Source organism: Mesoplodon mirus (genome assembly GCF_964341445.2).
Source record: "Mesoplodon mirus genome assembly, chromosome: 2".
NCBI classification, from domain to species: Eukaryota; Metazoa; Chordata; class Mammalia; order Artiodactyla; family Ziphiidae; genus Mesoplodon; species Mesoplodon mirus.
In genome coordinates, this window is record NC_138977.1 from 105,220,047 (window position 1) to 105,292,135 (window position 72,089).

A 72,089-nucleotide genomic window follows, 5' to 3' on the forward strand; every position below is an offset into this window, starting at 1 on the left:
GGAACAGCAGCTTCAATTGCCTGAATTCAGCCAGCGTTACAGCTTGTTAATACGTGGTGGGTTGCTGTGTAGAGAGTAGTTAGAGAACCAACCAGAAAGAATAAAATTCCCTCTTGATACTGCTTGACTTCAAAATTCCCTACTTATTTTCAGATTTAACTAATGTATCAAGCCCCTATCTGGTTCTGATTACTACATAAGGTGCTTCCATATACCTTGATATTAGCCAAAAAACCTAATCATCTGAGGAAACCTAGGATGTGTGGCAGGAGTCTCATTTACTCAAAACTTCAGTTGTGATGCTGATGAGCCATCATTTATGAAGTCAGACTGCATGGTGAGTGCTTTTATACATTTCATTTCAATTAATTCCCAATTCCAGAGATAATTATCTTTATCTTCACTTTAAAGATAATAAAACTGAGACTCAGAGAGTATGACTTTCCCACTCATAGCCAATAAGGAAGCTCTAAAAATATAAACACCAGTCTCAAATCTAGAGCTCTTCCTACCTCATGCAGCTTGGGGGTATCCATGGTTGACATTTTCATTATTCCTGCCGCATAGTAGTAGCTAGAATTTCAAGAACAGGATAACCATGGCCTTATGCAACTTGCTAGCTTAATCAGGACTATTTGTGGGCCTACACAAATGGAAATCAAAGATTAGGAAAGAAAAAAGTGCCCATTAGAAAGGCAAATACTTCATTATCTGGCTTATATGTGAAAACTAAACAACAACAACAAAACTCACAGAAACAGGACTATCAGGGTTTGGGGAGCAGAAGAAATGGGCAATGGTGGTCAAAGGGTACTTTCAGTCATAAGATGAATAAGTTCTGGGGATCTAACGTACACCATGGTGACTACAGTTAACAATACTCTCTTGTATACTTGAAAGTTGGTGAGAGAGTTATGTCTTAAATGTTCTCACAACACAAACACACAAAGTTAACCATGTGAGGTGATCCATGTGTTAACTAACCATATTATGGTAATCATTTCATAACATATACATATATAAACCATTACATTGTACACCTTAAACTTACCCAATGTCACATATCAAATATATCTCAACAAAGCTGGAAAAATATTATGTATTTTAAAATATTTATGAATGAAATTATTTTTTAAAACACTTTTTCAGTTGTGTGTGTGAGTGTGTATACTCAGTTATGACATATCATGCATTTTTTCCTATGAATTTCATTTTAAAAGGTTTAAAAGCCACTTTGAGAGAATATGATGAAGATGTGTTGGAGAGAGGAGAATATTGGAGACAGAGAATCTAATTAAGAGGCTATAGTAACAATCCAAAAGAGAATGAAGGACTAAAATAAGGAAATGGCAATAGAATGGAAGAGACTGAGTCCTGGAATACACCAAAAGGAAAAACTTAATTACCTTTATGCCAAAGGGAAGGGACAAGGAAAGGAAAGGATAGAGTGAGTCTTAGATTTCTGGCATGGATGGATGATTGACTAATGACCATCAGCTGAGGAATTAAATAAAAGTGAGGAGAGATTTGGAGGCGAAAATAATAGGTTCAGTTTGAATTATACCCATCAAACATTTAAATGGAATATGCAGTTAGATAAAGACTTCAAGTTGAAGACATAGTTTAGGGAGTCAGAAGTAGATTACATTATACAGAGCACATGTAGACTAAATAAATAAGTGGTCATGTACAATGAACTGAGGAAAAAAGAATCAGCAAAGTCTTAAGGGTGTTATCAAAAAAGCTGAAAAGGAACAAGAGAAGTGGTTTTAAGAAACCCAGGGAGAGAAAACTAGTTTTCTGAGAGGGAATATTCATCACTATTAAATACCAAAAAAATGTCCATAACGTGAGGTCAGAAAAGCATTTATTATTTCCACAATTAAGAGGCAGCTGGCAGCTTTGGTCAGAACAATTTCAGATAGGTGTAAGAAATTGAAACACAGTCATAAGATAAGGAAGTGAATAGTATGTTATACACACGTGTATACAAATACATACATACACTTGCATGTGCACACACACACGCACACACACACAACCTGTTATCCTAGTCCTGGGGAAACTGACTCTAACCCCAGCTTGTTTAAAATGAAAAATGATATCCAACAACATACTAGCTTTAATAAATTAGGTTTCTAACCGAAGCAGTTTTCTTTAAATCGGTGAGATTAGATTGAATGTTCAATTATAGGCAAAGAAAGTTTAATGTTTCTCTGGTTTTGCACTGATTTTTCTAATCTTCTGCTACAGTGACAGTACAAAGCACTAGTTAAGAGTGTGGGTTTTAGAACCAAATTGCTGGTATTCAATACCATCTCTGCCAGAGTACTAGTTATGATACCTTAGACCTGTTATTACTGCTCAGTCTCTTTATCTGTAAAATAGGGATGATGTTGTTAATAGTACTTTGCTTTTGGAGTTGGTTGTTTTGAGGATTAAGTGTTATAATACATACAAAGTGCTTAAATTTGTGCTTGAGCACTTAAAGTCCTCAAGAAATGTTAGCTGTTACTATTTTTCTGAATTCTCTTGAGAACTAATTCTAGAAAGAATAAAAGGAAAAGAAGGGACATTGATGCATTGCTACAATTTGGTTCATATAAAACTCTGCTGAAATAGAAATTGAATGCAAGTATGCAATATTTTTGAGGGCTCTTAAATAAATGTGATAAAAAGCCTAAGTTTTATGCATACACATTTAAAGTGATTCTTGAATTTTTTGAGGGATCTAGTTTTTAGTCCTACGTTTGATGGTTGTACACCTTCTGTTGTGTTAAGTGCATCTTTAATTGAAAAACAGAGTATCATGTTTCATAAGGTAACCAAGATGCTTTGATGCTTCCAAATATAGTCCATGAAACTCTAACCCTACTCAATAAAATCAAAGAGCTGAAAGTAGAATCATGCAAAAGGTTTCAAACCCATACTTAACATTTTTAAGATTATTTCTTTTCTTAAAATAACAACACTACCAAAAAACTTTCCAATAGATTATAACCAATACCAATAGGATGCTGAGAAAATAATTTTTTAAGCATAAAAGTTAAAGAAAAAAATTAAATAAGAGCACAGAGCAACATTACGTGAAGTGACAACCTTTGCATACACAAATCATACAAATTTGAAAAGAAACCACAAATATTTGCATTTGGTAGTCACTCAGCCAAAGTTTCAATGAAATGGTAAATGTCAATTATTCCCTAATTTCAACACATTGTGAGAGTTGATGATTCAACAAATAACTGATCCCAGGGAGAGGCCCTCAAACCACAGACTTCTTCATTCCATTCACTTCTGAGTATATAAAATAGCTGTGATATTCCAGGGCCAGTCACTTTCCATTTCTTATAACAGCATCCAAGAGAAGGAACTGACTGGGAAGTTTGAGGTAAGAGAGATCTTAAGTATCATTCATCTTAATATATCAAGATAAATTATATACCTTTATATAATATATATTATCTAGATAGAGATATATACATGTATCCAGGAAACTGTCAAAATTAAAATTATCGAGACTGTCATGTAAAGGTTGCTTGAATTTGTAAACTTTAAGTAATTAAACAATCATTTGGGGTATACTTATTTGATTTTTCTTAAAATCACCACCCAGCTATAGTAAGTGAATATTTTACAAGGACCATAAATAAATCTTTGCAGGGCTGGAGTGCTGGTGGCACACTGAGGCTGTAAACAAGAGTCTCAGGCTCATCAGTTTTAATTTTATGGGTCTAAGTCAGCAAAAAAAAGGGAAAATGCACTACCAGATATTCTCTAAAGTATGAACAGGTGCCAAATTATTTGTAGCCTCCTGTTTTATCTTTAAAATTTGCTATATTTACATTTCATTCTATAATATATCATGTTGACTTTAACATAAAAATTATTTGGGTTTTCCTATAAATCCTTGAATGAAACTGATGCTCCAGGAAGATGCATCTAATTTATGCAGAGACATAGTATGTATTCCCCAGCATATGGCAATATACTGTTATGGGTACCACAGCTTGAGAAGTAGAAAAATAAAATGTGGTAGTTGGCAATTATGCTAGGTCCTGACTAAAGGATATGGTCTGGAAGGGTCTGTGATATGGTTTATTTACCTCATTGTTTAAGGTGGTTTTAAATAATCCTTGAAATCAGTTTATAGTCTCCCTATTGCATATGTTCAGCTTGAATTTTACCCTCTCGAAAACTGTTTCCTTGATTTGTCTCTGTTTTATTCTATATGTTCTCAGTATTTTGTAATTTCTAGGTATAGTATTTATCACAACTTGCCTTACATTATAAAAATTATCTGTCTTTGCTTACTAGCTGCCAGAGGGCAGAAATTATGTCCCTGAAAAGCAGTTAGCACAATGATTTGCACTTAGAAGTTATACTATGTGTGTGTATGTGTGTTTGTGAGAAGTATGTGTGTGTGTGTGTAAATCTTTTACTGTTAGTTACCTATACTACCCATCTTCCTATAGAATTCTGAACTTGACTGGAATTTTAAATTCCTGTCTTTTCACAATAGTAATAACATCTGGTATTTTTTTAAACCCATTTTGAATTTTGATTAATATGACAAAAAGTAAAGACAAAGTTCAAAATTTGAGTGTATTTTTTCTTTTACACTTTATTTTTCTGTCTCATAGATATTTAGAAAATATCAAGAGGTGGTGAAATCCTCCTAGAATCTCCATTAATCGCCTCAAAGCCACCCTCAAATAATAATAATGATATGGGCAATTGGCATTTTCCTCAATGTAAAATTAATTAAATAATCTTTGTAATGTATTGACCTATAATATTGTGCTTAGTAAGGTCCATGAAAGCAGGGACTTTCTCAACTGCCATCTATACCCAATACCTAGAATAGTGTTTGACAATCAGTCATCAAGAAATACTTTATGAATAAATAACTGAATAAATATGAGGGCAACGTGAAGAAAAGCCCCCTAGCCAACCCCACTTTCCAATCTGATTGCCTTTCCCAGACCCCTTCTATGTTCTCTAGTGTTGCCTGCATCTACACCATGACAAAGAAGAGAACTAACAACTAATGATACCATCCCATAGGGAAAACTGCCCGTTCGTGTTTGAAGTCAAATATTATACACATGTGTATTATATTCATGACAAAATATTTTTAAATGCAAGTTTCTATGTTTTCTTGTCTACTTCTCTATTATATAATATGATCATTAGTTAAATATTTAATTTAGCTAAGATTTCTCAAACATTTATTAACAATTATACCTGACATACTATACATACTATAACAATGTGCATCAAAAGATAAGGAGCCTACAATAGATATTAAAGTAGAACAAAATGCTTTGGAAATGTCCTTTACCAAATGTCAAAAATAGATCCCTTCAAACAGCATGGAATTTTGGGGAGCTGCTTGGGAACCAATGCAAATAATCTGTCACCTAAATTAATTTCATGGTCATTATTATATGGAATGTTGTTTTGAACTTATTGAGATCACTAAGTAACTGCTTATCCCCACACTAATAGTCTCTGTATAAACCAAGGCCATATTTATTTCCAGAAGCTACTCTTATTACCATGTACAGAGAAGTATTATTCTTAAATAATATGTGAATATTTGTTTTTAAAAGAATTGATGCAACATCAAAATTGCAAAATACATCTGATTCTACATAAAAAATAATGTTCTCCAAATAGGTTGATGCCCTAAGATTGTTAAGTAACTGGTCCAAGGTCAAAGAGCTATTAGTAACATAATTTGTACTACAACTAGATCTTCTAAATTTGTGTTTGCAAATAGGTCTTTCTACTACTCCGAGAAAACTTCTGAATACAATGAAAGTTCTCCTTCTGCTCACAGCCATCTTGGCAGTAACCATTGGTTTCCCGGTGAGTAGTTCTACATTCCAGAGTATTTATTGTTTTGTTTTTTGTTTTTTGGGTTTTTTTGTTTTTTGTGGTGGGAGGTTGGTTCATGTTGATTCATGAATCCTAGAAATTTTTTCTATTTTAATCATGTCTAATATTTGGCTTTTTAGCATTGTAATCTATACAATTTATAAATCATATACTGTTCAGTGTGTAGATTAATTCCACATAGCCTTGGTGCAGTGGTGAATTTGAGGTATTTAGAATAAATATTAACACTTTGCAGAAAAAATAATTTCTACAATATTTTCTGGAAGATAAAATTCTAGATTTAAAAAAAGGATACTATGAAACAATATTAGGTAGTGGATAGTCAAATTCTTTCTTTCATGCATATGTATGTTTTTCAGTTTTTGTGTTTTATTAGCATGAGATGAATTACCTTCACTATTTGATCTTTAGGTCTCTCAAGACAAGGAAAGAGAAGAACGAAGTGTAAGTTACACTTTCTCTTTTTAACATGTAAGATTTCCATGTGAAATATCCATAACTGTGGTTAAAGGTATTTCTTTACCCAAGCTTCAAACTCTAGAGAAATCCTTAAAGCGTTTGGGTATTAGACTCAACAGAGGTTAAGCCTTCAGGTATTTGACCCCTGCTTGTTAGAAAGAGAATTATCTCAGCACCTTAAAAAGTGGGACCAAATTGAAACTTGAATCACTTTATGATGAATTGGATTATAATATTTTTTACTAAAATTATCTAGCCTATTAAAGGTGCATAATCACTCATGCCTTCACTCTACTTTAACTCTACAAAACCCAGTCCAGAGAAGGTAACAATAATAATAATAACAAAATCTTCAGGGCTTCCTTGGTGGTGAAGTGGTTGAGAATCTGCCTGCTAATGCAGGGGACATGGGTTCGAGCCCTGGTCTGGGAAGATCCCACATGCCGCGGAGCAACTAGGCCCGTGAGCCACAACTACTGAGCCTGCGTGTCTGGAGCCTGTGCTCCACAACAAGAGAGGCCACGACAGTGAGAGGCCCGTGCACTGCGATGAAGAGTGGCCCCCGCTTGCCACAACTAGAGAAAGCCCTTGCACAGAAACGAAGACCCAACACAGCCAAAAATAAAAATAAATAAATTAAAAGAAGGCTCAACATTAAAAATAATAATAATGATAATAATAATAATAATAACAAAATCTTTAGAATTAGGAGATATGGGACTGCTTTGATGACCCCACCAGTGGTAATTCACTAAAGGCTTATTTTTTGCCTAAACAGTTAATAAAAAAATGTTTAAGAAAATAAAATTTGAAATGGGAATGTCTTGTTTAGGAACTCGTTTATACTCAGATAAATCTTATTATCTGAAAAGAAGCATGATTTTGAAGCCAAAACTATAGAGTATTAAGGATACAGAAATTGATAGGAATATGGATGGAAGGTAGAGAGGGAAAGAGGGAAGGAATAAAAGAAATAGGAGAGATTATGTCTAAAAGTTTTTGGATAAAGACTTTGTATAAATGTAAAGAGAGAAATCTGATGCCTCCTCATCAAAACCCTCCCCTTGACTTTATATTTACAGAAGCAATTATCAGGAAAATTTGGCTATGAGTAGAAAGGCACAAGAACATTGTTATCTCTAAGTAATTTTCTAAAATTTTCTAAAATTATGCAAATTAATCAAATCCCTCTTCATAGTTTACACAGAAATTGTAAATGATTTCACAGATTCTATAACATCTACTTAAAATTAAGACCTACATGTTCATTTAATTTCTTTCTCTCAACAGGTCAGTGGGAGTGATGAACTACCTTCGCAGTTTTTTTTACCCCCTTACCAACATCCATTTCACCCATATCCACCATTCCTATATCCATGGTGGGCCTATTTTTATCCTCCTATTCCAGTACCTGCGTCTGTCTCTACAACTACCCCTCTTAATAAGCATTAAACAAGAAAGCCCCAGTGCAATTTAAGATGAAATAGGTGGTAAGTATACAGAGTACAAAGCATGTTTTTTTGTTTGTTTGTTTGTTTTTTGGGGGGATTTTGGCTTGCAGGATCCTAGTTACCCCCCTGCACTGGTAGCACAGGGTCTTAACCACTGGACTGCTAGGGAAGTCCCCAGCATGTGCTTTTTAACTTTGTTGTCTGTGGATCGGAATACATCATTCCATGAAAAAAATGTTACAGGGTTTTCACTTAGCCCCATTAAGTTACAATTTATTTCAATATTTTTCTCTGGTAGAAATTGTTAGCGTCTCTACTCAGAGGTACAAATGTGTCTACTTCCATGATCCAACCAACACAGCAGGTTAAATCCCTCACTTACCATAATGTAATAGAAATAAACTCTTTCTTATTAAAACATTTTTACAAAATATTTTTTAACATTTCTACTATCATCAACAAGGGTGCTTATGTATATGTATAGCTGATTCACTTTGTTATAAAGCAGAAACTAACACACCATTGTAAAGCAATTATACTCCAATAAAGATATTAAAAAAATAAAATAAAATAAAAACAACGGTGCATTTAAGTACTGAATCAGAGCACTAAAGAAGACAAAACTTTAACCAAAGTAAAGAACATAATTGATGAACTTGTGAATCTAGTGTCTAAGGTAGACTTCAACCTATTCCTTAGAAAATCATCCATTTTTCTAATTAGTATTAAAACCCCAAACTTAACTTCTAATTATCACTTTGAAATAAACTCCTAAAGGCTGAATGCTCCATCTAAAATAGAGGTCCCTATCATCTCATCATCTCAAAAACAAATGGATAGTCTGATAATTACCAATGAATTGAGGAAATGTAGACTATACTAAAGACTATATTAGGACCCAGAGGACAAAAATTTTCATCTAATACCACCCACTAAAAGCCTCTGCTTTCTTTCCTGCATCTACTCAGTCTTCTTGAGCAGAATGTTTCCCAGTCCTTGAACTAGATATACTTTTCAGGCAATATTTATAATTAAAAACAAAAAGTTTACATGTTCTCAAGCAAATGACCCATTGAGATTGATAACTTTATGCCTGTGATTTATTTCAGGTCACTGTAAAATTGAACGTGAGCCACTTCTTTGAAGAATCAATATTCTTGTTAAGCAAAGAAAAATAAATGTGATTGAAGTAGCATTCAGTGTTTTCTGGTTAATATCTTTTGCCGTCCTCTTTAGTAAACATGAAAGAGAAGATCTTGGTTTCCCACTTTCTAAATTTGCATTGTCAGTAGGAATACAATATACATTTTAACAGATTTTAATATACACTTCCTGATGACTAACTATTCTAGGGTAAGTACTGGAATGGAAGTAACCAAAATCCACCAGCCCTGGAATTACCTTGACTGAAAATCTATTCAGCAACTTTTGCTGTGTGGTTCCACTGCTTGTATCAGTGAGACTAGAAGATGACTTAATTTAATTCAAAAACATGTTTAATGGAGTCTGAATTACTCAATTACTCATCTGAGTCTGAAATTTATATGCTGTAGCATATTATGCTTGATGTATTGGTAAAGGATAACAAAACAAACAAAGTACAGTCTCTAACTTCGAAAAAAAATGGATAGTGGATGGGATCCTAAAAAAATCGTTTATATCATGCTTATAGGTTAGAGTTCTTTTTCAAATCATTCTGTCACCAAATATCCACATAATCTCAGTACAATAATCACATTTTTTATGTGGGGAAATTGAAGATCATGAAAGTCCTATGTCCTACATGGTCATAGACCTAGTATGTGGCAGAAAAGAAGTAAAACCCAGTGTCCAACTCTTATGCATTTGTTTCAGCAGTATATCTAGTAAAATAAATTCTGTGTCCAGGACTCCACAATGACAGTACCAAAGACTAGTTAAGTCCATCTCTTTTCACTTTGTTTCAGGAAGAAAAATTAAATTCATGCTAATAAGGGTAAGTGACCTCAGCCCCTCCTGTGTTAATCTAGCTGCCAAACTGCCACTAGACTTAGCTTCAAAAAACATACAATGGGGCCTCCCTGGTGGCGCAGTGGTTGAGAGTCCGCCTGCCGATGCAGGGGATACGGGTTCGTGCCCCGGTCTGGGAGGATCCCATATGCCGCGGAGCGGCTGGGCCCGTGAGCCATGGCCGCTGGGCCTGCGCATCCGGAGCCTGTGCTCCGCAACGGGGGAGGCCACAACAGTGAGAGGCCCGCATACCGCAAAAAAAAAAAAAAAAAAAAAAAAAAAAAAACATACAATGACCTATATTTCTGTTTTGCTCAAATGCCTGTAAGGGTTCTTATTGCCTACAATAAAAAGTCCATCTTCCCCCACATGGAATTCAAGGCCTCTACATACTAACCTCCAGCTTCTTTTCAAATCCCCCAGGGCACCCCCCCCCACCAGCCTCCCTTGCATCCTCTACTGTCACACCAGGCCACTGCCATTCCCCACCAGTGGATGTCACACTCAACTGTGACTTTGTTTATTATGCTCTGTCTTCATGGAATGTCCATTCCTCTGTATCACTGTTTAATCCCAATTTATCTCTCAAGGTCCAAATCCAATATTATGACCTGCCTGAAAACTTTCTCCTGTCTCTCCAAACAGAATGAATCACTTACCATTTTGACCCCTCTCCCACTGCATTTTTTCCACTTTTTTATGAATCTTATTATACTTTGCCCTCTAATAAAATAAATCATTTCCACTTCTTTTCCTTCTTGAAGAGATTGTAAGTTCCTGGAGTATCACAATAATATAACTATTCCCCAGTACTTAGCATAGTAGAGAGTACTCATTGAATGTTTGATAAATGGAATATGTTAATAAAAGTTTCAAATTCCAAATTTTCAAAAAAAGAGCTTTTTCATATCTCTGACCTATATCACCATCTAAGTTAGCAAAAGATTCCTTCTTGTGAGAGGAAAATAAACTTCTTAAAATCAATATTTAAATGATAATAGTTCTCTCTTAATTGGCCTTCACATACTTTGCTAATGAGATTTGTAGGGCCCATAAAATGTCAAGTCATGAATAAAAATATCTGTCACAAGAAAATACAAGCATCACACACACACACACACACAATGTCTTAAAGCATTTAACATTTCATCAACTATGGGAAAACCAAGCTCAGAGGCTTTCAGTTTATCAAATATATCTTCTCTTCCATACAAAGTAAGTGCATATAGCAAAGGTTTGTGACTTTTATTGAGGAACAACTTGTCCTAATCATCAGTTCCCATAAATCCCATGATGAAAACTCTAGAAACAAACCCCTGAAGGAAAAAAAAAAGTAGCAGTTGTCAAGGAAAAGAAACTTTCCTTTAGTATAAGACAGAAGTCATCCAACAAGATTCTACTTGCACAATAAGCCTTTCATTGTGTCACAGTGGCAGCCTTTGTCCCACAGGTAAATTATCAGGAAATCAGAAGAACTCTCCTTGAGCAAAGATTACATCTCTCCACCCCAAGTTTAAATCATCACTGAGACCCTTAGCATCAGTGCGTGAAATTCTGCTATGATCCATAAGCTGGCTACATATCAAGGTCAGCCTAATGAGCCTCTTGGCATGGCTTGAGCAGGGAAACTGCTGTCTCCCTTGGGCATTTTCAGGGATTAGAAGTTCATCAAACATTAAACATTCATTCTTTGGTATTAAAGTCAGTGTTCCCAGTTAAAACTATGTGAGTGACAGAGGACCAAACAGTCCTCAGTATAATTGGGTAAATTAACTTTATAGGAATTGTTTCCAAACCTTATAGCTGAAAGATTGTATGCCATTGAATGACTGATGAAAGGTAGTCATGGGAAAGAAAGATGGAGGGACATAAAGAAGGTAGGAATTCAGAGCCCTGAAGAGGGACCAAAGGAAAACCTTGGCTGCTCTGAAGGTTAGGAGGGCCAGCTCTACAAATAATTCACTATCTTCCCTCATTTTTTTAAGTCTTTGATATAGTCCTTAACTCTTGGGATAGAATTTTTACTTTATTCACCTCAAATTACATTACTGTAACCTTCTGGGAAAAATACATTGTCATCTACTTTTAACTACTAGGTTTGTGATGCAAATATATCCTATTAAAATGAATCAGTTATTCTCGCAGTGGATTTGGGCAACATCATTCCTGGTCCTGATAGTTTTGATTATTGTAGTTGGTGGGATAATTTCCCAGTAAACCTGTCAATCAAACCCCCACTTTCTTTTGTAATCCAATGTTGGTTAATGGAGAGAGGATCCACTAAAACACTGTTTACCTATGTGTATTTCTTGAAGCATTAATCTCACTAGATGGCCCCCCAAATAAATACTTATCCTCAAAATATCTCTTGCAAATTTATGGTATACATACACATGGTAATATTCTTGAAAATGTCAGTTTAAAAAATCATTTTGCTTAACTACATTTTCCAAAGTATGTTGACCATAGAATGATCCTCATCTCATCTAAAACAGTTGGCAAATTCAGTGTGTCCCTGAATACACTATACCATTTTAAAATGTAATCAACTATAGAGACACTTGGTATCACATTCATGTGGAGTTAACATACTAATTATTGAAAGAGTCTTCCCTGCAAAAGTAAAGAAAGAGATAAATTAAACTGCACTATCCTGTTACTTCCTTAGGGAGAGGACTCACATATCCCCCATCTAATCTTTCAAATTTCATTCATTCACTAAAAAACTAAATATTTTTTTACATCAATTGTTGTGCTAAATGCTGGGATTTGTACAAAGGATTTTTTTTTCACCTTTAAGGATCCTACAGACTAGTGAGGGGGAAATACACATGTACACAATTTCAATAAATGTAATAAGTGTTCCAATAAGGTATTCATAGAGTTTTGTGTGTTTGTTCATTTCCTTGTTTTAAGCAAAGGGAAAATTAGTTCTGCCTACAGAAATTAGGAAAGGTCCCACTGGTGGCTTTGAGCTGAACCTTAATGGATAAATAGGTTATTGACAATTAGATAAGCACAAATCAGATTCTCAACAGATGATTAACAGATGGACAAATTCAATACTCAAATTGGTATTTTTAACAACATTTAGCTTCAACCAGCAAAATAAAAAAGGGAAAAATTAGAAATAAAATAATTTAGAAGCTATTTCTAACAAATATACAAATGAGTATATAAAGTTCTCTTAATCTTAGAAATAAACACTGGAAGGGCTTCAAGATGGCAGAAGAGTAAGAAATGGCGATCACCTTCCTTCCCACAAATACATCAGAAATACATCTACATGTGGAACAACCCCTACAGAACACCTACTGAATGCTGGAAGAAGAACTCAGACCTCCCAAAAGGAACAGATGCCCTCAGATGACCTTCATGCAGAGGCGGGGCCAAATCCAAAGCTGAACCCCAGGGGCTGTGAGAACAAAGAAGAGAAAGGGAAATCTCTCTCAGCAGACTCAGGAGCAGCGGATTAAATCTCCACAGTCAACTTGGTGTAACTTGCATCTGTGGAATAACTTAATAGGCAATGAATCATCCCAAATTGAGGCAGTGGACTTTGGGAGCAACAATATATATATATATATATATATATATATATATATATATATATATATATATATATATATATATATATATATATATATATATATATATATATATATTCCCTTTTTCTCTTCTTGTGAGTGTGTATGTGTATGCTTCTGGGTGTGATTTTGTCTGTATAGCTTGGCTTTTACCATTTGTCCTGGGTTCTCTTTGTCCATTTTTTTCTTTTTTTAGTATAGTATAGTATTTAGCACTTGTTATCACTGGTGGATTTGTGTTTTTTTGTTTTTTTGTTTTTTTGGTTTGGTTGCTCTCTTCTTTCTTTCTTTTTTTATTACTCTAAACAAACTTTTTTATTGTTAATAATTATTTTTTATTTTAATAAATTTATTTTCTTTCTTTCTTTCTTTCTTTCTTTCTTTCTTTCTCTATTTTATTCTGAGCCGTGTGGATGACAGGGTCTTGGTGCTCTGGCTGGGCATCATACCTCTGCCTATGAAGAGGGAGAGCCGAGTTCAGGACATTGGGCCACAAGAGACCTCCCAGCTCCACATAATATCAAACAGCAAAAATCTCCCAGAGATCTCCATCTCAACACCAAGACCCAGCTCCATTCAACGACCAGCAAGTTACAGTGGTGAGCACCCTTTGCCAAACAACTAGCAAGACAGGAACACAACACCATCCATTAGCAGAGAGGCTGCCTAAAATCATAATAAGGTCACAGACACCCCAAAACACACCACCAGACGTGGACCTGCCCACCAGAAAGACAAAATTCAGCCTCATCCAACAGAACACAGGCACTAGTCCCCTCCACCAGGAAGCCAACAAAACCCTCTAAACCAATCTTAGACGCTAGGGGCAGACACCAAAAACAAAGGGAACTACAAACCTGCAGGCTGTGAAAAGGAGACCCTAAAACACAGTAAGTTAAGCAAACTGAGAAGACAAAGAAACACACAGCAGATGAAGGAGCGAGGCAAAAACCCACCAGACCAAATAAAAGAAGAGGAAATAGGCAGCCTACCTGAAAAAATATTCAGAGTAATGATAGTGAAGATGATTCAAAATGTTGGAAATGGAATGCAGAAAATATATAAAACTTTTAACAGGGACCTAGAAGAACTAAAGAGCAAACAAAAAAATGATGAACAACACAATAAATGAAATTTAAAATTTTCTAGAAGGAATCAGTAACAGAATAACTGAGGCAGAAGAATGGATAAGTGACCTGGAAGATAAAATAGTGGAAATACTAACACTGCAGAGAAGAATAAAGAAAAAGGAACAAAAAGAATTGAGGACTGTCTCAGAGACTTCTGGGGCAACATTAAACACACCAACAGTCGAATTATAAGGGTTCCAGAAGAAGAAGAGAAAAAGAAAGGGACTGAGAAAATATTTGAAGAGTTTATAGTTCAAAATTTCCCTAATATGGGAAAGGACATAGTTAATCAAGTCCAGGAAGCATAGAGAGTCCCATACAGGATAAATCCAAGGAGAAACATGCCAAGACACACATTAATAAAACTATCAAAATTTAATATGAAGAAAAAATTTTAAAGAAAGCAAGGGAAAAACAACAAATAACATACAAGGGAATCCCCATAAGGTTAACAGCTGATCTTTCAGCAGGGACTCTGCAAGCAAGAAAGGAGTGGCAGGACATATTTAAAGGGATGAAAGGGAAAAACCTACAAACAAGACTAATCTACCCAGCAAGGATCTCATGCAGATTAAACAGAGAAGTTAAAACCTTTACAGACAACCAAAAGCTAAGAAAATTGAGCAACACCAAACCAACTTTACAACAAATGCTAAAGGAACTTCTCTAAGCAGGAAGTACAAGAGAAGGAAAAGACCTACAATAACAAAACCAAAACAATTAAGAAAATGGTAATAGGAACATACATATTGATAATTACCTTAAATGTAAATGGATTAAATGCTCAAAACAAAAGACATAGACTGGCTGAATGGATACAAAAACAAGACCCATGTATATGCTGTCTACAAGAGACCCACTTCAGACCTAGGGACACATACAGACTGAAAGTGAGGGGATGAAAAAAGATATTCCAGGAAAATGGAAACCAAAAGAAAGCTGGAGTAGCAATTCTCATATCAGACAAAATAGACTTTAAAACAAAGACTATTACAAGAGACAAAGAAGGACACTACATAATGATCAAGGGATCAATCCGAGGAGAAGACATGTCAATTGTAAATATTTATGCACCCAACCTAGGAGCACCTCAATACATAAGGTAAATTCTAACAGCCATAAAAGGGGAAATCAATGGTAACAAAATCATAGTAGGGGAATTTAACACCCCACTTTCACCAATGGACAGATCATCCAAAGTGAAAATAAGTAAGGAAAGACAAGCTTTAAATGATACATTAAACAAGATGGACTTAATTGATATATAGAATATTCTATCCAAAAACAACAGAATACACATTCTTCTCAAGTGCTCATGGAAAATTCTCCAGGATAAATCATATCTTGGGTCACAAATCAAACCCTGATAAATTTAAGAAAATTGAAATTGTATCAAGTATCTTTTCTGACCTCAACACTATGAGACTAGATATCAATCACAGGAAAAAATCTATAAAAAATAAAAACACATGGAAGCTAAACAATGTACTACTTAATAACCAAGTGATCACTGAAGAAATCAAAGAGGAAATCAAAAAATACCTACAAAAAAATGACAATGGAAACACGATGACCAAAAACCTATGGGATGCAGAAAAAGCAGTTCTAAGAGGGAAGTTTATAGCAATAAATCCTAACTTAAGAAACAAGAAACATCTCAAATAAACAACCTAACTTTACACCTACAGCAATTCGAGAAAGAAGAAAAAAAAAGTTAGCAGAAGGAAAGAAATCATAAAGATCAGATCGGAAATAAATGAAAAAGAAATGAAGGAAACGATAGCAAAGATCAATAAAACTAAAAGCCGGTTCCTTGAGAAGATAAACAAAATTGATAAACCATTAGCAAGACTTATCCAGAAAAAAAGGGAGAAGACTCAAATCAATAGAATTAGAAATGAAAAAGGAGTAATAAAAACTGACACTGCGGCAATACTCAGGATCATGAGAGATTACTACAAGCAACTAGATGCCAGTAAAATGGACAACCTGGAAGAAGTGGACAAAATCTTAGAAAAGCACAACCTTCCAAGACTGAACCAGGAAGAAATAGAAAATAAAAACAGACCAATCACAAGCACTGAAATTGAAACTGTGATTTAAAATCTTCCAACAAATAAAAGCCCAGGACCAGATGGCTTCACAGGTGAATTCTATCAAACATTTAGAGAAGAGTTAACACCTATCCTTCTCAAACTCTTCCAAAATATAACAGAGGGAGGAACACTCCCACACTCATTCTATGAGTCCACCATCACTCTGAAACCAAAATCAGACAAAGATGTCACAAAGGAAGAAAACTACAGGCCAATATCACTGACAAACATGGATGCAAAAATCCTCAACAAAATACTACCAAACAGAATCCAACAACATATTAAAAGGATCATACACCATGGTCAAGTGGCATTTATTGCAGGAATGCAAGGATTCTTAAATATACGCAAATCAATCAATATGATACATCACATTAACAAATTGAAGACTAAAAACCATATGATCATCTCAATAGTTGCAGAAAAAGCTCTCAACAAAATTCAACACCCATTTATTATAAAAACTTTCTAGAAAGTATACATAAAGGGAAGTTACCTGAACATAATAAAGGCCATATGTGACAAGCCCACAGCTAACATCAACCTCAATGGTGAAAAACTGAAACCATTTCCACTAAGATCAGGAACAAGACAAGGTTGCTCACTCTCACCACTGTTATTTAACAAAGTATTGGAAGTTTTAGCCACAGTAATCAGAGAAGAAAAATAAATAAAAGGAATCCAAAGTAGAAAAGAAGTAAAGCTGTCACTGTTTGCAGATGACATGATACTATACATAGAGAATACTAAAGATGCTACCAGAAAACTACTAGAACTAATCAATGAATTTGGTAAAGTAGCAGGATAAAAAATTAATTCACAGAAATCTCTTGCATTCCTATACACTAATGATGAAATATCTGAAAGAGAAATTAAGGAAACTCTCCCATTTACCATTGTAACACAAAGAATAAAATACTTAGGAATAAACCTACCAAAAGAAACAAAACAGCTGTATGCAGAAAACTACAGTGCACTGATAAAAGAAATTAAAGACGTACCAACAGATGGAGAGATATACCATGTTCTTGGATTGGAATCATCAACATTGTGAAAATGAATATACTACCCAAAGCAATCTACAGATTCAGTGCAATCCCTGTCAAGCTACGACTGGCAATTTTCACAGAAGTAGAACAAAAAATTTCACAATTTGTATGGAAACACAAAAGACCCCAAATAGCCAAAGCAATCTTGAGAAAGAAAAATGGAGCTACAGGAATCAGGCTCCCAGTTTTCAGACTATACTACAAAGCTACAGTAATCATGACTGTATGGTACTGGCACAAAAACAGAAATACAGATCAATGGAAATGTATAGAAAGCCCAGTGATAAACTCATACACATATGGTCACCTTATGTTTGATAAAGGAGGCAAGAATATACAATGGAGAAAAGACAGCATCTTCAATAAATGGTGCTGAGAAAACTGGACAGCTACATGTAAAAAAAAAAAATGAAATTAGAACACTCCCTAACACCATACACAAAAATAAACTCAAAATGGATTAAAGACCTAAATGTAAGGCCAGACACCATGAAACTTTTAGAGGAAAACATAGGCAGAACACTCTATGACATAAATCACAGCAAGATCCTTTTTAATGCACCTCCTAGAGAAATGGAAATAAAAACAAAAATAAACAAATGGGACTTAATGAAACTTCAAAGCTTTTGCACAGCAAAGGAAAGCATAAACAAGACGAAAAGACAACCCTCAGAATGGGAGAAAATATTTGCAGATGAAGCAACTGACAAAGTATTTATCTCCAAAACCTACAAGTGGCTCATGCATCTCAATATCAAAAAAACAAAAAAACCAATACAAATATGGGTGGAAGAACTAAATAGACCTTTCTCCAAAGAATATATACATATTGCTGATAAACACATGAAAGAATGTTCAACATCATTAATCATTAGAGAAATGCAAATCAAAACTACAATGAGACATCTCAAAGCATTCAGAATGGCCATCATCAAGAACACTACAAAGAATAAATGCTGGAGAGGGTGTGGAGAAAAGGGAACCCTGTTGCACTGTCGGTGGCAATGTAAATTGATACAGCCACTGTGGAGAACAATATGGATGTTCCTTAAAAAACTAAAAATAGAAGTACCATACGACCCAGCAACCCCACTACTCGGCATATACCCTGTGAAAAGAAAAAGAGTCATGTACCACAATTTTCATTGCAGCTCTATTTCCAAAAGCCAGGACATGGAATCCACCTAAGTGTCCATCAACAGATGAATGGATAAAGAAGATGTGGCACATATATACAATGGAATATTACTCAGCCATAAAAGAAATGAAGTTGAGTTATTTGTAGTGAAGTGGATGGACTTAGAGTTTGTCATACAGAGTGAACTAAGTCAGAAAGAGAAAAACAAATACTGTATTCTAACACATATATATGGAATCTAAAAAGAAAAAGAAAATAAATGGTTTTGAAGAACGTAGGGGCAGGACAGGAAAAAAGACCCAGACATTGATAATGGACTTGAGGACATGGGGAGGGGGAAAGGTCAACTGGGACGAAGTGAGAGAGTGGCATGGACATATATACACTACCAAATGTAAAATAGTTAGCTAGTGGGAAGCAGCCACATAGCACAGGGAGATCAGCTCGGTGCTTTGTGACCACCTATAAGGGTGGGATAGGGAGGATGGGAGGGAGACGCAAGAGGGAGGAGATATGGGGATATATGTATATGTATAGCTGATTCACTTTGTTATAAAGCAGAAATTAACACACCATTGTAAAGCAATTATACTCCAATAAAGATGTTTAAAAAAAAAGGAAGAAACTCTGACCTGAGAAAGAAAAGGAAAGGTAATAAATATCTTAGTAATATTCTTGTTTAGTATATAACATTTCTATTATACAAATATAGAAAACAAATATCACCTGATGCATTATTTTCATATACAATTAGCTAAGATATCTGAAAGTTAGTATTTTCCCAGATTTCTATGTCAGTTTATTAATACCCAGGCAGAGTTGAAACTTCCTGCCAAAGTTGCATCAAATCAAGGTAGATGAAGGCAGTTAACAGCAACAAAACAAGGTGGAAAGTGAGGCATTGACAACTGAAGTGCCTGTCCCTCCCATAGCTTAAGAAAGCCTCCAGTTTCCCTGAACAATCCAAGACGTTGGTACTGGAATGAAAAAATCTAGAGGGCCAAACTGAAATCCAGCTGCAGTCACTCCAAATGAGAGTCCAGCTTGAGCCCAGCTTCCCCAGCAGTCGAGAGAAGTCAGTTCTAATGCTCTCACAGAAAAATTAATCCCAGAAAAATCCATCACTTAACTGCATATACTAGCTCTTCAGTGAAATAAATTAGAATTCCAGGGGAAACAGATAATATGATTGTCCACTTTAGAAGTTCTTCATGACCAGATTCGACTTCCTCAAGAAGAAAGTAGTGATTTCCAATTTCCATTTGAACAAAAAATTATTTGGAGTCTTACAAACTGTGCAGATTTCCAGGGACACTTCTCCACTTAAAAATTCTTACTCAGGGCTTCCCTGGTGGTGCAGTGGTTGAGAGTCCGCCTGCCGATGCAGGGGACACGGGTTCGTGCCCCAGTCCGGGAAGATCCCACGTGCCGCGGAGCGGCTGGGCCTGTGAGCCATGGCCACTGAGCCTGCGCGTCCGGAGCCTGTGCTCTGCAACGGTAGAGGCCACAACAGTGAGAGGCCCGCGTACCGCAAAAAAAAAAAAAAAATTCTTACTCAGTAGTGTGGAGTGAGGCCAAAATTTGCAACTTAAACAAATAGTCTATGTAATTAATCATTTCTGCAACAAATATTTGAGTGTCACATATGTGCCCGACAAAGGTCTATGCACTGGGAAAGCTATACCCTAGCTTTCCTTTTAGTCATTTCCTTTTCTTCTCTGTGGAAGAAGACAGAGAATAGTAAACAAACATATACAAATTTTTCAAATCATTTCTTTTTGTGATAAGTTATGAAGAAAATTATAAAGTAAAATAATAGAGTGATGAAGTAAAGGAAATGACTACTCAGAAAAAGTGCCAAGGAAAGCATCTCTGAGAAGAAGATAATTCAATCTGAAACCTGAATAATATATGGGAGACAGTAGTGAGAAAAACTGGGGTAAGAACATTTCTGAGACTATGAACACAAGTGAAAAGTTCCTGATTTTCCCAGAAATCCCAGTGTTTGGTATTTTCTAGGAACGGAAAGGTTGTTGAAGCTGGCATGTACTGAGAGAAAGATTAGTAGAAGATAAGATAAGAGGAATAAAGAGAGACTAGTAGGCTCTGATAAAAGGTTTAGAACTTATTCTAAGTGCTATAGGAAGCTATTGAAAATTTTAAGCAGGAGAATAATCATATTAGATATATGTCCAAAAATAACATTTTTATGGCTATGTAAAGAATGATTGTAAGATGACAAGAGTGAAAGTAGTGAGATCAGACAGGGAACTGTCAGGGTAGTCAGGTGTGCAATGTCAGTAGCTGGGCCTCACTAGGTAAGACTAAAAGTGGTGGCAGATTCAGCATATATTATTAAGACAGGGCTTATCATTGTAATGGATCATAAGGGAGGTGGGCAAAAAGATGACCCATAGGGCTTTCTCTTGAGCCACTGGGTATCATATCACCATTTATTAAAAAGGAAAAGACTGGGCTTCCCTGGTGGTGCAGTGGTTGGGAGTCCGCCTGCCGATGCAGGGGACTCGGGTTCATGCCCTGGTCCGGGAAGATCCCACATGCCGCGGAGCGGCTGGGCCCGTGAGCCATGGCCGCTGAGCCTGCGCATCTGGAGCCTGTGCTCCGCAATGGGAGAGGCCACAACAGTGAGAGGCCCGCGTACCGCAAAAAAAAAACAGAAAAAAAAAAAAAAAAAAAGGAAAAGACTAGTGGAGGACTTATTTGAGACAGGGATATGTTTGCAGATCAAATATTAGGTTTTTTTCATGGTAAATTTGGGGTGTCTAATTCAAATACAAACAGAGGTGTTACAAAACTCTTAGATACTTAAATCTGTAGTTCATTAAGTCAACTGCATGTAGATGATATTTAAGGCTATAGGAATGGAGTAGGTCAACTAGAATGATATTAAAGATAGAGACTAGGGGGAAAGGTAGAGGAGTGGTGAACTCAGGAAGAATCTTTGAAAGTTTTCCCAACTTTAAAGTTTGAAGAAAATAAAAGGAACCAAGAAAGAAAATAAGAGCAGCCAGTGATTTGAGAGGAAAAAAAAAAACAGAAAAAGAAATCTTACAAGTCAGAAAGACCAATCACCATTCGAAAGCCTGCTGAGATTGACTAAGCAGAGGATCTAAATGTTAGCAATGGATTTGGCCACATGGAGGTCAGAGTTGACCTATCTGTTTTGAATGGCCAAAAAGGAATAAAAGACCTATGGGAGTAAATGTAGGACAGAATTATTGAGAGCCCTAACACCACATTGGCTAATTAACACTTTACAGAAATGAAAAGTTAATTTTTTTTTTTTTTTTTTTTTTTTTGTGGTACACGGGTCTCTCACTGTTGTGCCCTCTCCCATTGCAGAGCACTGGCTCTGGACACACAGGCCCAGTGGCCATGGCTCACGGGCCCAGCCACTCTGCAGCATGTGAGATCTTTCTGGACCAGGGCACGAACCCGTGTCCCCTGCATCGGCAGGCGGACTCTCAACCACTGTGCCACCATGGAAGCCCTGAAAAGTTTTATTGATTACCCCTTGTATTTTGTAATCTGTGTGTTTAAATGGGACCCAGAAACCCTGGAAAGTCGCTAAAGCATGAATTTATGTGTGCATTAATGCTAATGTCAGAATGACACCCCATTCTGGGCTCCAGATGACATCCAATGTCTCCTCACAGTCTTCCTATCAATATCCAGCTGAAAACATGTTATCTTTAGATGCTCCCTGCAAGTAGAGATCATGACTATCTACTCTATTCCCCAAAGTGCCTTATTTTTTTAAACAAGAACTATATATGTCTGTGCATTTTATTTATTGGAATGAATGATCTACAGGAGAGCAAAATTGTGATATTCCACTTTGTTAGAGTTAAACAATTTTAAGAGCATTTTATGCTATTTTCTCATGGTTTTTACACAATGGCAATGGTTTCTGAAGCATACAAATTTCTACACTAAAATGTTACTTTTCTGATGTCTTAAGAATTAATAATACAGAAAGTTATGTTAGTTATTTACATTGTGACTACTATCTCAAACATTGTTGTACTTCAAGCACATGGTATTGAGATCAGCCTGGTAGTAATGAAGTTGCTAAAAAATAAAATGAGACAGAAAAAATAATAATGAAACCACATGCAAGTTAATACCACCAAAAGAAGAGAAAATAGAAATAAAGTACATAACAGATGTAAGTAACACTAACAGAATAAGAGGAAGCTGCTATGGGTAAAAGAATACATACGAGTCAATAATCATCTTTCTACTTATCACAAAATGTTTATTTCATAGTGCTGGAAATTTGAACTTCTTACAAAATACAACAGCTTCAGTGTGTCAGAGTTATATAAATGGACACTGTTTACCAGGATCTAAACACAAGGAAGCTGTAGCTTGACTGAGAAGCCCTGCTGGTGCTCCTCCCATATTCCAGGGATGTTTCAGGAGTCCATCATGGCCCCTCAGATGAATATATGACTAGATCAAGGCTGGTGAATCAGTTCTAGATCACAAACACAATAAGTTTGGAGACTGTTCAGCATCATACTGACACCCTGGGAGATTTCATTTTGTAGGAGATCTGATTCTTCTTCTAAGAGCTTTTCTTTGGAAAACACTAGGGTATCTGAATAGCTCCAGAAAAAAAATCACCTAATTTGTCTACAGCAATCACTCAAAACTCTTTAGCTCTCTTAGATTGCCCGAGGTGGATATATATGATATGGGGAATGTTCAATGTCACTAGTATTCAAGTAAATGTTAGACTATCAGCTCCACAAGGGCAACAATCTTTGCCTGCTTTGGCTACTAATATATCCTTAATGACTGGAACAGTACCTGAAATAATTTAAGTGCTAAAAGAATAATATCTAGTTTTACAAAGTTCCCAAAGGGCCCAGAAGAAATGTAGAAATGTTTTTTCTTTTAGTAGGGAGAAGGATTCCTAGCATTCCCAGGTGAAATATATTATCCTGACAACACAATGTCATTGAAGGTAGTCTGAGTCTCTGGTACTTGTGAATTAAATAAGTAGACTCTCAACTGAAAATCAGTATCATATTATGGCTCTACATCAATTGCAAAGAAATTACCATGTGGAACAGAATCTTTCATAATTTGAGGACTGACCAGAACATAATCTTCCAGCCATCACTTGACCCAGATGACCAAAGGAAAATGATGTAACTGAACAGTCCAAATAGATTGGCTGGTCTTACTACTTTAGCAGCCTGTTTTAGCAGTTTTGAAACTCTGCCATCTTTCTCTGAACTGCAGAAATCAACTATTTTGAGAAACAGAAAATCTCAACTTACTCTATACAAACTGAATAAGCATTTCAGGGCTGTGAACATCTTTCTTAACTTTCTCAGACATGAAATACTTCTAAGAAAAAGAGGAACACAACACAATGCTGGTATTATTTCTTGTTTGTATTCTGGCAGTCCTACATTGATTCCTATAAATACCTCAGTCTGGCCAGTACTTCACAGGTAAAGTGAAGTCACAGTTAATGTTTTTTCCAGATAAATGTAAGCAAAAGAAAATATTCTTCCCTGAATTATCTAGGCAAATTATTTGGTTAGCTGTATTTTACCAAAATATTCCCCATATTGGTGGTTTTATGATATATATTTTGTAAGTCAGGATGAGCTGTCTTTGAAACAGAACAATTATTCTGAATTCAATAATTTAATTTTATACATCAAGAATGGTTCACCTGTATTATTGAAATTTAAGAATCTAAGTGCAACTTTGATTCATAAGAGGTTAATCAATCAACAGGTGCTTATTGCATGCTTATACCATGGACTTACTGAAGAATAAAATGCAAATGGCTCCCTACTTTATATTGATTAAACTATTTTATATTTAGATATAACCTGTAAGAAGTTGTTCTTGAGTATATGAGAGATGGTCAGTTTTCTAGTTTTTAAATATTGATGGTTGTAATTCTGGAAGAATATGACCAACCACAGCCCATAATATATATAGGGTCACTTGATATCCAAGGTCTTAAATTAAAAAGAAACATTTGAAATGCAACAGTGCTGTGGTTAGCTATTTTTCATTTTAATAACAGCTTTAAATTCAAATAGGTATAGTTAGTTGATTAAGAATGTAGTTAATATTTTTTAAACTTCTCCATATCTTTTCATAAAATATAAAAATTCATTCTTTAAAAAGTGTGAATAATCTCTTTCCAAACCTCATGAATGACAACTCTATTTCCCCCTCTGCATTGCATTAACTGAGATAGACGCATAGATGGTCCTGCTATCGTCAAATCTTTCCTTTCTGTCATCTTCCTATTGGGTGCAATGTAGAAGGAAGATAAATCGCATGACGCAAGGCACTAACACCCTTTAATTAGTCTCCATTTATTTACCTTGGGTCTTCCCTACAGTTGAGAGGCCAACTCAACCTACTGCCAAGCAAGACCTGACGGGCACAAGGAAAGGTAATCATATTAAAAAGTCCAGAGAAAATGATTCTTTTTCACAGTAGTTAGTAATAACACCACCAATGTTATTTTAGAAGCACATTTTCTTCCTTTTAGCTTTATTGTTAAGCTTGAATATGCCCTGGCATTATTTTGATATTAGTTTCTAACCTAAACTTTAGATTCTGTATAATGCTATCAAATTTATTTTTAACTTCACTTTGGGTTAAAGTCAAGGTTTGATACTGGCTAAACTACTGAAGACAATGTAAATTCTAAAAAAAGGTTTATTGTTCAAGACAATGAACCTATTCCTACAGACAAATGTGGAGGGCTAACTTCTTAGGAAGATGAAAATGCATAATAATCCAGATTGATCCCTTAATTAATTTCTAATTTTTATTTATATCTAAAGGTTATAATTTTATGTTATAATATAGCTTTAAAAAATGACTTACATATCCTAATGAAAGCTGAATAGTTTTTGTGCTTCACAATTTTTTCTCTCTTACCAAGTGATGAAGGCAAATTCAAGTACTCATTGGTTTAACTAACCGACAAGTGAAGTATGGTTTTACCTTTCTGATTTCTGTTTATGCTAAAAAGGGAGGAACTACTATTATTTTACAGATTGTTTTTGTGTGAGTATGTTTGTGTTTCAATTTTGCGTGAATTGTAAAGTCTGTGATTCACCATGGAAATATTATTGTTCAGTCTACAGTCTTAAAAGTTAAACAGTGATTATTGTACAATATTGTTTTCTATATTCACTATACTGTATTATAATCATCAAGCTTGCTAAGGGACTAGATCTTAATTATTCCAACCACAAAAAAGAACTGATAATTATGTGACATGACAGAGGTGTTAATTATCACTACAATGGCAATCATACTACAATTATACAAATACATCAAATCTACATGTTGTACACCTTAAATTTACACAATATTATGTATCAAATCTATTTCAATTAAGAAAAAGTTAACTGGCAAGTAAAGAATTAATAAGGAACTCCATTCTTCTCAGTGAAACTTGAGAGGAAACAACCTATGCTGTAGGTTGTTCAAATTTGATCACACATGAGTTCTTTTCCATCCAATGATATCCCATCAGAGGTTCTGAAGTCAGTTTAGTAGACAGCATTTCTAATCATTCTTAGCTGAAAACCAAAGGTGAATGGTGTCTGGTGTGTGCTCTCTTTACCAAGCCTGAACTTTAACTCTGTGACCCTCTTTTGTAAAACTCAGTTTGTAGGTTTCAAGTCTATACAAGTATAGCAATAACAATAGCTGCAACAAGACGTAGTTAGTATTTACTTCATAAATACAATACATATTTAAATATTAAAAGTTTGAAGTGTTATATGTATCTTTCTAAAAAGGCAATTTATTTTTTTTTAAATCAAATAAATATGTGTAACTACCCTATACTCCTTTACAAATGTAAGGCTAATTTATTTCTTCAAATATTTCAGCCAGAGACCTGTAATTGTCATATCTTACATTTTTTCATTAAAATGCTCAAGTTAATCACATCATTTTTGATTAATGGAGAAGGAGATTATGAAAGATGAAGTTTCAGTATACCCCCCATCTCCTCCATTTTACATGTTCCTGTTAGATTAATCGTGGAATTATAGAATTTCAGTTCTAACTTTTGTTTATAGGTAACAGTAGTAAGGCCCAGATAAAGGAAATTACTTGGCCAAAATTACACAAGTAGAGATAGAACCTGAGATAGAACTCAGTTCTCCAAAGGAATGTGTAGTCACCTAAGTCTCTAGTCTGAAACCACTCAACTGTTTTCCATTGTTTAGAAATGGCATGCCTAATTCTTCAACCTGGCATTTAAGACCTCTGCTTTTTCTTCCCTCAACTTTCTTTCCAACTTTGTATTTCCCTTCTCTCCATTCAAATGTCCATAGATATTCCCAAGACTTTCTCCTCTACTTGAAGTTTCACTCTATTAATCTCTGCATGGGCAAGTCCCACCTATAATACTATCTCCTACAGAAATAATCTGTTTATTTCTTAACTGAAAACTTCTACCTGTAGAAAACAACTTTTGTGACATTTTCTACTTTCTTTCCTCTAACAGTGATGTGTGTGTGTTGCAACTCTCTTCCTAAAATTGATGTTACTTGGCAAGACAAATTCACCTTGATAATCTCAACACTTGACACAGTGCTTTGTTCCTAGTAGGTTCTTGGTGCATGTAAAATGAATATATGATTAACCTTATAATGGTACTTTCAGTAATATAATCAAAAATTAAATTCATTCATTTTATACTGTTTGGTTTTTCTAAAGCTTTGGATAAAAGAGATTTTCCACATTGGCTAAATCTACCCCTAAATCTGACTTTTTCTTTCACCTTAAACCAAAGAGGACATTGTTCCAAGTCACTCTTAAATTATTAGTAACAGATCCTTTTAATGTAATTTTTTTTGTTTGTTGTTTTGCGGTACATGGGCTTCTCACTGTTGTGGCCTCTCCCGTTGCAGAGCACAGGCTCCGGACACGCAGGCTCAGCGGCCATGGCTCACGGGGCCAACCGCTCCATGGCATGTGGAATCTTCCCAGACCGGGACATGAACCCATGTCCCCTGCATCGGCAGGCAGACTCTCAACCACTGCGCCGCCAGGGAAACCCTAATGTATGTTTTTAAATATTATTTTTAGGTGCAATGATGAAGAGTTTTTTCCTAGTTGTGACTATCCTGGCATTAACCCTGCCTTTTTTGGTGAGTTAATTTCATCTTATCAATTTGTATCAAAACTTTTTTAAAAATTTATTTAAGGTCTCTAATTATGTAAATTTCTAAATACAGTTATATTTTATGGAACAAAACAGCTGCATACTAACTATATTTTCCTAATAATAATGTATTTTTACATTTATTTCTCTTATAAAATTAAAATCATGTTCTTCTGAATATACTTCTGGTTTCCAGGTATCAAGAAATCATACTTTATCATGTATAGAAAACCTTTAAAATTCTCCTATGATAGAGAAAATACATTTTTGGGGAAAAAACAGTACTAAAAATATTTTTAAATTATAATGTGCTCTAAAAATTCACAAAAAATAAATACAGAAATCATAGACCAGGATGAGAAATGTTTTTAATTAAATTCCTATCTCGTGCTGACTCCAATCTCTTAAGGGACTAAATTCTTAAAAGATTAGGAGCTCATTTAAGCTTTTTTACCAATTTCAAATAACTTGACAGGTACTTTTAACATTCAAACATATTGTAACTTTTGTTATAATCTTTCCATTATGTCAATTGAGACTCCTTCTCAGGGCTTGTATCCATAAACAACTCTATGATTTTCAGGTATTTTCTTGAATTACATGCTGTGTATTAAGGCTATTGGAACAAGAAAAATGTTTGGAATATTTTTTTTCTTTTAATATTTTCGACTTGCTTTCCTTACTCTTTTGCCTATTGCTCTGCTTTATTTTCATGCTCATTTGGGGATCCCAGGCACTTATTTGCCAATAGCAAGCACAGGAAGGCAAACATCTCATGTTTTATGACCTCCTCTTAGATTGTAAAATATGGGAGGATGCTAGTCCTTGTTTCATAATTCATTTATTATTAAATTTAGATTTGCTTTTAAGTTAATATCTCAAATAATTTTATTAGGTAAATTCTTGGAGTCAAATTTTTAAATATTTGAATTACTATGACTTTCACATTTATTTTCTTTCATTTATTCTCTGAAATTTGATTTTATTGTGGCCACCTGCATGTTTAGAACTTGGGTTTTCTCTTTGAGTGAAAAGGACTAAATTTTAAATCAGAATGTGATCCACCACTGCCTGACCTATAGCAAACTCTTCTTGAGCTACTTGAGCCTGCTCTAGCCCCCAAATACTCCTTCTGGTTTTCTCAAAGCTACAAGCCCCAGAGACATTAAGAAATAATTCAAAAGAATAGTGAAAGTTTATAGATTTTACCATCCAATATTATGAGCAGTCAAAATTATACAAATTAAAACAGCAATATGGTAGCTTCTTTTATGTGCTAAATTTATTCCTTCTCTCCAAAATAAAAATAGTTAAGATACAATTTATTACTAGCAATTTTGAGATGAACTGCACAATCTTATATCCTACTGGTGGCATTATAAGTTGGCATAAATTTTCTGTACAGCAGTTTAATAATTTCTATCGAAGAATTTCCCCCCCAAAATCACATTTTTGAAAAACTGTCTTAAGAAATCAATTAAAACTATTTAAAAGGCCACTGATATCCAGATGTTATTAATCTCTCTATTTAAAATAAAACATGTTTTGGAAAAAAGCTTTAATGGTTAACAATAAAGAACAAACATTTCATGACATAATCATTGATTATTTATATTTCAACTATGAATATGTAAGTATGAAAACTATGATATAATGGAAAAATGCTATGAGAGATCACACTCTTTTAAAAGAAGTAAGATACAAGATACTAAAATGAACATATACCAGGAATACATAATACATATTGATTGGTATTATATTTAAATGTCTACATTATCAGGATTTTTGAGTGTGGGCAAACTTTCAATATTTATATAACTTTCTAAATTTTAAACTAGCGATTTAATAAATTTAGAGAAAAATAAGTCTCTGTCTCTTATTACACACCAGTATTTTTTTTCTAATCTCTGATTTCCTATACCTACAACTTCCAAAAGATTTGTAGAGTCTTCTATATCCAAGTGATATGTGTGAAGTCTTAAACTAGAGCTGTCATTTTAAAAATATTTACCATTATGAACTCACTCAAAAGTTTATAAAACTTTTGTGAGTTTTAAAGCATCATAAAATTGCTAACTCCTGATTTCCTATGAATGTTGTAATCCAGAATTAAGAAAAACACTATAAATACACAAAAATTGATTTTTAAATGGTATTATTTATACAACACTTATATACTGATGTTTTGCTAGATTTTTTTAATCAAGAAAACCTCATAAATCATCTTAGTAGGGGAACAAAAAAGGAAAAATATGCTCAATGCTCCTCTTATTTTTAACAATGTATATTCAATACAAACTGAATATAGGTTGTTCATGTTCTTCACTTAAGCAAATATCATGTATTATATTTATTGGGGTCAAATGATCATATTCTTTTCAACCTTATTTTTCTCCCTAAACAGTGATTTTTAAAGACAACTTAACCATGGAGCTCATTATTACTATTTTAGTTAATATATTTCTGTCACTTCTTGAGTGGTTCACAGACTATGGTTAGATAACCATGGAAAGTGCTTTATAATATTTTACAATACCAAAATAAAAACAAAAAAATGTTTTGTCTTTGATATAAAAGATATTTTTAAAACCACAAGAAAATCTAGATTCTGTCTTGCTTTTTTTTAACTTCTTATTTCTCATTCTTTCTCTGAATCTCACCAGAGTGCAGAGGGGCAAAACCAGGAACAATCAACAGTAAGTTTAAATGTTTCCAGTAGAGATATGTACTCCAAAGTATAATATTATGCAAAGTTTAATGATATTAAAATGCCTCTGTCTAAACACTAAGTAAATATTTAAGCTCCATGAAATAATCTAATAATCCTTGTAAAAAACATCACTTCAACAACCAATCATATGAATCAACCTCAATGTTTATCTGAAAATCTCAGTATCATTTTGTAGGCCAAGTCATGTCTTTTGATTTTCATGTGTATTTAGCAATATGAGAAAACCCTCTCAGAATTTAATAGTGGGAAAAAATGAAAGCAAAAGCAAAGTTTAATATTTCTCCTGTCTACTTTTAAGACTTGGGGAAAGATCACTCTCTGACCCTTCTTTGAATACTTCTCATACATTTATATTTACTTCTACCTTTTGTTTCCCCAATCTGTTTGAATGAATAGGTCTCCCTTCATGAGAAAGGCTTGCTTTGCAGTGTAATTTTGTTGATTTGTTTCTATTTATATGGAAAGATCTAATGACGTATTTGGGTTTTTTTGCACGATTGAATATTTTTTATTAGTTTCTGCTTTATAACAAAGTGAATCAGCCACACACACACATCCGTTCCCATATCCCCTCCCCCCCGCTTCTCCCTTCCTCCCACCTTTCCCATCCCACTGCTCCAGGCGGTCACAAAACACCGAGCTGATCTCCTTGTGCTATGCGACTGCTTCCCACTAGCTATCTACCTTACGCTTGGTAGTGTATATATGTCCATGCCTCTCTCTCGCTTTGTCACAGCTTACCCTTCCCCCTCCACATATCCTCAAGTCCATTCTCAAGTAGGTCTGTGTCTTTATTCCTGTTTTACCCTTAGGTTCTTCATGACATTTTTTTTTCTTAAATTCCATATATATGTGTTAGCATACAGTATTTGTCTTTCTCTTTCTGACTTACTTCACTCTGTATGACAGACGCTAGGTCTATCCACCTCATTACAAATAGCTCAATTTTGTTTCTTTTTATGGCTGAGTAATATTCCATTGTATATATGTGCCCCATCTTCTTTATCCATTTATCTGTTGATGGACACTTAGGTTGTTTCCATCTCCGGGCTATTGTAAATAGAGCTGCAATGAACATTTTCTTACATGTCTCTTTTTGAATTATGGTTTTCTCAGGGTATATGCCAGTAGTGGGATTGCTGGGTCATATGGTAGTTCTATTTGTAGTTTTTTAAGAAACCTCCATACTGTTCTCCATAGTGGCTGATTAGTTTAGAAAAAAATGTGCCCTCAGCCTAATCCCGAGATAAAAAAAAAATTACAAACATGTGGTGAGAATGTATATATACACGTATAAGGAAAAATATATACATATTTTTTTCTGTGTGTAGTATGTTTGTATACTGTATGTCAAAGCACTCTATGAGACTGGTCTAGCTGTGGTACTTATAATGCACAGCATTTACTGAGCACTTTTTGTGTATGCCAAGCTCTGGTCAATGTGATTTACATTATGGATTAGCTCATCTAATTTTTTTGAAACTAATATTATTTTTAACGTGTGTTGAAAATCAAGAAGTGGAAGGGAAGTGTACAAATCCATATCTCATAAAATAATATGATTGCTGGGTTCACTATGTCCAATGTTGTACTTACTTAACATCAAATACTGTAACATTGTATTTCAAAAAATTCTGATTTAAGACATCTCTTCATTCTAGCCTACAATAATACTATTCTGCATAATTTATTCTTTTTGCAGCACTGTGAGAATGATGAAAGATTGTTCAATGAAAAAACAGTAAAATATATCCCAATTCATTATGTGCTGAGTAGGTATCCTAGTTATGGACTCAATTACTACCAGCACAGACCAGCTGCACTAATTAATAACCAATTTATGCGTTACCCATATTATGCAAAGCCAGTTGCATTTAGACCACATGCCCAAATTCCTCAATGGCAATTCCTGCCAAATATCCACCCACCTACTGTGGCACATCATCCACACCCACGTCCATCATTTATTGCCATTCCACCAAAGAAAACTCAGGATAAAACAGTCATCCCTATCATCAATACCATTGTTGAGCCTACACTTATACCTACCACTGAACCAATAGTGAACAATGTGGTTACTCCAGAAGCTTCCTCAGAATTCATCATGAGTACACCTGAGACCACCACAGTCCAAGTTACTTCACCTGTGGTCTAAAAATTCTAAGGAAACATCAAAGAAGACAACACAGGTAAATGAGCAAAAGACAAAATGAATAATAGACAAGATTCATGGATTTATCAAAACAATCATAAAATCTAAAATAGTATAGATGGATAAATTAAATCTGTTATGGGAGCAGGCAAAATGGGCTAATTATAACTTTAATTTGCTGGTGCCTTAGCATTGATATACTAGATTCTTTTCCAACAAGAAATGAAAAATAATCAGATTTTACAAAATGAAGAAAAATCGGGAACTTTTTTATCAAACTTTTTTCAACACCTGGAACACTCCTAGAATCTATTTGTTTTATTTTATTCCTGTTCACAGACAAAGACAGTGGAGTAAAAGACAGTATTAAACTCATGATTTTTCTTATCTTAAAAATACAACTTCTTAGAACAATGTACATAGGATATGAGTTTAAATACATTTTAATTGCATAACAGTGTTCTTGCACTCTAATTTTGGTATGAATAGATTGAAAGGAAATGAAAGGCTTCCCACGTAGCTTTTTGATTTAAAATACAACTCAGTGTGACATAGTGGTAACAGCATTAAATCAGAGAAGGCTGCTTCTTCCATTGTGTGATCTTAGGCAAGTCATTACTTTCAATGAACTTTCATTTTCTCATAATTTTGGTTGCTATGAGATTCAGGTGAGAAAGCATATTGTGAATGAGTTGTAAAAAGTGATCAATCCATGAACTGTAATGCTTTAGAAAAGATAAAATAAAATTAGTAAATACTAAAATTTATTTTCAACTAACATCTCAAGTCCTTACTAAATTATCAAAACTACATAACTATCTCAGTTTATTCCTGTAGCAGCCATGTGGAATGGATTATATTACCATCCTGAATTCACAAATGAAAAAAAAAAAGCCTATAGATGCAAGTTACTACAGCTAGAAAGTTCAAAACTGGGAACCAAATCAAACCTGCTTGATTTCAGATAGTAAGGCTTAATTAGTATGTCGCCTATTTCCATATGGGCTAATTTGCAAAAAACAAAAAACAAAACAAAACAAAAAAAACAGAAAACAAACTATAATTTCCCAAGATCAGCATATGTGTAAATTTTATTACTGAGTTATGTTTAATAGGACCTCTGGTAAGAAAAAAAAACATAAGTTAATAAATCTTTGACCCATTAAATTTTTGAAAACAAAGGGAGAAAATTAATGGAGACAACATGAAAACAAGTAATTGAGTATGCAATTGTCCATTTTATTGATTTAAAATACATTATTACATGATTGTTTTTAACAGAATAATCATTATCTCAGTAGTTACATTTGTTCAAAGCTCATGAACCTAGATTTCAAAGTTAAAATCACTGTATAATATCACTTATAAAAAAGAATATATAGGACTGCGTCTTTCTGTAAATATCAGTTGAAGACAATTATTTCAGTTTGCTATATGTTGAATTTAAATATTTAAATTTAGATATTTAATGTGATAGATTCCTTGATACAGACATTAGGCAAATCATGGAAGCTAAATAAATGTCTACATATCATGAGAACTGTTAGCACATTATGAACTAAATTCCTAAACTGTCATTTTTATAGGTCTTTCTGAAACCAAATGACTACTTCACACTCTCCTTTAGCCAGTTGTCTGCCTTCAGTGAAGAGAGAATATGATTTTCACAGATTCAGCTCCTGTATCTTCTTCCCTTACATTTTACATCCATGCCACATTTAATTTTTTGATTCCTGCATAATAAAGCCAATTGAATGCAATGGATCTCTTAATTTGAAATAGTCTCTGAATGCACCTCAGGGATATTTGAAACTTTGAAATTCCAAGATAAATTTAGTGTAAGTTTGAGTACACACATTTAATTGGAGGCAAAGTTCACAATTTCATCTGATTTTCAAAATGGTCCATGGTTTAACACTGATTAAAAACATCTTCTGCAGGATGACACTGCAACATCGAAATTTATGGCTAAGTCATTGGGACCAGAGAAAAACTAAGCTATAGTGTTCAACTCCAGAAGACCACAAAGTGACTCTTGGGAGCCATGAAAACTCTAGAGTCAGCATTAAATTTAGGTGTCCAAATGTAATGCAAATTTTAGTCTATATCATTCCCAAGAGCAAATTCCAGATACAAAGAGGTTACAGATGACCACAACTACAAACACAGATAGATATATGGCAAAATAAACAGGAGTTGACTCTTGACCTGCATGAACCAGTTTCCCCCAGACTTGATGCTATAGTCTCACACCTGTCAAACTCACATTCATACACACACACACACACACACACACACACACACACCCCAGGAAGCTTATGGGATTGAGGTCTTCCAGTCTACAAAAATTGGTGAATACTCAAAGTCCAAAAATATGACAGTTTTTCCCTTAAAGTAACATTGCAAGGAAAATGAGTGGGTCATGTATGTGCTTGCTCCATATTTAACACATCATGCTAGGAAAAATACAAATCACTCAACCCGTACAAAGGGCTTACTGTCACTCTTTTACTGAAACCCTCAATAGATGTTCTATTGTTAGGAGTAGTTTACAAAACTTTACCTTCTCTCTCACTCAAATGCTAGAGTCGGGAAGAGAGGCCGGTTCAGGAACATGGCATGGCTGGGCTTCATTTGCTATGACCATTAGTAATATTACTAATTTCTGGAAAAATGAAATTAAAGGATGGAAGAAATAGAATTCAGTTCATTAATTAATAAAACATTTATCTCAAAGTACTATAAGAATTATTATGGGATACAAAACAACAATAATAATAATAAGCAATCAACAGTTATATATTATAGACCATAGGCCAATTTTCTCTTTGCTCATATATATTCAATCTTTTAAACTCATGGACTACATATTATTATTATTGTTACTATTATTATTATGAAAGAAAATTGAAGTAATTTTCCCCAAGTGGAACTGGAATTGAACACAGATAATTTTGCTTTAAAATCCATGTTTTTAATATCGTGAACACTACTATAAAAGCATTGCCACACTGGGTGGTGAAATAAAATATGAAACAAAATACCGTGAAACAGGAAAAATATTCTTAAGTATTAATATTGGCTCATATTAATACAATAATATGTCTAACTAAAATAACATTGATAAAAAGAGTTGTTAAAAGTAGGATTTTAAATAAAACACTTACCTCCCTGATATGACATTATCTGATCTTTTGTACCAATTGGATTAACCAGAGTATACTATGTAAGTAATATGGCATAGTAAATCCGTCAACTACTATTTACATGTTAAGAAAATACATTGGTGAGTTAGTTATTTGGGATTTGGATAAATTACTTTCAGATGAAAAGGGTGCATTCACGTGAAGGCAGTTTATATGAGAAATTATACCTTTAGTACAGAAAACAAATGGGATCTGGAGATTTACACATAGTCATTCATTTTTCAATTATTTGCCAAATGCCCACTATGTGAATACAGCATGTTTCCTCCCCACGTCTAGGATCTCACAGACTAATGAGATTAGATAAACATCTTATTATTCAGTCTTGTAGCACAGCCTTATCTGAAAGTTCTCAGGTCTTCCACAAATGCAGTGATAAGTTATATAATAAACATTTGTTTAGCACTTTAAAATGTATAAAGAGCTTTCACACATATAAACCTCTTAATCTTCACCAATAACCTCTTAAAATAATTTCTTATTAATCCTCATTTTGTATATGTGAACACAACTTTAAAGTAGTTAAACATAAGGCAGTGAAAATTTATAGGCCTTAGATTTAGATAGAACTGAATTAAAGGTGTAGCTCAAAATTGCTTAACTGTGTGACCCTGGGTAACAAATAACGTGGAAAATAATATTTTTCTATTTATTGATATACATGTTAGGCTCTGTATCAAGTATTTTACAGGTTTTACTTTATTTATTTCACATAGTACTCCCTTAGAGAGGCACTATTATTATGTTCATATATAAACAAGGAAACCGAGGCTCAGAGAGATTAATTTGCCCAAGAACAAAAAACCACTACATATATGTACTACCAGATGTAAAATAGATAGCTAGTGGGAAGCAGCCACATAGCACAGGGAGATCAGCTCAGTGCTTTGTGACCACCTAGAGGGTTGGGATAGAGAGGGTGGGAGGGAGACACAAGAGGGAGTGGAAGGAGATATGGGGATATATGTATATGTATAGCTGATTCACTTTGTTATAAAGCAGAAAATAACACACCATTGTAAAGCAATTATACTCCAATAAAGATAATAAAGATGTATACTCCAATAAAGATGTTAAAAATAAATAAATAAAATAAAATGAAAAAAAAATTTAAAAATTAAATCTAAAAAAGCCACTAAATGGTAGAGTTTTGTTTTGAACTCTAGCAATTCAGTACACCAGCCTTTGTTATCTTACTACTTGGACAAACAACTTTTAGCCTAAGACATTCATTATGGTACCCTACTTTCACTGGACAGTCAATACATTTTTATTTCCTTATCCATAAAGAACATTCACTGTCCACAAGACAAGGCCAATTTTCATGATCTTACTAATACTACCTTCCTACTTCTTCTCTCCCCACTAGATCCTCATACCATTCACACCAATGACTCAGAAACTCCCCAGATGACCCTAGCTGTATTAATATCAACACCAGCACTTTTCTGAAGCTGCTCAAATCCTTTGGATAGTTCCTATCATGTAACCAAAATTTGACTCCTTGGCTTAGATATCACATCTTTAAGAAAAACTTTCCTTAACTTCCAAGATCAAGTGCTCGACTCATGTGCTACCACAGCATCCTTCCCCCTACCTGTTCCTTTCCCATTTGTTATACCTCTCTGTCCACCTCTCCTGCTGGTATGTAAGCCCTATGAGCACAGGAACTATGCTCTCCCACCACTGTCTCTCCAAAGTAAGGCCCAATACATTATAAGAGCTAAATAAATATTTGCTAAACAAATGAGTAAGTAAAGGAATAAAAGGGTTGTTAATAATGGAAACTAAAATACCCATTTAATAGGATTAAATAATCTAGACGTTCCTTACCAAAATCCAGGAAAAAAAATGTTGACCTTAGCAGTTTATTACTGATCATAAACCAAATTACCAAAGGCCAATTTAAAACACAAGAAAATTACTGAAAATCATACCAATCACAACAATATAAAGGTATAAATATAGAATGCTTTTTTTGTAACTTAATCTCAGTTTTCAAGGAAGGAAAGTGAATGCCAACAGAGCGATAACCAAATTGCTGTATCAATATTATGTTATCTTAACTCTACCACACTATTTAGAAAAAGGAAATGATGGCCTGTCCTCTTCCTAATTTTCCTAATGTGATAAATGGAGTAATGACCAGATGCCTATATTATTAGAATAAAGGCTATAAATGTAATAAACGAGACAGAACACAAAGGGACCTGAAAGATCGAGTGTATTCTTTTTTTCTTTTTTTAACATGTTTATTGGAGTATAATTGCTTTACAATGGTGTGTTAGTTTCTGCATTATAACAAAGTGAATCAGCTATACATATACATATATCACCATATCTCCTCCCTCTTGCATCTCCCTCCCATCCTCTCTATCCCACCTAGGTGGTCACAAAACACTGAGTTGATCTCCTTGTGCTCTGTGGCTGCTTCCCACTAGCTATCTATTTTACATTTGGTAGTACATATAAGTCCATGCCACTCTCACTTCGTCCCAGTTTACCATTCTGCCTCTGCATGTCCTCAAGTCCACCCTCTATGTCTGGGTCTTTTTTCCTGTCTTGCCCCTATGTTCTTCAGAACTTTTTTTTTCTTTTTTCTTTTTTTTAGATTCCATATATATGTGTTAGCATACTGTATTTGATTTTCTCTTTTTGACTTACTTCACTCTGAAGGAAACACTCTATGTCCATCCACCTCACTACAAATAACTCAGTTTTGTTTCTTTTCATGGCTGAGTAATATTCCATTCTATATATGTGCCACATCTTCTTTATCCATTCACCTGTCAATGGACACTTAGGTGGTTTCCATGTCTTGGCTATTGTAAATAGAGCTACAATGAACATTGTGGTACATGACTCTTTTTGAATTATGGTTTCATCAGGGTATATGTCCAGTAGTAGGACTGCTGGGTCATATGGTAGTTCTATTTGTAGTTCTTTAAGGAACCTCCATACTCTTCTACATAGTGGCTGTATCAATTTACATTCCCATCAACAGTGCAAGAGGGTTCCCTTTTCTCCACAGCCTCTCCAGCATTTATTCTTTGTAGATTTTTGGATGATGGCCATTCTGACCAGTATGAGATGATATCTCATTGTAGTTTTGATTTGCATTTCTCTAATAATTAATGATGCTGAGCATTCTTTCATGTGTTTGTTGGCAATCTGTATATCTTCTTTGGAGAAATGTCTATTTAGGTCTTCTGCCCATTTTTGGATTGGGTTGTTTTTTTTTTCTAAATTGAGCTCCATGTGCTGCTTATAAATTTTGGAGATTAATCCTCTGTCAGTTGCTTCATTTGCAAATATTTTCTCACATTCTGAGGGTTGTCTTTTCATCTTGTTTGTAGTTTCCTTTGCTGTACAAAAGTTTTTAAGTTTCATTAGGTCCCATTTGCTTATTTTTGTTTTTATTTCCATTACTCTAGGAGGTGGATCAAAAAAGATCTTGCTGTGATTTATGTCACAGAGTGTTCTTCCTATGTTTTCCTCCAAGAGTTTTATAATGTCTGCTCTTACATTTAGGTCTTTAATCCATATTGAGTTTATTTTTGTGTATGGTGTTAGGGAGTGTTCTAATTTCATTCTTTTACATGTAGCTGTCCAGTTTTCCTAGCACCATTTATTGAAGAGATAGTCTTTTCTCCATTGTATATCCTTGCCTCCTTTGTCATAGATTAGTTGACCATAGGTGTGTGGGTTTATTTCTGGGCTTTCTATCCTGTTCCATTGATTTATATTTCTGTTTTGGGGCCAGTACCATATTATATGGATTACTGTAGCTTTGTAGTGTAGTCTGAAGTCAGGGAGTCTCATTCCTCCAACTCAGTTTTTTTTCCCTCAAGACTGCTTTGGCTATTCAGAGTCTTTTACGCCTCCATACAAATTTTAAGATTTTTTTGTTCTAGTTCTGTAAAAATATGCCATTGGTAACTTGATAAGGATTGCACTGAATATGTAGATTGCTTTGGGTAGTAGAGTCATTTTCAGAATATTGGTTCTTCCAATCCAATACCATGGTATATCTCTCCCTCTGTTTGTATGATCTTTAATTTCTATCATCAGTGTCTTATACTTTTCTGCATACAGGTCTTTTGTCTGCCTAGGTAGGTTTATTCCTAAGTATGTTATTCTTTTTGTTGCAATGGTAAATGGGAGTGTTTCCTTAATTTCACTTTCAGATTTTTCATCATTAGTGTATAGGAAAGCAAGAGAGTTCTGGGCATTAATTTTGTATCCTGCAACTTTACCAAATACATTGATTAGTTCTAGTAGTTTTCTGGTGGTATATTTAGGATTCTCTATGTATAGTATCATGTCATCTGAAAAGAGTGACAATTTTAATTCTTCTTTTCCAAGTTGTATTCCTTTTATTTCTTTTTCTTCTCTGGTTGCCGTGGCTAGGATTTCCAAAACTATGTTGAATAATAGTGATGAAAGTGGACATCCTTGTCTTGTTCCTGATCTTAGAGGAAATTCTTTCAGGTTTTCACCATTGAGAATGATGTTTGCTGTGGGTTTGTCATATATGGCCTTTATGATGTTGAAGTATGTTCCCTCTATGCCCACTTTCTGGAGAGTTTTTATCATAAATGGGTGTTGAGTTTTTTTGAAAGCTTTTTTGGTATCTATTGAGATGATCATATGGTTTTTCTTCTTCAGTTTGTTAATATGGTATATCACATTGATTGATTTGCATATATTGAAGAATCATTGCATCTCTGGGATAAATCCCACTTGATCATGGTGTACGATCCTTTGAATGTGTTGTTGGATTATGTTTGCTAGTATATTGTTGAGGAGTTTTGCATCTATATTCATCAGTGATATTGGTCTCTAATTTTCTTTTTTTTGCAGTATGTTTGTCTTGTTTTGGTATCAGGGTGATGGTGGCATCATAGAATGAGTTTGAGAGTTTTTCTTCCTCTGCAATTTTTTGGAAGAGTTTGAGAATGATGGGTGTTAGCTCTTCTCTAAATGTCTGATAGAGTTCACCTGTGAAGCCATCTGGTCCTAGACTTTTGTTTGTTGGAAGATTTTTAATCACAGTCTCAATTTTATTACTTTTGATTTGTCTGTTCATCTTTCTATTTCTTCCTGGTTCAATCTTGGAAAGTTAAACCTTTCTAAGAATTTGTCCATTTCTTCCAGGTTGTCCATTTTATATGACATAGAGTTGCTTGTAGTAGTCTCTTAGGATGCTTTGCATTTCTGCAGTGTCTGTTGTAACTTCTCCTTTTTCATTTCTAATTTTATTAATTTGAGTCCTCTCCCTCTTTTTCTTGATGAGTCTGGCTAATGTTTTATCAATTTTATTTATCTTCTCAAAGAACCAGCTTTTAATTTTATTGATCTTTGCAATTGTTTTCTTTGTTTCTATTTCATTTATTTCTGCTCTGATATTTATGATTTCTTTCCTTCTGCTAACTTTGGGTCTTGTTTGTTCTTCTTTCTCTAATTCCTTTAGGTGTAAGGTTAGATTGTTTATTTGAGATGTTTGTTGTTTCTTGAGGTAGGATTGTATTGCTATAAACTTCCCTCTTAGAACTGCTTTTGCTGCATCCCATAGGTTTTTGGTCATTGTGTTTTCATTTTCATTTGTCTCTAGGTATTTTTGATTTCCTCTTTGATTTCTTCAGTGATCTCTTAGTTATTTAGTAATGTATTGTTTAGCCTCCGTGTGTTTGTGTTTTACATTTTTTTTACTTGTAATTAATTTCTAATCTCATAGCATTGTGGTCAGAAAAGATGCTTGATATGATTTCAATTTTCTTAAATTTACTGAGTCTTGATTTGTGACCCAAGATGTGATCTATCCTGGAGAATGTTCAGTGTGCCCTTGAGAAGAAAGTGTAATCTGCTGTGTTTGGATGGAATGTCCTATTAACCTCAATTAAATCTATCTGGTCTATTGCATCATTTAAAGCTTGTGTTTCCTTATTAATTTTCTGTTTGGATGATCTGTCCATTGGTAAGCAACTTTTGAAACATGTAAAATTCAGTAAAATCTACTCATTAAACATAACTTCAAATAGGCCTTTGCAATAAGTAAAAAGTGGGGGCTTCCCTGGTGGTGCAGTCGTCGACAAAAGAAAATTGATAATATCAACATGGTTAAATGACCTCTTTAGTTTACCAATTTCATAAAATAATTTCTCATTTATTTGAACAAGACTTCCAAGCAGCTCCTGGCTAACATATTTACTGTTGTAATTGATAGAACCTTATTTAAAAAAAAAATACCAGCACTGTAAGTCTCTCTTTTTTTTTTTTTTTTTTTTTTTTTTTTTTTTTTTTGCGGTACGGGGGCCTCTCACTGTTGTGGCCTTTCCCGTTGTGGAGCACAGGCTCCAGATGTGCAGGGTCAGCGGCCATGGCTCACAGGCCCAGCCACTCTGCAGCATGTGGGATCCTCCTGGACTGGGGCACAAACCCGTATCCCCTGCATCGACAGGTGGACTCTCAACCACTGCGCCACCAGGGAAGCCCACATCAATTATTTTTAACTGTCATCAATAGTGTTCTTTGAAACCACATTGTGAAGCTAATGATCATAAAAGAAATCATATTTTCCAAAGGAAAAATTAGACTGGAGTTTATATTTTTTAGCACTGATAAATTCATATGACCAAAACCAATGCCAGAATAAATATCATATAGCTCTAAAAAGTGTTAAAATATTGTCAAAGAATAACTTTGAGAAATTTAGTTATTTGCATGCAAGTGAGGGACACCGTTTTCAGTGAACAAAGGAAAAATGAGAATTGTGGTAGGAAGAAAAGGGAGGGAAAAAAGATGCTCTCTGGAAATTGTAAGTTATATTTTACATTTTGGCAGTAAATCAGCAACTCACAAAGGGGTCAGCCTAGACAAGCACCACATGAGTAGTTTCACTAAGGTCATCAAAAATTACTTATATGTTATTTGGAAACTGAGAATGGGATGTTTCCTTTGTGTAAAATATTCCAGTGACCCTCCATTAACACTTTCAGCTTATTTAGACAAGTTTGTGTCTTATCATTTACCAGAATTGTTTGAAACTATAATTATGCATTAAATTTTTAAAAAGTAAAATAAGATTATTAAGCACATTGATTTGTTGTAGTTGTTCAGTCAGGGACGAAAATGAGTCCAACACACGAGATGTATGTGTTAAAGCACAGTGGTAGAGAGCTGCAGCTTGCTCAGGCAAAACAGCAAAGCCCTCAGCCCACTATAGCGTATTTATTTAAGTTTTATCCAAAACAAAAAGGTTCTTTCACAGGCTGTGTCGTCCTTGAACATCTAAGCAATGCACCTCCTTACTTTCTTATGTTCCCAATTATACCAAGGACATACGTGGATCAGTGCCCAGAGCAATCAGTATTGCTTGCAGTCCTGAAACTTTCTCATGCACCCAGATTGTTAGGTGAGCTGACTCTTGGGTCACGTCTTTTCCCATGTCCTCAGTTACGCTGCTACATTTCCCCCTTTTTTGTTTTTCAAGGCTAACTTCCCTGGGAGAAAACCCATAAGCCAAGAATCATCCAAAATAACCTGCATGTTCAAGGGGGGAGACAGCTTTGCTTGTCTCATTTTACATTCTTTCTGATCTCTTGGCCCTGGTGAGAGGAACAAGTAGGCACAGTCCCTTCGAACAACGGTGGCATGCCTGGCATGTCCATAGTCTGCTCTCAAGGCTGACTACTTCCCACAGGTCCCTCAGTGGTGCCTCCATTTCCCCCTTTTTTGTTTTGCAGCTTATGTAATATCAAGGAGAACACAGCAGCTTGTTGAGATGTTAGGTTGTGGGTGGCTTGCAACCTTCGGTGGACTACAATCAAACAGATTAGACATAACATGATTATTATTATTAATCACACAGTAGAACCAAACAAAGCATGCAATTTAGGGATAAGATTTAAATTATTGAGTCCTTGGATAATTTCTGTCCAGACTTCTTGGGAGTTTAATTGTTGTAACCTTTTTTGAAAAATCTGTTGAATCTCCCCCTGTAACTTTACAATCTCTTTCATCAGGTTCCTGTGATGTAATAAATGTCTCTTTATCTTATCCCAGGGGAATGCAGACTGGTTGTATGGAACAGATGTAACACAGAAGGAACTTTGATTCCAGTCACAACGCAGCTTCATTTGTCTTTGTAAATTCACAAACTGATCTCCTAACATAACAACAGCTTGCTGCAAGTCTGCAATTTCCGAATGTATTTCAGAGTCAATTTGTCATTGAGAGGACCAAAGCATCTCAGAAATTTTATGCCAATTATTTATATAATCAACTGTTTGAATGGATTGTTGCAAAGCAACTCCAGCCACTGCGGCAGTAACAGTTATTGCAATAATACCTATGATTGCTGTGACCAGCATTCCTACAAATCTTTTAGTTCTTTTCAGAGCATCAGCTAAATGTTGTAAAATAGCCATTGGAAGGGATTCCTGCCATTCTCTACCGAGATTGACGGGAAGCCAGAGACCTATGCGAGCCCACAAGATATATAAACTTTCTGTTGACATATTGAAGTTTATACTAGAGTTTATACAAGTATACAATGAGCAATTTATACAGGTTATAATACCTTGAGTTTCATTCCATTCAGCCAGTCCCTTTAATAACACATAAGGTAACTTAACACAGCTATGACTGTAGTGAGTAACATTTTTACGAAAAGTCAGGTTGAAATTTCCTGACCGATTGGTAATTTGTCCTACCCAGGCATTTATTTTCTTCAAAGCTGCCATAAGTTTCCACAAATCCCTCTGACTGAGATATCCAATTAAATGGGGTCCTGGAGGAGAAAATCCTCCAGAATGCCATATTATGGTATCATTAGTGGTATAGGTAGAAATAGTATAATTTGTTTTATGCCAGAATAAATCTTTCAGGGTTCTTTTAGCCCGAGCAGAGCCAATAGGGCTCCAATCTATGATGCTTACCCAGGAAGAATTAACAAATACTCGAGCCATTTTACCTCGACATTGAGTCCAATGGATCCAATACGAAAGTTGATCCATGATAGGCACGTGGCATGGAGGCATATATGGTGCTGAAATATTATCAATAAAACTGTGATTGGCAAAACTATAGGTGCTTAAGAGATACAAACTTTGATGGTGACTATTATTCTTTTTTTTAAGACCATACTTCATTCAGATTTCTTTTGCTTTTTTTAAAAATTTTATTTATTTATTTATGGCTGTGTTGGGTCTTCATTTCTGTGCAAGGGCTTTCTCTAGTTGTGGCAAGTGGGGGCCACTCCTCATCGCGGTGCACTGGCCTCTCATTATCGCGGCCCCTCTTGTTGCAGAGCCCAGTCTCCAGACGCGCAGGCTCAGTAATTGTGGCTCACGGGGCTAGCTGCTCCGCGGCATGTGGGATCTTCCCAGACCAGGGCTCGAACCCATGTCCCCTGCATTGGCAGGCAGATTCTCAACCACTGCACCACCAGGAAAGCCCTGACTATTATTCTTAACAATACTCAACCATGCCTGATAACTCATTTTAAGACAATGATCTCCTTTTCCCATACAAATTGCAGGTCCATTGACCCCAACAGTATAATTTCCACTATTTTCCCTTCTTCCTCTGGTTTCAGGGGTCCTCTATTATTGAATGGACCAGGTAACCATCCAGACTCATTTTTATATACAATAACAGGGGCATCCCACCAAGTTACCCCTAAATTAAGAGGAGGATTAGGAATATAAGCCCAATATGTATGATTAGTACAATTCACTTCAGAAGTCTCCACAACCATTACCTGTGTTGACAATATCACCAACATAGCCACAAAGAGATAGACATTAGTAAGTAGTTTGCCTTGTGTAATAACAAGGTTTTCAGTGGTGCCTGTAAATTTCTTTATTTGACCCCATGTTAACAATGGTGCTTTTTTGCTTTGATTTAATGGCAACAAGATGGACGTCCTCTTGAGATCCATTCATGCAAACTCATCTGTCATTCCAGTTACATCAAATGGACGTTTAGCAGCCATCTCGAAGCTTTATCTTCTTTGCAGGTATCCAATAAGATTCTGTTCCTGTAGAGACATAAGCATATCCCCGGCGCCACTGAAGAACTTCGGCTGGGTCCCATGTATTAGTATTCTCATTTAACACAAATACAGGCTGCCTAAGCTCTTGTGTTTTTACTCTTTTCCAATGCCTTTCAGCCGCACTATTGTTGTCTTCTCCATGATTCAGAAAATTAAGGGTAAATAAGGCCATGTGTATTCTATTTCTAGGACTTTTCATTTCATCTCCCCCTTTTTGTTTTGTTAGCATTTCTTTTAGAGTTCTATTTTGACATTAAATAATTGTCTGTCCTGTACTATTACCAGGGAGACCAGTAAGATGTTGTATGGAATGTGCTGTAAAAAAAGCTTGACATTTTTGTGAATGATAGGCAGAAACATTATCAGTTTTAATAGTAGTAGGAATTCCCATAACAGCAAAGGTTTCTAATAAATGTGTAATAACAGCATCAGCCTTTTCAGAAGATAAGGGGGTTGCCCAGGAAAAATAAGAATAAGTGTCTACAGAATGATGAATATATTTTAGTTTACCAAAAGTAGAATATTGAGTTACATCCATTGACAGATATCATTATTATGTAGACCTTTAGGATTGACTCCAACAGGTAAAAAAGGTTGATTAATAGCAGCACATTGAGGACATGTTTGACGAATAGTTTTTGTTTGTTTCCAGGTAATGTTAGATTTATTTTTCAGTCCTCGAGCATTAGTATGATATTTATGATGTTCTGCTGTAGCAAGCTGTATTGAACCAACTAGAGTATCAATAAGATCATTACCAAAAGCCATCGGTCCTGGCAGATGAGAATGAGCTCTGATATGAGTAATATAAAGAGGAGATATACGTGATCTAAGTAATTTTTGTAGTTGTAAAAATAAAAGATGTAATTCTAATCCATCATGTGGAATCATAGCAGTTTCAATATGTCTAACTGTAAATTCTACATATTGTGGATCAGTAACTATATTGATGGCTGTGGCATAATCTTGAAGTAACAAAATGACAGCAAATAATTCTGCCTTTTGTACTGAGCTGTAAGGAGATTGTAATACCTTTTGACATTGATAATTTGTATATCCAGCTTTTTCTAATTTATTAGCATCAGTAAAAAAAGTTGGTCCGGTTACAGGGCTTAATTGGACCACTCGCAGTAAAATCCAAGAAGTTTTCTTTAAAAATTGTAAACTTTTATCTGAGGGGTAATGATTATGTATTTTTCCTAAGAAAGCACACAAGCAATTTGCCAATCATCGTCTAATTGGAATAATGCCTGTATTTCTTTATTAGAAAAAGGGACAATGAGTTCATGTGGATCTTGACCACATAATTGTCTTAATCTCAATCGTCCTTTTATAACAATGTCAGCAATTTTTTGTAAATAAGACTTTAATTTGTTTTGTGATTTGTGTGCTAAAAATATCCATTCTATAATATTTGACTTTTGTTGTAACAAACCAGTAGGAGAATGAGGAGTGTGAAATACAATGAGTTTAAAATCTTCCAGTGTTTCTATTCTATCCAATTGTGCCCTATGAACATGCTCTTCAATCCATTTAAGTTCTTGCTCGGCTTTTGCAGATAACTGATGAGGGCTATTTAATGCTGGATCACCTTCTAGTGTTCAAAATGAATTTTGTAATTTATATGTAGGAATACCCAAACTAGGTCGCAGCCAATTGATATCCCCAAGTAATTTTTGAAAGTCATTTAAGGTTACAAGTGCATCTCGCCTAATTTGTACTTTCTGAGGAATAATTTGAGTGTTCGTTATAACTTGGCCGAGATATTGCCAGGAAGCATGTTTCTGTATTTTTTCAGGAGCTATTTGTAAGCCCCATTCTTTAAATTTATGTTCAGCTTGTGTTAAGATATGTTGTAATGTTTGATAATTGGGGTGAGCAAATAAAATATCATCCATTTAATGGAGAATGCATGCATCAGGGTAATCCTTCTGTAACTCTTCTAAAGGTTGATGAACAAAAAATTGACACATAGTGGGACTATTTAACATACCTTGAGGAAGAACTTTCCATTGAAATCGTTGTGCTGATTGCTCTTGGTATATTGCCGGCACAGTGAATACAAATTTTTCACAATCTTGTGGTTGCAATGGTATTGTAAAAAAACAATCTTTTAAATCTATAATTACAAGTTCCCAATTACGAGGGAGCATAGTAGCAGACGGGATACCAGGCTGCAATGCTCCCATAGGCTGGATAACCTCATTAATTTTTCTTAAATCTATAAGCATTCTACATTTTCCTGACTTTTTCTTTATTACAGAAACCGGGAAATTCCACGGACTAGTGGACAGTTCAATATGTCCAGCTTCTAGCTGTTCTTGTACTAATTGATGCAAAGCTTGTAGCTTCTCTTGTGTTAAGGGCCATTGCTCCTTGAATAGCTGCTCGCAACCGAGATAAAAAATCATTATAAAGCTCACCTGGTCCTTGCATTAATTTAGTAAATGACTGAGCCATTTTTCCAGGTGGTTCCACTCTTAGCCAAGCCCATAAACAGCACATGTGAATTTGAATTATTCGCAAATCATCAAACTGAGCTTGAGCTTGTAAATCACTATAAGGTCCAGCTCCTATTAATTCATCAGTTGCTGGTCCAGGAGGATTCCTGTTTGCATTATTCCAGGCCATACCCTCTGCCTCCTCCTTCCACCATGTTTTAAAGTGCATGTATTGTCCTGGCTCAAGGACAGTTTTGGCAAGCAATTCCCAATCTTGGGGAATTAAAATACTTTCATTAGCATAATTAGATAGAAGTCTTGCACATAAGTGGAATGTATTCCGTAAGCGTTAATAGCCTCTTTCAACATTTAAAATATTTTTAAATCATGAGTATATTCAACATTCATATATCCCTGCGGAAATTGGTCATTAGCAGGCATAGCTTGACAAGCAATAGGAAAGGCTCAGATAATTGTTTCCCTTCCTTTTTTATTTCTTCCTCTAATATAAGTTTATTAAGCTCTGGTTGTAAAGGGAATTGAAATCGGCGAGATGAACTGATGGGATATGTGGCTAACTTTAGAGGAGGAGCCGAAGGAAATGTTGAACAAGGCTCCGGATGAGAAGGAGTTGCAATTTTATTCTTAGTTTCTTCTAGCTTAGTTACTAAATGTTTCATTTTAAAGAGTAAGTCAGAAAATTCATTCTGACCTGAAGGCATAGCACAATCCTTACTATCAACACAGTCCTTATCTTTATAATCATCAGAAAAAGCATCTTCGTCACTCGATTCAAGGAGACCTTCCCCAGTGTCAGAGATGGGAAGTGGTGGAAAATCCCCCGAAGGTAACTCACAAAAAAGAGTGTGAAAAGCAGCAGAATGGTCACGGGCCGAGTTTGGCCTTCGAGGCCGTACCTCACTTTCACTTTCTGTCTCAGATTGCAGCGGTTCAAGTGCCAAGGAAATTAAATTACAAAGTGACCAAACTTGCACTGAAATAGGATCCCCGTATTGATGAGCTCGCCGCAATGCTCGTACAACCTGTTTCCAGACCTTTAAATTTAATTGATTACGGCCCATGTGTTGAAACCAATAGCAATGTTTTTGAACCTTTGTAAATAATTCATTAAATGATTCCTGTTTCACTTTTACCCCTGAACTCTGTAATAATTATTTCAGGAGCCTAATATATTGACTTTCTACTGAGGGGGAATTCCCCATGACTCTACCCTTGCCGGAGGTTTCGCCTCTTCCATTTGGCGTACAAAAAAATCCCCTCTGGTCCCGTGTGGTTCCGGTACTCAACTTCAGGTCCCTGTTCGGGCGCCAGATGTTGTAGTTGTTCAGTCAGGGACGAAAATGAGTCCAACACACGAGATGTATGCGTTAAAGCACAGTGGTAGAGGGCTGCAGCTCGCTCAGGCAAAACAGCAAAGACCTCAGTCCGCTATAGCATATTTATTTACGTTTTATCCAAAACAAAAAGATTCTTTCACAGGCTGTGTCGTCCTTGAACATCTAAGCAATGCACCTCCTTACTTTCTTATGCTCCCAATTATACCAAGGACATGCGTGGATCAGTGCCCAGAGCGATCAGTACTGCTTGCAGTCCTGAAACATTCTCACGCACCCAGCTTGTTAGGTGAGCCGACTCTTGGGTCACGTCTTTTCCCATGTCCTCAGTTACCGTGCTACAATAGGTATTTTCAACTCTGCAGTTTCGTGAATTTTAGTGCCCCTGAGTTCCATTTTTCAACTTGTGTTTTTGGGAACTGGCCACAAAACAGCGGGATTTCCTCAAGCCCTATTCTGTTTCCGTGGGCAATCCTAGCCTTTGGTCAATTCGTCTTCCTGATTGGAAATTAGAGTGACATGTGCCTGTCTGAACACCTAGGACTTGTCTCACATTGTTTCTCATCCTTCTGCTTCATCCTCTGGAAAATTCCAAACTGTGAGCAACAGGATGTTGACGGTGCTGACATCCCCAAGTGGGAAGACTGTAAGGAAAGACGCTGGAGGGGTGAACCTGAGCACCAGGAGATGAGGAGATGAGATGCCTTTTCCAAACTCTTCCCGATCAAATGGTGTACCATCCTCTGGGTGTGACAGGCATGTTTTAGCCGTAGGAAGGGTCCCGTGCATGTAAGGAGAACACCAGGGATTTTTCCAAATCAGGGTCTCCCTGAACCCCAAACTGGGGAATTTTTAAGCTACGGCTACACGTATATTCATTAAGGGCCTTGGGAAGTAGGCAGAGTCCGAACTTTAGATGATTGAAGTCTTCAGTGTCAGAAGTGCTCACCATTGGCTTCCCTTAGGTTACATTTTATGTCATTGATAGATGATGACGATAAAAATATCTATTCTTTTTCAGATTATTTCCCCGTATAGGTTATTGCAAAATATTGAGTGTAGTTCCCTGTGCTATACAGTAGTCCCTTGTTGATGATCTATTTTATACATAGCAGTGTGTATGTGTTAATCCCAACCTGTTAATTCATCCCTCCTCCCACCTTTCCCCTTTGGTAATAATAAATTATAAGATTTTATGCATCTCAGAAATGGGTGAGCTGTAAGAGAGGTATCATTTTCAATGGAAAAGCATTCAAACCAAGATTGAAGCTTCAGGCAAGATTATTAGATGTACATCCTTGGAAAGAAATCACTTCATTTCTCTAATGTTGACCTGACAAATAAGACAAACCTCTTCACTGAACTTGCTTATAATAAAGTGATGGAAATATCAAATGGAAGTGTTAGAAACATCTTATTTTTCCCGAGCCTTATACACTGCTCTATGTTAATTACACTTTGGCTCACACATCTGTTCATTGAAGTTACAATGTTCTCAATTTCTGTTACTGATCCTCCAGAGTGAGCCCCAACAAGGGTCCCCCTGCTCAGTGTCATTGGAGCCAACAAACCGAAACTGAGTTTGGTTCAGAAGCAAAGGAAATTTTATATTTTGATCAGAGAATGGAGAGGTGAAAGCTTGCGCTCCCCTGCAGGCTGTGGGCGGGGCTTCTGTGTTGGGATCCCGGCATCATCAGCGGGAGGGAGGGGACAGATCTCTCGAGGGCCAGGTTGGCTGCAGCTCAGGCTCTATGTCGCGGAGTCTGCAAGGGGCCCCGCGAGCTTAGGTGTCAACCCAGCCATTCTGCACTAGGAAATCAGGTCTGAAGTGCCGGGTGTGGGACCTCTGCATGCGGAACCCTAGGAACACGTGAAATTAGACAAAGCACAAAGGAAAAAATGCTTAGACTTTATTTTATTGCCCAGATTCTATTTTTATCCCCCAGGTATTTTTCATGGGCTTTGCCGGTGACAAACCCCTCCTCCACCTTTTGTCCCGTTCCTCATTCTTGGGGTGCTAAGGGTGCAGACCCCTCTTCTGTAAGTGCTTCATGCTGAGTTCGGAGTCCTCATACTCCAGGGAGGGGAGGGGCAGAACTTCTCCCCAGCAGCCTCCAGGTGAGGTTGATTGTCCCCAGGCCTCCTGCCTCACTGCTCGTCCGCCTGAGCACCAGCATTGGAAGTGTTATAGACTCTAATGACCTTTAAGGGTCCACAAAAGAGATATGCAGAGAGGCTGGGGGGGGCGGTTTTACTCCGCCCCACATTTGTTTGGCCACCTTAGGCTGACGGTTTCTGCCAGCCTAGATGCTCTGACCAGTAGTCTGCACTTTATTCAGTTAGGCCCCTGAATTAATGTACAAACAGCACCATGTGTCAGAGCGCTGCCCGCTCAACTCCCAGACAGTCCGGGGTCGGTGGTGATCCAGGACCATGGCGGCCACTGAGTCAATGGTCTTTTGAAGTAGCCAGGAGTCCAGCCGGTCTTATTGGCCACCATCACCGCAGTGTCTGTAGGCTTTTCTATGGTGACAGCGTGATACGTGGTTCCCCCGCCAAGCTTATTAGCTCCCCTCTGGGTGAAGTAAGTCCTGCAAGCAGTAGTCTGCTCTTTTGGGGCACAATCTTGTTGTTTTCTGAGAGAAGCTCCAGGTCAACTGATGGTCACATGAGTCGTCATGGGAGCCTGTTGCCCCCGGTTGTCTCTCTGGAGGTTGGAGTTGGAGGGCCTCCTCTCTCGAGGTCTGTGTGCCCATGGAGCGACCCCTGCAACTTCAGGGCATGGTGGGTGGTTAGGATCACCACGTGGGGTCCTTTTCCCTTAGGAGGGAGCTGGCCTTGCGGGCTGCTGATTTCCAGGTTTTTAGATACCCCCAGTATCCTGGCCGGATGGGGCAGTGGGCCAAGCCCTTGGTGACTGTAGTTTATCCTACCTGGAAGGCATTCTTGCGTTTTTCCATTTCAACTGGACCCAGTTTTTGCACTAATACTGCAAGAGCGATTCATCTTTGAATGGGAATGTAAAGGTCAAAGGGTTTAGCTAAATTAGGGACTTCCAGGGCAAGAGTCTGAATTGACTGCTCTTTCCATTCTTTAAAGGCTGCTTCTGGATTCTATTCAAAAGGATCATCATTTTTCCTTTCACTGTTTCATATAGAGGCCCAGTTATTAGACTGTAGTTAGAGATCCAGATAGAGCAAACCCCGACCTCCCCAGGAACCCGTAAGCTGTCTTCAAGTTTTAGAAGGGGTAGGGCTGCAAATGCCTTCTTTCCTTTCCTGGGATGGGTTTCTCTGACCTTCCGTGAGAATGAAGCCCAGGTAGGTCAGCTTAGTCTGTGATATTTGAGCCTTTTTCTTGGACACCTTCTATCCTTTATTGGCTAGGTAGTTCAGAGGCCTCCTTAGAAGGGCTGGAGATCAGAATGTCATCTGAATAATGAAGGAGGGTTTCCGTTTCCATAGGTAGAACTTTTAGGTCTTTAGATAACGTTTCACCAAAGATGGTGTGGGAATTTTTGAACCCTAGGGGCAGGACGGCCCAGCACTATTGTTTTTGTTGTATGTTGAGTCCTGCCACTCACAAGCCAAAATTTCTTGTGACTCTGGGACTGATGGAATACAGAAGAAGGCATCATTGAACTCTACTACAGAATATCATGTCCTGGTGGATGGTAGAATGACCAGCAGGGTGTAGGAATTAGGAACTACTGGATGTATATCCTCGGTGGCTTCACTGACTGTCCTGACATCCTTTACCAGGTCCCCAGCAGGCCACAGGGCTCTCGTGGTCAGGGCAATCACAGGATATGAAGCTCACCTGGTAAGGTCCCCAGCAGCCAACAGGGCTTTCGTGGTGAGGTCACTCCTAGGTTATGGAGCTCACCTGCGCAACTACCCAGCAGCCCATGGGGCTCTCATGGTCAGGCCCCTACCAGGATATGGGGCTCACCTGGGAAGGTCCCCAGCAGACCACGGGGCTCTCATGGTCAGGGCACTCCCAGGTTATGGAGCTCATGTGTGCAACTACCCAGCAGCACATGGGGCTCTCGTGGTCAGGCCCCTTCCAGGATACGGAGCTCCCCTGGGCAGGTACCACGGCAGGGCTGGGCACACAGGAACCATGCACATAGCCCTCATTTTGCAGAGCACCCCAGATCGCCTGTCACTCAGAGCTGACACAGAGCACCTCAGAGAAGGACTTGAACTAACAAACAGCAGCTCTGACAGGTCTGTGACCCTGGGCATCACTCAGTGTGGCTTCACTCTGCCTGGTCTTCCAGAGACTTCCATTGCAGCCGGGGCACCAAGCCTCTATCTCCACCCATCACCCCTCCTCTCCCTGACACCTGGGTTCCTCTCATTAGGAGAGGGTCTTCTTGAAGTTGTCTCCCACTCATGGGTCAGATAAAATGATTAGAAAACAAGCCAGAGCTGCAGCCCCTTTTCTATCCGGACTCTCAGGAGCCCACACCTGTTCCTTGGATGTGGCCGGTTCAGCGAGGTCCATTTTCGGCAATGTGAGCCCCTGAGGGGTGAGGATTGGCTGACCTGGGCAGCCTGACTCTTCCGGCCAGCCCTCCCCAGGTGTGCCTGGGTTGAGGTCAATATAAACACCGCTCCAGGCAGCAAGAGCCCCTGCAGTTGTGCCTGACGCCATATACTCTGCCCCGTCAGCAGTCTCGGGGCTCTGCTGGTGGGAGTGAGTGAGGGGCCACAGCTTTGTGGGAGGCCCGGTGTCAGTGGAGCTCTGCTGGACTTTCTGCAGGAGTTGCCGGGCTGCCACCTGCTAAAGAAGAGGATGTGTCACCCACACCTTCCGCTGGAATTTCTTCTCGGGCAGAGGTGAGGAAGGAAAAAAGCAGTGGGGGCCGGGACAGGAGGGGTATCTCAGGCAGAGAAATGGAAAGCTTCCAGAAGAGCACCCGGATCCAGGACCATCCTAGCTGGCTGGCTGGCACCAAGTCGGCCTGCGTGCTGTGGCTGGTGTGGCTCCACGGCCCTTCCTCTAGGCTTTAAAGTCCTTGTACATATTCAGGTGTTTTACCTGGGAAGGATGGGTACAGTTCAGCAGCAGCTGGCCTGGGGCCCAGCTCACGTTTGCTCACAGATGCCTCGGCATGATACCCTAGCTTTGCAATGAGGACGCATCTTGCGGGGGGAGCTGCTGGCTGCATGGGAGATGATTCCCCACCTCTGACACACTTCACAATTGTTTACCACTGGAGCAAGTGCTCTGATAGGGTTTTCCACTGTATAACTGGTGGGTTCTGTTTTTTTTTTTTTCTTTTTTGGTTCAAGGTAGATTTTATTCCTCTTCTATGTATTTATAGATACAAGCATGGAAATAATTCAATCATATAAATACATCTGTGTGAAGGGAAGAACTTTCTTCTGTTGTATTTTTAAATTTTATTTATTTTTAAAAATTTGAAATTTAATTTTATTTATTTTTTTATACAGCAGGTTATTATTAGTTATCTGTTTTATACATATACATGTATACATGTCAATACCAATCTCCCAACTCATCCCACCACCACCACCCCATGGCTTCCCCCGCTTGGTGTCCATAGGTTTGTTCTCTACCTCTGTGTCTCTATTTCTGCCCTGCAAACTGGTTCCTCTGTACCATTTCTCTAGGTTCCACATATATGCATTAACATACAATATTTGTTTTTCTCTTTCTGACTTACTTCACTCTGTATGACAGTCTCTAGGTCCATCGACGTCTCTACAAATGATCCAGTTTCATTCCTTTTTATGGCTGAGTAATATTCCATTTTATATATGTACCACATCTTTATCCATTCCTCTGTCTGTGGGCATTTAGGTTGCTTCCATTACCTGGCTATTGTAAATAGTGCTGCAATGAACATTGTGGTGAATGTGTCTTTTTGATTTATGGTTTTCTCTGGGTATGTGCCCAGAAGTGGGATTGCTGGATCATATGGTAATTCTATTTTTCGTTTTTTAAGGAACCTCCATACTGTTCTCCACAGTGACTGTATCAATTTACATTCCCACCAATAGTGGAAGAGGGTTCCTTTTGTCCACACCCTCCCCAGCATTTGTTGTTTCTAGATTTTCTGATGATGCCCATTCTAACAGGTGTGAGGTGATACCTCATTGTAGTTTGGATTTGCATTTCTCTAATAAGTAGTGATGTTGAGCAGCTTTTCCTGTGCATCTTGGCCATCTCTGTGTCTTCTTTGAAGAACGGTCAATTTAGATGTTCTACCCATTTTTGTATCGGGTTGTTTGTTTTTTTAATATTAAGCTGCATGAGCTGTTTATATATATTGGAGATTAAACCTTTGTCCATTGATTCGTTTGCAAATATTTTCTCCCATTCTGAGGGTTGCCTTTTTCCATTCCCGTTGTTTTAACAAAAAAAGAAAGAAAGAAAAAGATGCAGAACACACATGTGCATAAAATATGTCTCTTGAAACTGTCGTTTTGAAATGTGGACGTCTTTTGAAATTTTTGGTCGATATACGACCCCAGGATTTGTTTTCAGAGCAGGTGTCATTTACAGGCCTGCAATTGTTTTGAATATCCACTGACCATTAGCGTTGGGATTAAGCTGCTGTTGTGTGAAACGGCCACAAGGTGGCAGCAGTTCTCCTTTAACAAATCTGGTTACTAGGGCAACAGAGCCTCAATGGAAGTCGTGTTCTATGTTGTAATTTAAAATGGAATGTGCCAGGAGAAAGCCCCTTAAGTTTGTCTCACTATTTCTTGTTCTTTTTTTAATTTAATTTTTTATTTTTTATCACAGAAAGTTTGATTAAAATGTTTGTCTTGTTGTAGGTGTGCAAGATGTGGTTCTTTTACACATATGCATATGTCTGTTCTTCCTGGGATCCTTTTCCCATGTACGTTATGACAGAATGTTGAGTAGTCTTCTCTTGGTATTCCGTAGGTCTTTGCTGATTATATATTTCACCTGTGTTTGTATATGTCTGTTAACACCAATATCCTAATGTATCCAATCCTCACACCTTTCCATTGGTGAACCATAAGTTTGTTTAATGAATCTGTGATTGCCCTTTTCTGTGTAAATATCTTCACTGGTATCAATTTTTATGTAACACCTATAAGTGATATCATACGATATGTGTCTTTCTCTTTCTGACTTACTACAAGTCACGTGGTTACCTCTAGACTCATCTACGCAGCTGCAAATGGCATTGTGTCCTTTTTTTCTTTGGCTAATATCCTGTCTGTACCTGTACCAGTTGTTCTTTTTCCACTCATCTGTTGATGGACTTTTTGGTTGCTTCCACGTCATGGCTATTTTAATGCTGCGGCAATGCACATTTGCCTGCCTGTGTCTTTCCAATTCTGTCTTTTTATGTTATAGGCCCAGGAGTGGGCCTGCTGGATCATATGGTAGCAAACTGTTTACCTTGTAGAGGCACCTCCATTCTGTTCTCATTGGTGGCTCTTACCAAGTTACATCCATCTTAAAGTTGAGGTTATGCTCTACTCCACAAGACCTTCAGCGTTTATTGTTTGTAGTATTTTTGCTGATGTTTATTCTGATTAGTATGAGTTGACACAACTTTGTGGTTGGATCTGCATGCATCTCATAATCCCTTGAAATTGAGCTTTCTGGCATGTCCTTTTTTGCTTCAAACTGTGAGTACAACTTACCTCTTCAAATTGTTTTCATGAAGTATGTGTGACATTTAGAAATATTTTGGCCATTACCTCCCTCAAGACATTTTGAGGGCAGGTTTCATTTACAGCCCTCCAGTACTGGTGCATATGAAGTGACCCTTAGCACAGGTTTTAAAGCTGCTGTAGCAGGGAACGTCCAGAGGGCGGCAGCATTTCTGCTTTTCCCAATCTGTTAACTAGGGAAACAGACCATCCTGACAGTGGTGTTCCTTGGCTATATATGAGAATGGAATGTGCCCTTAAAAGCTGATGTCTCCTTACTTATGTTTTTTTTATAAATTGAATTTATATTTTTTTATTGGAGTCATATTCCATTGTGTATATGGACCACCTCTTTGTGCATTCCTGTGTTGATGGACATTTTCGTATCTTCCAAGTGTTGGCTATGGTAAATATTGCTGAGGTGCAGAATTGCCAACCTGTGAAATTTTTTGTGTGTGTGTGTGTGTTACTTGGGCCTCTCACTGCCGTGGACACTCCCATTGCAGAGCACAGGCTCCGGACGCGCAGGCCCAGCAGCCATAGCTCACGGGACCAGCTGCTCCGTGCCATGTGGCATCTTCCCGAACCGGGGCATGAACCCGTGTCCCCTGCATTGGCTGGCGGACTCTCAACCACTGCACCACCAGTGGAGCCCAGCCTGTGTCTTTTTGATTCTCATGCTCTCAGGCGATAGGCCCAGCAGTGGGTATGCTTGATTGAATGGTAGCTCCGTATTTACCTTTACAAGGCACCTCATTTTTGTTTTCATTACTGGCTCTTACCATGTCCCACACTGAAGCAAGTGTAGGCATTTCTCCAAAACCCTTTCAGCATTTATTTTTTGCAGAATTTTTGCTGATGACCATTCTGACTGGTGTGAGCTGATAGGTTTTTGTAATTTGGATTTGCATATCTTTAATTATTCCTAATGTTCAGCATTGTTCAATGTCTTTTTAAATTTCTGGTACAGAGAAACGGAAAAAAAACGGAGAGTACAATTAACCTCTTGAAATTGTTTTCTTGGATGGTTGCCCTCTTTTGAAGTTTTTGGTCAATTTTCGAACCTAGGATTGTTTTTGAGGGCAGGTGTCATTTACAGGCCTGCAATGAATGTGAATATTTAGTGAACAATAGCACTGGGATTAAAGCTGCTGTTGTGGGAAACGGCCACAAGGCGGCAGCATTTCTCCATTCCCAAATCTGGTTACTAGGGCAGCAGAGACTTTCTGGGACCAACGGAATACAGAAGAAGGCATCATTGAAGTCTAATACAGAATACCATGTCCTGGTGGATGGTAGAAGGACCAGCAGGGTGTAGGAATTAGGAACTACTGGATGTATATACTCGGTGGCTTCCCTGATTATCCTGACATACTTTACCAGGTCGCCAGCAGCCCACGGGTCTCTCGTGGTCAGGCACCTCCCAGGATATGGAGCTCACGGGGGCAGGTCCACAGCAGCCAATGGGGCTCTTATGGTCAGGGCACTCCCAGGTTATGGAGCTCACCTGTGCAACTACCCAGTAGCCCATGGGGCTCTCGTGGTCAGGCCCCTCCCAGGATACAGAGCTCCCCTGGGCAGGTACCACAGCAGGGTTGGGACACAGGAACCATGCACATAGCCCCCATTGCAGAGCACCGCAGATCACCTGTCACTAAGAGCTGACACAGAGCACCTCAGAGCAGGACTTGAACTAACAAACAGCAGCTCTGACAGGTCTGTGACACTGGGCATCACTCTGTGCGGCCTCCCTCTGCCTGATCTTCCAGAGACTTCCACTGCAGCCGGGGCACCAGGCGTCTGTCTCCACCCATCACCCCTCTTCTCCCTGACACCTGGGTTCCTCTCATTAAGAGAGGGTCTTCTTGAAGTTGTCTCCCACTCATGGGCCAGATAAAATGATTAGAAAACAAGCCGGAGCTGCAGCCCCTTGTGTATCGTGACTCTCAGGAGCCCACACCTGTTCCTTGGACGTGGCCGGTTCAGCGAGGTCCATTTTCGGCAATGTGAGCCCCTGAGGGGTGAGGATTGGCTGACCTGGGCAGCCTGACCCTGCCGGCCAGCCCTCCCCAGGTGTGCCTGGGTTGAGGTCAATATAAACACCGCTCCAGGCAGCAAGAGCCCCTGCAGCTGTGCCTGACGCCATATTCTCTGCCCCGTCAGCAGTCTCGGGGCTGTGCTGGTGGGAGTGAGCGAGGGGCCACAGCTTTGTGGGAGGCCCGGTGTCAGTGGGGCTCTGCTGGACTTTCTGCAGGAGTTGCCAGGCTGCCATCTGCTAAAGAAGAGGATGTGTCACCCATACCTATCGCTGGAATTGCTCCCCGGGCAGAGGTGAGGAAGGAAAAAAAGCAGTGGGGGCCGGGACAGGAGGGGTATCTCAGGCAAGGAAATGGAAAGCTTCCAGAAGAGCGCCCGGGGCCAGGACCATCGTGGCTGGACTGCAGGCACCAAGTCGGCCTGCGTGCTGTCGCTGGTGTGGCTCCAGGGCCCTTCCTCTAGGCTTTCAAGTCCTTGTACATATTCAGCTGTTTGACCTGGGAAGGGTGGGAACAGTTCAGCAGCAGCTGGCCTGGGGCTCAACTCACGTTTACTCACAGACGCCTCGGCACGGTCCCCCAGCTTTGCAATGAGGACGCTCCTTGCGGGGGGCTGCTGGCTGCATGGCAGATGTTCAGAATTGTTGACCACTGGAGCAAGTGCCCTGATAGGATTTTCCTCTGTATAACTGGTGGTGTCTGTTTTTTTTTTTTTTTTCTTTTTTGGTTCAAGGTAGATTTTATTCCTCTTTAATGTATTTATAGATATAAGCATGGAAATTATTCATTCATATAAATACATCTTTGTGAAGGGAAGAACATTTTTCTGTTTTATTTTTAAATTTTATTTATTTTAAAAATTTTTGAAATTTTATTTTGTTTATTTTTTATACAGCAGGTTATTATTAGTTATCTATATTATACATATACATGTATACAGGTCAATCTCAGTCTCCCAACTCATCCCACCACCACCACCCCATGGCTTCCCCTCCTTGATGTCCATAGGTTTGTTCTCTACCTCTGTGTCTCTATTTCTGCCCTGCAAACCTGTTCATCTGTACCATTTCTCTAGGTTCCACATATATGCATTAATATACAATATTTGTTTTTCTCTTTCTGACTTACTTCACTCTGTATGACAGTCTCTAGGTCCATCGACGTCTCTACAAATGATCCAGTTTCATTCCTTTTTATGGCTGAGTAATATTCCATTTTATATATGTACCACATCTTTATCCATTCCTCTGTCTGTGGGCATTTAGGTTGCTTCCATTACCTGGCTATTGTAAATAGTGCTGCAATGAACATTGTGGTGAATGTGTCTTTTTGATTTATGGTTTTCTCTGGGTATGTGCCCAGAAGTGGGATTGCTGGATCATATGGTAATTCTATTTTTCGTTTTTTAAGGAACCTCCATACTGTTCTCCACAGTGACTGTATCAATTTACATTCCCACCAATAGTGGAAGAGGGTTCCTTTTGTCCACACCCTCCCCAGCATTTGTTGTTTCTAGATTTTCTGATGATGCCCATTCTAACAGGTGTGAGGTGATACCTCATTGTAGTTTGGATTTGCATTTCTCTAATAAGTAGTGATGTTGAGCAGCTTTTCCTGTGCATCTTGGCCATCTCTGTGTCTTCTTTGAAGAACGGTCAATTTAGATGTTCTACCCATTTTTGTATCGGGTTGTTTGTTTTTTTAATATTAAGCTGCATGAGCTGTTTATATATATTGGAGATTAAACCTTTGTCCATTGATTCGTTTGCAAATATTTTCTCCCATTCTGAGGGTTGCCTTTTTCCATTCCCGTTGTTTTAACAAAAAAAGAAAGAAAGAAAAAGATGCAGAACACACATGTGCATAAAATATGTCTCTTGAAACTGTCGTTTTGAAATGTGGACGTCTTTTGAAATCTTTGGTCGATATACGACCCCAGGATTTGTTTTCAGAGCAGGTGTCATTTACAGGCCTGCAATTATTTTGAATATCCACTGACCATTAGCGCTGGGATTAAAGCTGCTGTTGTGTGAAACGGCCACAGGGTGGCAGCAGTTCTCCTTTACCAAATCTGGTTACTAGGGCAACAGAGCCTCAATGGAAGTCGTGTTCTAGGTTGTAATTTAGAAGGGAATGTGCCAGGAGAAAGCCCCTTATGTTTGTCTCACTATTCTTGTTCTTTCTTTAAATTTAATTTTTATTTTTATATCACAGCAAGTTTGAGTAAAATGTTTGGCTTGTTGTAGGTGTGCAAGATATGGTTCTTTTACACATATACCTATGTCTGTTCTTCCTGGGATCCTTTTCCCACGTACCTTATGACAGAATGTTGAGTAGTCTTCTCTTGGTATTTCGTAGGTCTTGGTGATTATATATGTCACCTGTGTTTGTATATGTCTCTTAATGCCAATATCCTAATGTATCCAATCCTCACACGTTTCCATTGGTGAACCATAAGTTTGTTTAATGAATCTGTGATTGCCCTTCTCTGTGGAAGTATCTTCACTGGTATCAATTTTTATGTAACACCTCTAAGTGATATCATATGATATGTGTCTTTCTTCTTCTGACTTACTACAAGTCATGTGATTACCTCTAGACTCATCTACGGTGCTGCACATGGCATTGTGTCCTTTCTTTCCTTGGCTAATATTCCGTCTGTACATGTACCAGTTCTTCTTTGTCCACTCATCTGTTGATGGACTTTTTGGTTGCTTCCATGTCATGGCTATTGTAATGCTGCGGCAATGCACATTTGCCTGCCTGTGTCTTTGCAATTCTGTCTTCTTAGGTTATAGGCCCAGGAGTGGGCCTGCTGGATCATATGGTAGCAAAATGTTGACCTTATAGAGGCACCTCCATTCTGTTCTCATTAGTGGCTCTTACCAGGTTATGTCACACTTAAAGTTGATGGTATGCACTTCTCCACAACACCCTCAGCATTTACTGTTTGTAGATTTTTTTTGCTGATGTTTATTCTGACTAATGTGAGCTGATACCACTTTGTGGTTGGATTTGCATGCGTCTCATAATCACTTGAAATTCAGCTTTCTGGCATGTCCTTTTTTGCTTCAAACTGTGAGTACAGCTTACCTCTCCAAATTGTTTTCGTGAAGTAGGTGTGACATTTAGAAATATTTTGGCCATTACCTCCCTCAAGATATTTTGAGGGCAGGTTTCATTTACAGACCTCCAGTACTGGTGCATAAGAAGTGACCCTCAGCACACGTTTTAAAGCTGCTGTTGCAGGTAATGGCCAGAGGGCGTCAGCATTTCTGCTTTTCCCAATCTGGTAACTACGGAAACAGACCCTCCTGACAGTGGTGTTCCTCGGTTATATATTAGAGTGGAATGTGACCCCAAAACCTGATGTGTCCTTACTTATGTTGGTTTTATAAATTGAATTTATATTTTTTTATTGGAGTCATATTCCATTGTGTACATGGACCACTTTTTCTTGGTGCATTCCTCTGTTGATGGACATTTTCGTAGCTTCCAAGTGTTGGCTATGGTAAATATTGCTGGAGTGCAGGATTGCCAGCCTGTGTCTTTATTTACTGTTTTTTTTTTTTTGCGTCGTACGTGTGCCTCTCACTGCTGTGGACCCTCCCATTGCAGAGCACAGGCTCCAGATGCGCAGGCCCAGCGGCCATAGCTCACGGGACCAGCCGCTCCACGGCATGTGGGATCTTCCCGAAACGGGGCATGAACCCATGTCTCCTGCATTGGCAGGCGGACTCTCAACCACTGCGCCACCAGTGAAGCCCAGCCAGTGTCTTTTTGATTCTCATCCCCTCAGGCGATAGGCCCAGCAGTGGGTATGCTTGATTGAATGGTAGCTCAGTATTTACCTTTACATTATTGGCTCACGTCCCACGTTGAACCAAGGGTAGGCATTTCTCCAGAACCCCTTCAGCATTTATTGTTTGCAGAATTTTTGCTGATGGCCATTCTGACTGGTATGAGCTGATAGGTTTTTGTAATTTGGATTTGCATATCTTTAATTATTGCTAATGTTCAGCATTTTTCCACGCCTTTTAAAATTTCTGCTACAGAAAAACAGAAAAAAACGGAGAGTACAATTAACCTCTTGAAATTGTCTTCTTGGATGGTTGCCCTCTGTTGAATTTTGTGGTCAATTTTCGACGCCAGGATTGTTTTGGAGGGCAGGTGTCATTTACAGGCCTGCAATGAGTGTGAATATTTAGTGACCATTAGCACTGGGTTTAAAGCTGCTGTTGTGTGAAACGGCCACAAGGCGGCAGCATTTCTCCATTCCCAAATCTGGTTACTAGGGCAGCAGAGCCTTTCTGGGACCAATGGAATACAGAAGAAGGCATCATTGAATTCTAATACAGAATACCATGTCCTGGTGGATGGTAGAATGACCAGCAGGGTGTAGGAATTAGGAACTACTGGATGTATATCCTCGGTGGCTTCACTGACTGTCCTGACATCCTTTACCAGGTCCCTAGCTGCCCACGGGGCTCTCATGCTCAGGGCACTCCCAGGTTACGGAGTTCACCTGCACAACTACCCAGCAGCAAATGGGGCTCTCGTAGTCAGGACCCTCCCAGGATATGGGCCTAACCTGGGCATGTCCCCAGCAGCCCACGGGGCTCTCATGGTCAGGCCACTCCCAGGTTATGGAGCTCACCTGTGCATCTACCCAGCAGCCCATGGGGCTCTCGTGGTCAGGCCCCTCCCAGGATATGGAGCTCACCGGGGCAGGTCCCGAGCAGCCAACGGGGCTCTCATGGTCAGGGCACTCCCAGGTTATGGAGCTCACCTGTGCATCTACCCAGCAGCCTATGGGGCTCTCATAGTCAGGCCCTTCCCAGGATACGGAGCTCCCCTTGGCAGGTACCCCGGCAGGGCTTGGCACACAGGAACCATGCACATAGCCCTCATTGCAGAGCACCCCAGATCGCCTGTCACTCAGAGCTGACACAGAGCACCTCAGAGCAGACTTGAACTAACAAACAGCAGCTCTGACAGGTCTGTGACACTGGGCATCACTCTGTGTGGCTTCACTCTGCCTGGTCTTCCAGAGACTTCCACTGCAGCCGGGGCACCAAGCCTCTGTCTCCACCCATCACCCCTCCTCTCCCTGACTCCTGAGTTCCTCTCATTAGGAGAGGGTCTTCTTGAAGTTGTCTCCCACTCATGGGCCAGATAAAATGATTAGAAAACAAGCCGGAGCTGCAGCCCCTTGTGTATCGTGACTCTCAGGAGCCCACACCTGTTCCTTGGACGTGGCCGGTTCAGCGAGGTCCATTTTCGGCAATGTGAGCCCCTGAGGGGTGAGGATTGGCTGACCTGGGCAGCCTGACCCTGCCGGCCAGCCCTCCCCAGGTGTGCCTGGGTTGAGGTCAATATAAACACCGCTCCAGGCAGCAAGAGCCCCTGCAGCTGTGCCTGACGCCATATTCTCTGCCCCGTCAGCAGTCTCGGGGCTGTGCTGGTGGGAGTGAGCGAGGGGCCACAGCTTTGTGGGAGGCCCGGTGTCAGTGGGGCTCTGCTGGACTTTCTGCAGGAGTTGCCAGGCTGCCATCTGCTAAAGAAGAGGATGTGTCACCCATACCTATCGCTGGAATTGCTCCCCGGGCAGAGGTGAGGAAGGAAAAAAAGCAGTGGGGGCCGGGACAGGAGGGGTATCTCAGGCAAGGAAATGGAAAGCTTCCAGAAGAGCGCCCGGGGCCAGGACCATCGTGGCTGGACTGCAGGCACCAAGTCGGCCTGCGTGCTGTCGCTGGTGTGGCTCCAGGGCCCTTCCTCTAGGCTTTCAAGTCCTTGTACATATTCAGCTGTTTGACCTGGGAAGGGTGGGAACAGTTCAGCAGCAGCTGGCCTGGGGCTCAACTCACGTTTACTCACAGACGCCTCGGCACGGTCCCCCAGCTTTGCAATGAGGACGCTCCTTGCGGGGGGCTGCTGGCTGCATGGCAGATGTTCAGAATTGTTGACCACTGGAGCAAGTGCCCTGATAGGATTTTCCTCTGTATAACTGGTGGTGTCTGTTTTTTTTTTTTTCTTTTTTGGTTCAAGGTAGATTTTATTCCTCTTTAATGTATTTATAGATATAAGCATGGAAATTATTCATTCATATAAATACATCTTTGTGAAGGGAAGAACATTTTTCTGTTTTATTTTTAAATTTTATTTATTTTAAAAATTTTTGAAATTTTATTTTGTTTATTTTTTATACAGCAGGTTATTATTAGTTATCTATATTATACATATACATGTATACAGGTCAATCTCAGTCTCCCAACTCATCCCACCACCACCACCCCATGGCTTCCCCTCCTTGATGTCCATAGGTTTGTTCTCTACCTCTGTGTCTCTATTTCTGCCCTGCAAACCTGTTCATCTGTACCATTTCTCTAGGTTCCACATATATGCATTAATATACAATATTTGTTTTTCTCTTTCTGACTTACTTCACTCTGTATGACAGTCTCTAGGTCCATCGACGTCTCTACAAATGATCCAGTTTCATTCCTTTTTATGGCTGAGTAATATTCCATTTTATATATGTACCACATCTTTATCCATTCCTCTGTCTGTGGGCATTTAGGTTGCTTCCATTACCTGGCTATTGTAAATAGTGCTGCAATGAACATTGTGGTGAATGTGTCTTTTTGATTTATGGTTTTCTCTGGGTATGTGCCCAGAAGTGGGATTGCTGGATCATATGGTAATTCTATTTTTCGTTTTTTAAGGAACCTCCATACTGTTCTCCACAGTGACTGTATCAATTTACATTCCCACCAATAGTGGAAGAGGGTTCCTTTTGTCCACACCCTCCCCAGCATTTGTTGTTTCTAGATTTTCTGATGATGCCCATTCTAACAGGTGTGAGGTGATACCTCATTGTAGTTTGGATTTGCATTTCTCTAATAAGTAGTGATGTTGAGCAGCTTTTCCTGTGCATCTTGGCCATCTCTGTGTCTTCTTTGAAGAACGGTCAATTTAGATGTTCTACCCATTTTTGTATCGGGTTGTTTGTTTTTTTAATATTAAGCTGCATGAGCTGTTTATATATATTGGAGATTAAACCTTTGTCCATTGATTCGTTTGCAAATATTTTCTCCCATTCTGAGGGTTGCCTTTTTCCATTCCCGTTGTTTTAACAAAAAAAGAAAGAAAGAAAAAGATGCAGAACACACATGTGCATAAAATATGTCTCTTGAAACTGTCGTTTTGAAATGTGGACGTCTTTTGAAATTTTTGGTCGATATACGACCCCAGGATTTGTTTTCAGAGCAGGTGTCATTTACAGGCCTGCAATTATTTTGAATATCCACTGACCATTAGCGCTGGGATTAAAGCTGCTGTTGTGTGAAACGGCCACAGGGTGGCAGCAGTTCTCCTTTACCAAATCTGGTTACTAGGGCAACAGAGCCTCAATGGAAGTCGTGTTCTAGGTTGTAATTTAGAAGGGAATGTGCCAGGAGAAAGCCCCTTATGTTTGTCTCACTATTCTTGTTCTTTCTTTAAATTTAATTTTTATTTTTATATCACAGCAAGTTTGAGTAAAATGTTTGGCTTGTTGTAGGTGTGCAAGATATGGTTCTTTTACACATATACCTATGTCTGTTCTTCCTGGGATCCTTTTCCCACGTACCTTATGACAGAATGTTGAGTAGTCTTCTCTTGGTATTTCGTAGGTCTTGGTGATTATATATGTCACCTGTGTTTGTATATGTCTCTTAACGCCAATATCCTAATGTATCCAATCCTCACACGTTTCCATTGGTGAACCATAAGTTTGTTTAATGAATCTGTGATTGCCCTTCTCTGTGGAAGTATCTTCACTGGTATCAATTTTTATGTAACACCTCTAAGTGATATCATATGATATGTGTCTTTCTTCTTCTGACTTACTACAAGTCATGTGATTACCTCTAGACTCATCTACGGTGCTGCACATGGCATTGTGTCCTTTCTTTCCTTGGCTAATATTCCGTCTGTACATGTACCAGTTCTTCTTTGTCCACTCATCTGTTGATGGACTTTTTGGTTGCTTCCATGTCATGCCTATTGTAATGCTGCGGCAATGCACATTTGCCTGCCTGTGTCTTTGCAATTCTGTCTTCTTAGGTTATAGGCCCAGGAGTGGGCCTGCTGGATCATATGGTAGCAAAATGTTGACCTTATAGAGGCACCTCCATTCTGTTCTCATTAGTGGCTCTTACCAGGTTATGTCACACTTAAAGTTGATGGTATGCACTTCTCCACAACACCCTCAGCATTTACTGTTTGTAGATTTTTTTTGCTGATGTTTATTCTGACTAATGTGAGCTGATACCACTTTGTGGTTGGATTTGCATGCGTCTCATAATCACTTGAAATTCAGCTTTCTGGCATGTCCTTTTTTGCTTCAAACTGTGAGTACAGCTTACCTCTCCAAATTGTTTTCGTGAAGTAGGTGTGACATTTAGAAATATTTTGGCCATTACCTCCCTCAAGATATTTTGAGGGCAGGTTTCATTTACAGACCTCCAGTACTGGTGCATAAGAAGTGACCCTCAGCACACGTTTTAAAGCTGCTGTTGCAGGTAATGGCCAGAGGGCGTCAGCATTTCTGCTTTTCCCAATCTGGTAACTACGGAAACAGACCCTCCTGACAGTGGTGTTCCTCGGTTATATATTAGAGTGGAATGTGACCCCAAAACCTGATGTGTCCTTACTTATGTTGGTTTTATAAATTGAATTTATATTTTTTTATTGGAGTCATATTCCATTGTGTACATGGACCACTTTTTCTTGGTGCATTCCTCTGTTGATGGACATTTTCGTAGCTTCCAAGTGTTGGCTATGGTAAATATTGCTGGAGTGCAGGATTGCCAGCCTGTGTCTTTATTTACTGTTTTTTTTTTTTGCGTCGTACGTGTGCCTCTCACTGCTGTGGACCCTCCCATTGCAGAGCACAGGCTCCAGATGCGCAGGCCCAGCGGCCATAGCTCACGGGACCAGCCGCTCCACGGCATGTGGGATCTTCCCGAAACGGGGCATGAACCCATGTCTCCTGCATTGGCAGGCGGACTCTCAACCACTGCGCCACCAGTGAAGCCCAGCCAGTGTCTTTTTGATTCTCATCCCCTCAGGCGATAGGCCCAGCAGTGGGTATGCTTGATTGAATGGTAGCTCAGTATTTACCTTTACATTATTGGCTCACGTCCCACGTTGAACCAAGGGTAGGCATTTCTCCAGAACCCCTTCAGCATTTATTGTTTGCAGAATTTTTGCTGATGGCCATTCTGACTGGTATGAGCTGATAGGTTTTTGTAATTTGGATTTGCATATCTTTAATTATTGCTAATGTTCAGCATTTTTCCACGCCTTTTAAAATTTCTGCTACAGAAAAACAGAAAAAAACGGAGAGTACAATTAACCTCTTGAAATTGTCTTCTTGGATGGTTGCCCTCTGTTGAATTTTGTGGTCAATTTTCGACGCCAGGATTGTTTTGGAGGGCAGGTGTCATTTACAGGCCTGCAATGAGTGTGAATATTTAGTGACCATTAGCACTGGGTTTAAAGCTGCTGTTGTGTGAAACGGCCACAAGGCGGCAGCATTTCTCCATTCCCAAATCTGGTTACTAGGGCAGCAGAGCCTTTCTGGGACCAATGGAATACAGAAGAAGGCATCATTGAATTCTAATACAGAATACCATGTCCTGGTGGATGGTAGAATGACCAGCAGGGTGTAGGAATTAGGAACTACTGGATGTATATCCTCGGTGGCTTCACTGACTGTCCTGACATCCTTTACCAGGTCCCTAGCTGCCCACGGGGCTCTCATGCTCAGGGCACTCCCAGGTTACGGAGTTCACCTGCACAACTACCCAGCAGCAAATGGGGCTCTCGTAGTCAGGACCCTCCCAGGATATGGGCCTAACCTGGGCATGTCCCCAGCAGCCCACGGGGCTCTCATGGTCAGGCCACTCCCAGGTTATGGAGCTCACCTGTGCATCTACCCAGCAGCCCATGGGGCTCTCGTGGTCAGGCCCCTCCCAGGATATGGAGCTCACCGGGGCAGGTCCCGAGCAGCCAACGGGGCTCTCATGGTCAGGGCACTCCCAGGTTATGGAGCTCACCTGTGCATCTACCCAGCAGCCTATGGGGCTCTCATAGTCAGGCCCTTCCCAGGATACGGAGCTCCCCTTGGCAGGTACCCCGGCAGGGCTTGGCACACAGGAACCATGCACATAGCCCTCATTGCAGAGCACCCCAGATCGCCTGTCACTCAGAGCTGACACAGAGCACCTCAGAGCAGACTTGAACTAACAAACAGCAGCTCTGACAGGTCTGTGACACTGGGCATCACTCTGTGTGGCTTCACTCTGCCTGGTCTTCCAGAGACTTCCACTGCAGCCGGGGCACCAAGCCTCTGTCTCCACCCATCACCCCTCCTCTCCCTGACTCCTGAGTTCCTCTCATTAGGAGAGGGTCTTCTTGAAGTTGTCTCCCACTCATGGGCCAGATAAAATGATTAGAAAACAAGCCGGAGCTGCAGCCCCTTGTGTATCGTGACTCTCAGGAGCCCACACCTGTTCCTTGGACGTGGCCGGTTCAGCGAGGTCCATTTTCGGCAATGTGAGCCCCTGAGGGGTGAGGATTGGCTGACCTGGGCAGCCTGACCCTGCCGGCCAGCCCTCCCCAGGTGTGCCTGGGTTGAGGTCAATATAAACACCGCTCCAGGCAGCAAGAGCCCCTGCAGCTGTGCCTGACGCCATATTCTCTGCCCCGTCAGCAGTCTCGGGGCTGTGCTGGTGGGAGTGAGCGAGGGGCCACAGCTTTGTGGGAGGCCCGGTGTCAGTGGGGCTCTGCTGGACTTTCTGCAGGAGTTGCCAGGCTGCCATCTGCTAAAGAAGAGGATGTGTCACCCATACCTATCGCTGGAATTGCTCCCCGGGCAGAGGTGAGGAAGGAAAAAAAGCAGTGGGGGCCGGGACAGGAGGGGTATCTCAGGCAAGGAAATGGAAAGCTTCCAGAAGAGCGCCCGGGGCCAGGACCATCGTGGCTGGACTGCAGGCACCAAGTCGGCCTGCGTGCTGTCGCTGGTGTGGCTCCAGGGCCCTTCCTCTAGGCTTTCAAGTCCTTGTACATATTCAGCTGTTTGACCTGGGAAGGGTGGGAACAGTTCAGCAGCAGCTGGCCTGGGGCTCAACTCACGTTTACTCACAGACGCCTCGGCACGGTCCCCCAGCTTTGCAATGAGGACGCTCCTTGCGGGGGGCTGCTGGCTGCATGGCAGATGTTCAGAATTGTTGACCACTGGAGCAAGTGCCCTGATAGGATTTTCCTCTGTATAACTGGTGGTGTCTGTTTTTTTTTTTTTCTTTTTTGGTTCAAGGTAGATTTTATTCCTCTTTAATGTATTTATAGATATAAGCATGGAAATTATTCATTCATATAAATACATCTTTGTGAAGGGAAGAACATTTTTCTGTTTTATTTTTAAATTTTATTTATTTTAAAAATTTTTGAAATTTTATTTTGTTTATTTTTTATACAGCAGGTTATTATTAGTTATCTATATTATACATATACATGTATACAGGTCAATCTCAGTCTCCCAACTCATCCCACCACCACCACCCCATGGCTTCCCCTCCTTGATGTCCATAGGTTTGTTCTCTACCTCTGTGTCTCTATTTCTGCCCTGCAAACCTGTTCATCTGTACCATTTCTCTAGGTTCCACATATATGCATTAATATACAATATTTGTTTTTCTCTTTCTGACTTACTTCACTCTGTATGACAGTCTCTAGGTCCATCGACGTCTCTACAAATGATCCAGTTTCATTCCTTTTTATGGCTGAGTAATATTCCATTTTATATATGTACCACATCTTTATCCATTCCTCTGTCTGTGGGCATTTAGGTTGCTTCCATTACCTGGCTATTGTAAATAGTGCTGCAATGAACATTGTGGTGAATGTGTCTTTTTGATTTATGGTTTTCTCTGGGTATGTGCCCAGAAGTGGGATTGCTGGATCATATGGTAATTCTATTTTTCGTTTTTTAAGGAACCTCCATACTGTTCTCCACAGTGACTGTATCAATTTACATTCCCACCAATAGTGGAAGAGGGTTCCTTTTGTCCACACCCTCCCCAGCATTTGTTGTTTCTAGATTTTCTGATGATGCCCATTCTAACAGGTGTGAGGTGATACCTCATTGTAGTTTGGATTTGCATTTCTCTAATAAGTAGTGATGTTGAGCAGCTTTTCCTGTGCATCTTGGCCATCTCTGTGTCTTCTTTGAAGAACGGTCAATTTAGATGTTCTACCCATTTTTGTATCGGGTTGTTTGTTTTTTTAATATTAAGCTGCATGAGCTGTTTATATATATTGGAGATTAAACCTTTGTCCATTGATTCGTTTGCAAATATTTTCTCCCATTCTGAGGGTTGCCTTTTTCCATTCCCGT

The 72,089-nt window shown here is 38.4% G+C and overlaps 1 protein-coding gene and 1 long non-coding RNA gene across 2 annotated transcripts; both read left to right on the forward strand.

The window, feature by feature from the left end:
• The first annotated feature begins 3,316 nt into the window (after positions 1–3,316).
• LOC309815326 lies at positions 3,317–7,678 on the forward strand. Its single transcript, XR_014295843.1, has 4 exons — positions 3,317–3,391; positions 5,846–5,874; positions 6,316–6,348; positions 7,654–7,678. It is a non-coding gene; the product is annotated as an uncharacterized lncRNA (long non-coding RNA).
• A 20,253-nt stretch (positions 7,679–27,931) lies between these two features.
• LOC309798880 (kappa-casein-like) lies at positions 27,932–33,084 on the forward strand (the record flags this gene model as incomplete). Its single annotated transcript, XM_082611611.1, has 3 exons — positions 27,932–27,988; positions 30,666–30,698; positions 32,436–33,084. 3 exons carry the CDS (start codon positions 27,932–27,934, stop codon positions 32,886–32,888), a joined length of 543 nt encoding a protein of 180 aa, XP_082467737.1. The 3' UTR covers positions 32,889–33,084.
• Between the last annotated feature and the right edge of the window lie 39,005 nt (positions 33,085–72,089).